General features: G+C 40.5%; 1 protein-coding gene across 1 annotated transcript; it reads right to left on the reverse strand.

Annotated features, from left to right (window-relative positions):
- Positions 1-41,354: 41,354 nt before the first annotated feature.
- Positions 41,355-56,505, reverse strand: LOC114321745 (membrane-associated protein VIPP1, chloroplastic). The gene is made up of 12 exons (XM_082915641.1): positions 56,332-56,505; positions 49,605-49,729; positions 49,369-49,479; positions 47,943-48,007; positions 47,782-47,863; positions 46,916-46,990; positions 46,510-46,580; positions 46,307-46,389; positions 45,184-45,248; positions 44,080-44,154; positions 42,796-42,857; positions 41,355-41,367 (listed from the first exon to the last, which is right to left on the reverse strand). Exons 1-12 carry the CDS (start codon positions 56,450-56,452, stop codon positions 41,355-41,357), a joined length of 948 nt encoding a protein of 315 aa, XP_082771767.1. The 5' UTR covers positions 56,453-56,505.
- Positions 56,506-72,089: the final 15,584 nt, after the last annotated feature.

Below are 72,089 nucleotides of genomic sequence, written 5' to 3' on the forward strand. Positions count from 1 at the left end.
TATGTTCTTGTATTCAGTGTTTATTTTATTCCCTGTGTTTCCCAAATAGTTGGAAAATATGGTTTTAAATATCTGCCATTAATCTTTTTAGGATGCACATAACCACTCAAATCTTTCAAATGGTATGCCCCAAAAGGCAAAACTCTATGAATTTGATATGGTCCTTCCCAGTTAGGTGACCATTTGCCAAATCTATGGCTTTTAATCCCTATTGGGAGTATTGTCTTCCACACCAAATCACCTTCATCGAAGCCAATGTGTTTGACTTTCTTGTTATAATTTTTGGCTGCCTTCTTCTTCTGAAAGAGAATGCTATTTAATGCCAAAATTCTAGCTTCATCTATGTCTTCTAATTCCAAGCACATACTTTGATAGTACTGCTCAGGATCCAACTGGTCTTGGCATCTTACCCTTAAAGATTTAACATTGATCTCCACTGGTAACACTGCATCATGCTCATAAACTAAGGCATAAGGAGTAACTCCTGTGCTTGATCTTGGGGAAGTTCTATAAGCCCACAATACATCTAGCAATAAGTTGTGCCAATCTCTCGGATTATCTTCTACAACGTTTTGTATTCCCTTTTTTAAGGACTTGTTAGATGACTCAGCTTGCCCATTGGCTTGTGCATAATATGGAGTGGAATTCACAAGGCTAATCCCGAACTCAGCCACAAAAGACTTTACCATTTTCCCATCAAAAACAGTCCCATTATCGACCGTTATCGTTTGTGGGATGCCAAATCTATGGATCAAATCTTTAATGAACCCAATAACCTCCGTCTGATCTACAGCTTTATATGGTTTGGCCTCGACCCATTTGGTGAAATAATCAGTAGCCACCAAAATAAAACAATGATGCTTCGAAGAGGGAGGGTGTATTTTTCCCATCATATCCATGGCCCATCCTCTAAATGGCCAAGGCTTTACTACTGCATGTAGACCAGTTATGGGCACATGCCTTATTGTACCGTGCTTTTGACATGTCTGGCAGCCCTTTGCATATAGTCGGCCAATAATAGGAATGTCTTCGAAGCAGCCATCTCATTTTTACACCAGGTTGATGTGCACCACAGATACCTTCGTGAACTTCAGCCATGGCTATTAATGCTTCTTTTGGCCCTAAACATTCTTACAATAGACCATCTCCCCCTCTTTTGTAGAGATCATTGTTATATATGATATATTGCACAGATTGCAATTTAACTATTCTGCTGACTTTCGAGGATGGGCCAGCCAAGTATTGTATTATTGGATGTCTCCAATCCTGTTCCTGCAGATCATTATAATTGATTTCTAGGATCATGTTCCTCTTACTTAGAGGTGGTATAGGTTTTTGGTATGTCGTTTGGCTTACATCCCAATGGGTACCATCTTTACTCTTGAAATTCGAAACTTTCTGCGCCACATCGTTAGCTCTATTATTCAAGAATCTCGAGACATAAGTTACATTTACTATTTCAAATTGAGAGAGCAAATGTAATGCAACGACATAATATGGCAGCATACTTATACTTTGACACTTGAAAATCCCTTTTACTTGGTTAACGACCAATTGGGAATCTCCAAATATGTCAACTGCATGTACTTGTAATCCAATAATAATTTCCAATCCTACTATCAAAGCTTCATATTCAGCTTGATTATTAGAACAAGCAGTTTCATCTATTCTGAAACCATTTGTGGTCTCTATTCCTTGTGGTGACTTGATTACTATACCAATTCCAATTAGGCCATTGGCTTTCGATCCATCGAACCACATTTGCCATGGCTCAACACTAGCCATACTGAGTTCCATTATTTCTTGACTCTCTGTTTGAGATGGATGGTCTGCCAAAAAATTGGCTAAAACTTGTCCTTTCACTGCTCTTTGGAGCACATATTCTAAGTGAAATTCTGACAGGGCTTATACCTATTTGCCAATTCTTCCCCTCAACATAGGTCTAGATAACATGTATTTAACCAAATCTGTGGTTGCAATTACCAAGACAATTGTAGGCAAAAGGTAATATCTTAATTTCATTACAACAAAATACAGTGCAAGGCAAAGCTTTTCTACAGCTGAATATTTACATTCGCAAGAATTTAAAAACCTACTAAGGTAATAAACAGCTTGCTCCTTGCCTTCCTCATTGTCTTGGGCCAAGAAAGCTCCCAATGAGTCTTCTGCTATGGCTATGTACAGCTTTAAAGGCTTAACGCCATTTGGTGGCATCAGTACTGGAGGATTGGCCAAGTAAGCTTTGATTCCATCGAAAGCACTTTGATGCTCCGTTGTCCAGACAAATTTCTCTTCATCTTTCAGCCTTAATAAAGAAGAAAAAAATTTAGTTTTCCCTGCAGTGTTAGAAATGAATCTTCGAAGAAAATTAACCTAACCAAGGAACTTTTGTAATTCTTTCTTACTTGATGGAGGTCTGGCTTCAATGATGGCTTTGGCTTTATTCTGGTCGATCTGTATTCCTTTCTTGTGTACTACATAGCCAAAGAAGTTTCCAGATGATACGCCAAAAGCACACTTAAGAGGATTAAGCTTCAATTTGAACCTTCTCATTCTTTCAAAGGCTGCCTCTAGGTGAAACAAATGTTCCTCCATAGATTGGGATTTAACCACAATGTCGTCAATATAACATTCTAAATACCCACCAATAAGGTCATGAAAGATAGTGTTCATAGCCCTCTGATATGTGGCCCCAGCATTCTTCAGGCCAAACGGCATTTTAACCCATTCGAAGGTCCCAATATTCCCAGGGCATCTAAATGCTGTCTTGTGAACATCTTCCTCCGCAATGCAGATCTAGTTATAGCCTGAGTGTCCATCCATCATTGATAAAATGTGATGTCCTGCTGAGCTATCCACCAACAAATCTACTATAGGCATAGGATATTCATCTTTTGGAATTTCCAGATTTAAGTTTCTAAAATCAATGCATACTCTCATTTTGCCATTTTTCTTGACTACAGGTACAATATTAGACAGCCACTCAACATACCTGGCTGTTCTGATAAAGCCTGCCTTAAGTAGTCTAAGAATTTCTTCCTTGACTTTCTAAATCACCTCTGAACCCATTCTTCTTGGTTTTTGTTTGTATGGCTTGAAGTTAGGCTTCATGGGAAGCCTATGTTCCACTAATGACCTATCCAATCCTGGTAGTTCATTGTATGACCATGCAAAACAATCTTTATATCTTCTCAGAATAACCAATAACTGGTTCTTATCAGGAGAATTCAACCAAGCACTTATATAAATGGGTTGTTGTACAGAATCTTCCCCTAAATTTATTTCTTCTAAGGGGTCTTGTATCTGAGTACTTACCTGAACTCCTTCTTTGATCTTCTCTGACTTCGCAGAAATCTCCTTGCTGTGTTCTGCTTCCAAGCTCTTTGATTCCTCCTCTTTATTCTCCTCCTCATAGACAAAATCTGTCCACAAGGTTTCTTCTTCCTGTATTTCTTGGACTTTTGTTTCTATGTCCAATGCACAGTATTTACCAAGGGTCAAAACTCTGGCTTGTTGCTGCTCCCGCTTGCAACCAACCGTCATGACTTCTTTCTCCTGCTCTCGAACTTTCTGGACTATTGACTTTATATCCAATATTGAAAACTTGATTAAAGCCAAAGACCTGGCTTCTGGTGCTTCATCTTGCTGCCTATAACCAGGCATCATTGTCATCTTTAACCACTAGCTCTTCACCAGCACTCTCCTGGACTAATTGCTTCAGGTGTGCTACCTCCTTATCAGCCGTTACTTCGGCTGAGCCATCGAATTCCATCAGTATATTGAGCGGTGCCACGCCATCAATATACAACTTGGCTTCTGCGAAATCTGCACAGGCTATGAAAGGTTGAGGATCTGCATTAATTTCCTCCGTCTTCCCATTGCCTAGAGCTATTATCATTTTCTGATGCAAAGAGGAAGGCACACATTTATTAGTGTGGATCCAATCTCTACCAAGTAAAGCATTGTACTTCGCATTGCTATCAATGACGAAAAACGCCGTCATGCAGTCCTTGGTTCCCACACTCAGGTTGATGGGTAGAATTCCCTGGGCCATCTGCTTGTCTCCAGCAAAACCAACGATGGTCGTACTGGTTGGAATCAACCTGGGATTCCTCTTTCCTAATTTCTTCAAGGAAGATTTCGGTAATAAGTTCACCGCCGCTCCATTATCCACCAAGACTCGGTTTAACTGAACCCCATCGAAGAAGGCCTTAATGTACAAAGGCTTAACATGATGCATCATGGAATTCGAGGGATATTTGAATGGATACGAGAGGTTAATGCTTACCACTTCCTCGCTCTCATATTCAGCTTCCATTGGGGTAACCATTTCGAAATTATCTTGCACCATACTTGCTTGTGAATCTTCACTAGAGATCGGAATTGGATCAGCTTCCTGCCCCTCTTGATTCTCATCTCCAGCTTGGAATTCCCGTGGTAGTATGTGTACCATGTTCACTAATACCGGGGGAAATGAGCCAAACTGGATGGCTGGCTGTACCTGTTTCCCCTCTTGGTCACTTTGGTCAATTTCCTCAGAAACATCCTGCATGATGCATTCTGGTATTTCATTGCTAACGGGTCCCTTCGAATGATTTTCCTCAGCTGGCTTTCCAACCAGAAATGTTTGCTCAGCCATGAAGGCTTCGAACATTTCTTCTTCCACCATTTCTTTCTTCTGGCTTACGCCAACATCTTCTTCCGTTTCGCTACCACTCTCCATCAAAGCTTTCTCCAACCCTGCTAGACTTTCCTTCTCTCTGGCCTTTAGTTCAGAATGAACCTTGGCCAACTGTTCTCTGCTGCGATCCACCTCGTTTTGTGTAACTGGCTTTGAATTATGGTCTGACTTTCGATTCTTCTTTTCTCCAGTCTGGATCATCGAAGAACTCTCTCCACTTTCTTTCAGGTCTCTCTGGTATTGGGTGTACCTACCCTGAATTTTTCTCCTTTGTGATCTGGAAATAACGGGGACCATATCTGGTTCCCTCGTTCTTGGGTGTTTCAGCAATACCCAGTTGTTGGGGGCCACCAAAGGAGGCTTAACCGTCCTACTTTGATTTCCAAAATTCCTTTAGGAAGGCATTTCCCTGGGTTTGTTTTGCATCACAAACCAATCTAGGACTCCAGGTACCCACGAACTTACTGACCCAGACGTTGAACCGCCTCTTTCTTCTTTCGAGGTCACCTTCGAGGCTGGCTGTGAAGACAATTGTTTGGCCCTGTCTCCAAGCTTTGAGCCTGATTCAAGTTCTCGATGATGATAATCATTTTCTGTCCATCGTGAAGCTGGCCCAAGGGGCCAATTCCTGGCTTTGATCCCAAAACCTGAACTCTTCTCCAGCCTTCTTTCAGAATGACTACTCTCCAACCTGTAATAGTTGGGTGATCTGGACTCATATAAGGGCCTCTTGCCTTTAGCATGCAGTCTATCAACTGCAGGTTCAACCACTAATGGCTGCTGCCTAACATTAGCCGGATACGGCCTTTTGTTATAAGCATTGGTTGCTTTGGGACGCCTCTGCACATCCCTGTAATACTGCTTCCCATCGACTGGAAGGCCTTTCAACCACTTATAACTCAGTCTGCACCTGGGACACATTCGTTGCATTACGGCTACCTCCAGGGAGTCATCATCCAATGCTTCTTCATCAGAGTCTTCCCTCTGATGTGGGAAATCTCGTCCCATAGCTGGTGGACTTTTAAGGTCTTTTTGGTTGCTGTCTGGTTGGCCACATGCATCTGTACATTGACTTCCTCCAATTCTTTCAGAGACAGGTTCTGAAAGTCTGTCATAATGACATTGGCTGCCACCTCTCCAATTTCTGGAAATGGATTGCTATCGATCCCCATGGCTTTTTCAACTTTAGCTGGGAACTTCAAACTCCCCTTCCGAATTTGTTCTTGGATCCTGTCTCAAAAAACAACACAGTTTTTAGTCGAGTGAGACCAAGAATTATGCCATTTGCAATATATTTTTCCTTTAAGTTCATCAAAAGATGGAATTTTAACACCTTTTGGTAACTTGAGGAAGTTGGCCGCAAGCAAATGATCAAAAATGTCATCTGCCTTAGTTAAATCAAAAGAATATTTCCTGTGGATATCTTTCTTTTTAAACTGTTGGTCAATTGTTGTATCTTTATGAATTAATGCTTCACAGATCATAGGCTCTTTTCCCACAATCTCTGCTGCATCAATCTCATAATTAGGATCTTTGTAGTATGTCCTATATGATGCATTATTTCGATCCTGTTCCTCTTCTAGTAATGCTTCATATCTAGATACTTTATAAGTCAGTTCCACTAAATCTCTAAACTCTGTTGAATCAAACTTCTTTCGAAGCCTGAACTCTAGGCCATTTTGGGCCAATCTTACAAATTCAGTTTCTGGCAAGATTACTCTACATCTATTTCGAGCCCTCTTAAATCTGGAAATAAACTGAGTAGCCTTCTCTTCAGGCCTTTGACTCAATCTGGCCAAGTCTGCCATGGAAACTTCTGGCTCTGATTGAAAGAACTGGGCATGAAATGCCTCTTCCATTTGCTGCCAAGTCTAGATGGAGCCAGGTGGAAGGTTAATATACCATACAAATGCTCCTCCGGTTAGAGAATTTGGGAATAGTCTCAACTTTATATAGTCATGATTGGTAAATTCTCCACATTGAGCGGCAAATCTAGCAATATGTTCTACTGTTGATTGGTTTCCATTCCCATGAAAGAGAACAAAATCTGGTATCCTAAAACCTCTTGGATATTCATGTACCCTATCGACCCATTCTGTGTTTGGTTTTCTATACACAGGGGTCTGGACCCCCCGAGCCATTGGTCCACACAACTCCCTAACTATCTCTGTGATCTGGTCCCTAGGGACCATATTTTGCGCCTGCTGAACCACCACTGGGGGAACAAACGCAGGATTTGGTGGACAAACTTGTGCTTGTGGTCCTCTTCGTCCATAAGGTGGTACATTTGGGACTGGCTGTCCCTGTGGTAGAGGGTGCTGTTGGGGTTGTAGGTAACCTCTTTGAGCCTGTCCTGCGAAAGGACCCATGAAAGGTGCTGGAACAAGTATTGTATCCCTTCCACTTGTAGGAAAACCTTCCAACCCCCCGGGTATAAATTCGAATATGGGATTATTGTACCCCCTGGTGCCAGGTATGGCTTCGAATGTGGGATTTGGACTCATTCTTATGCCATTTTCTTGTACAGGGCCAGATCCACCAATCTGCATGGCTTCACTGTTGAACATTGAGGCATTCTGGCCTGCTACAGGCCTCGAAATGGGTTCGTACCAAGACTGAGGTGGTAATCTTTCATGAATCTGATTACTGGTTTGACCATTAGAATGTCCATTAGCTTGCATAGGCTATTTGTCTCTAGCCAATCTTTGCTGAGGGACATTCACCTCCTCTATGTGTCTTACATTCGTTGGTTGGTGGTTATTCATTCGATCCAAAAAGGATACTGCCCACCTTTCCATTGTATTTATTAATTGCTGTCCCATGGCATCTATCAAGCCGCCCCACGGATTGACTGGCTGAGTAGATGGGACACTGGATAGTCCAATTCCTTGGTCTCGTCCACTATTACGAACAAATGGTATTTGTTCTGAAGTATTGGTCTGTTCGACCATGGGTTCCGATAGGGTAGGAGTCTCCATAGGATGTGTTATCACATTATCCTCTGGATTGGATGTCTCCACCTCTCCTTCCACGCCTTTTTCCAAACGTTCATTTTCTCCTTGTCTCCTACGTCTAGCCATTTTTATTTTTTAAAAGGTCCCACTGGGCGTGCCAAAAATATATGTTGGTTTTTTTGGCTTTCGAAGGTTACTTTCGTAATTATTAGCGTGCCAGCAAGGATCAATCAGTCCTTACAGAATTGTAATTGCCAAACAATTATTCAGACGATTGTGTTATGGTTCTTTCGACCTCAATAAAGAGGACTTTTACTGGTGGCTTACTGGTAATTTGACTTTAGAAAACTTGAACATAAGAACAATTAAATAAACTGAAGTATTTCATTAGTATGAAAAACTTACAATGATCTTAGTTCCGTAGAAAATTACAGCGGCAATATACTCGAAAACTACTCCTACAAATGAAGTGCGGCGCAGAAACTTAAAGTACAAAAATATAAAGGATAGGAAATAACACTGGAATATGTAAAGTAATTCTTTAGATCTTTTTTCCGTTCTTTTCTCTGAAGTCCTTCCTGCTATTTATACTCTCCGAAGATAACCATCGAATTGTACTTCAAACCGTCGAACTGCTCCTCCGTAGTCGCTGATCATGCTACCTTATAAGTAGTTCCACTACGCCTTCACTTGCAATTAGGCTTCCCCCTTATATTCGAATTTGAATGTGAGCAACCGTTGAAGCCACGTCACTGTACGCCTCTTTGTTGATCCGCTACTACTCAGATCTTATAGCAACCAATATTAATTGCCATGTGTATGATCAGGATCGAAGACCTACCTGGTCTCCCCATATTACCCTCACTTTGCCACGCGTCGGATTGTCACTGGCTTAGTACAAAATGTGTAGCCAACACCCACCAATTCCCAACTGGACAAGAACTGATTTGGATCTTGAAGGTGTGACTTGAACGACAACAGTGAAGTTCTGTCTTTTGGGTGAAGAAGAAGATCATCATATCTATTGTTGCTATTATATGTGGAATTAGCAACAGCAAATATAGAAGGTGGATTCAACAACAGAAATGGAATTATCAACAATAGTAGCAGTGGCACTTGATGAAAATTAGGACTTTTACAGATCCAGAAAGCTAGAACCACCCATCTTTCTTCCATGGTTGGAATGTAAAGATGGGTTTGAGCAAGAACTATCAAGTGCGTGAATCAGAAGCTAAAAACAACAGAAAAGAAAAGAAAAAGCTCAATGGTGAAGTGGGTTGGTGTCTTTTACAGCAAGGAAGAGAGAGAGAGAGAGAGAACAATGGAATTGGAAAGATCAATACCTCATAGCTGTAACTGTTGAGAGTGAGAGAGGAGAAGAATCTTGTTACAGTGGAACAAACATTCTTCTTCCACGAGAACAATTTGCTAAAGTAAGCTAAAAGCAACACTTTACTAGCTAAAGAAAAAATTAATAAAATAATAATGAAGGGTAAATAATAAAAATTAATTAAATAATAATAAAGGGTCAATTTTGAATAAGAGAAATGCTTTGCAACACCACCATTAGAGACCGCCAGTGACCCCAGTGAGGTGGCACCGCACGTGATTGTCACGTGACGTTAAGACCTAAACACATCTTTGGTCTTCATTTTGAAATCTCTCCCCCTCAAACACGTATGTCTTCGCTCCAACGGTAACCACTCCGACGCATGACCCCACTCCGACGCCGGCGACCACTCCGACCCTTCACTCCGACACAGCTCATTCCCGCTTCTCCCGAATCTCCGATTAAGAGGTAAATTTATCTGGGTATATATATCTGTATATATATCTATCTGTGAATCCTGTATATATATATCTCTGATTAAGAGGTAAATTTATCTGGGTATATATATATCTATCTGTGAAGCCTGTATATATATATCTGCGTATATATATATATATATCTATCTGTGTATATCTGCGTAAATCATTCTTTGGATTTGGATTGAATACTGAATACTTGAATTTGGATTGAATACTGAATACTTTGAATTTGGATTGAATACTGAAAAATTAAATTTGAATTTGGCCTTTGGATTTTCTCTGTCATGCTATCTGATCTTGGGGATTGAATTTGGCCTTGTCATTTGGGAATTGTGGCCTTTTCATTTGGAGTCTTACATTGCCATAAACCTGTTCGATGAAATTCCTCAACGAAATGTTAAACCTATGCATAAACCTGTGAATGTTAAAATTTGAAATGACACGGGATAAGAAGTAACAGAAAGCCATGATAACTTTATCACCAGAGTTCCATACATTCACTTGAATTGAGCAAATATATAACAAATATCAAATAGTTACAAAAAAGGCAATTTCATGTAGGACCCTTGTGCATTGGACCACCCTTCTGTAGTCTTGGAGCCTTTCAAAATTTAGTAAGCACTCCAGAACCATACTACTCCAGCATTTAAAAACTTCCTATAACATTCACTATGATTTAAATTCTGACCAACTACAAAAAAGAATAGCTAGCTTCTAACATCTTACAGTCCGAACTAGTAAATCTTTCATGTAAACCAACATCAATTGAAATTTAAAATTCTTCTTCCCTGTCAGTTATGTCAAGATAATCCTATTGCATTAACTCAATCATTTGCAAAATTTGTTATTCTCCCTGTACTTTTCTCACATTAATCAACTCCCAATTAGTACCCATTTATGGGTGTTTGGGAGAGGTTAGATTGGTGACATAGCCACTGAAAAAGTGAAAACAGATATTCAAATAAATTAGTTTTCATAAATTAGTTTTCATAAGTGAAAATAGACATAATTTCATAAACCTGTCTATCCCAATCTTGGAAACCTGTTCATCTCCTTATCCTTCAATAACATCCTCTAATTCTCACCTTTTATACATTTAACCTGATTAAAGTTCCTAGCTTTTCTTTCTCTCAATTTAGCAAGTTTGTAAAAAAAAAAACAATTCTCCATCTTTACCATCTAATTTAGCATAAACATTGCCGTATGCTTTTTAACTTAGCATCTTTAATTGTCCTTTTAACCTCCTTGTTAGTTCAATTATATCTATTGATTTTTCCTCATTTTTATTCTTTTTATCACTTTTTAAAAATTATTATTATTTTGTTTTAAATACAGTTTGTACCTTGTCACACCACCACCAAGTTTCTTTAGATATAGGACTTTTTTTTATCCTTGACCAGAATATGGCAAAGTGATATATAACACAAACTATAAAGATACTTAAAGCTAATAAAAATAACTAAAAGTACATAATGGGGCCGACATTTCTACTTGTTAATATTGCTTTCTCATTCTGTTTTAGCATCCACTAGGCAGCTGTTACTTGAGAAGCTAATTTTCTCACAAGGAATAAGCAAGAAGCAGATTCTGAAAGGAAACATGGAAAATAAAAAACAGGACTTATCGCTCAATAACTACAAGTCATTTCAAAACACAGGCAAAAACCCAAGTGGAGCAATAAAAGATTATAGGGGAAACCTTAAATGTCAAAAGAATTACCAACTAACATACAACAGAAAGTAAAGAAAAAGGATCCCACATTCAGCCTTTTTAAAAGTGGATTAATCTGTGATTTTAATTCCTAGAGCTTCACTTCAACACATTTATCCAAAATTATGAATAAGGTATCCCAGGAGTTCTCAACAAGTTTCACATTGGTTTAGCAACAAGCATTCTAGAAATAATTTCTTTTTGAGAAAGAGTTTAACAAAACAAAAAAATTTTAACAATTTAATTCAATCATTGCACAAGTTGGGAATGTGATCATACAATGTAAAGGATTGCACTGCATTAAAGACCATCAAATGCAGTCACAAAATTCTCAAATTGAAAATTTTCTCTGAAATCATTTATATATGAAGATGAATTCTTGCAGTCTTCATGTCTTTGTTATGTTCAAGAACTTTACTTTGATTCACTTGAATGGAAACCAATATTTTTTTTTTCTTCATGTCTTAAAATGAAACAGGTTTTCCCATTAAATGAAAAGGTAAACTATGAAAACCTATATCTATCTATCTATCTATCTTCTAAAATGAAACAGGTTTTACTTGATCATTTTGAAGACTAATGTGTCCAGATTTTTTATGAACACCTGTAGACACCTCATTTTTGACCGACCTTAAGACTCAGATGTCACCAATTGAGCGCTCGGTGATGTTGCATATTGTGCTCGTTCAGAGGTCGCGGAGTCTCGGCCGTGAGCCTTACCTCCGAACTTCCGGACTCTTTTGTGCTTTGCCTCGGTTTGCGAACCAGGTCCCGTTTTCTCTGTCTTCCCTTCCCGAAGGGAGGGAGAGGTCTCGTAGATCATCTCTCAGTATCCGTAGGCTACGTTTCGTGGTCGTAGGCCATTTTTTCCGTTTTGGAGCCCGGTTCCCGGTTTTCGGAACCGTCGACCGTGTGCCTCGGTTCGGGACCGCTTAACCACCTCCGTTTGCTCCGGTTTTTGGTATACACTCCACCACCATCCATTCCAACGAATTGGAACTGTTTTTCAGAGCTTAGGAGCACCATTTCTCAGACCAAGAGCTGCTGGTCCATTGGTCTTCAAGGGTAAGCTTCTTTTCCTCTTTTTTGTTCCTATCTTACTCTATATCTAAGCCTTGCTTGAAAGCATTTTTGGGCTCTAACCCAAACCGTAAATAGTCATATTTTGAGCTCCTTTTCATGTTTGATTAAGGATCTTTTGCTGTTTGAGGTCTCATACTATCACTTGCCTCTTTAACTCTCTTTTAGGCCTATTTTTGCATGGTATTTTAGGCTTATTTGTGAGCTGTTCCGTGGCTTGATGTAAACTGTAAAGTATCTTGTTTTGAGCCCCTCTTCAACTTTGTTGAAGGGCTCTCTTCGGTTTGAGGCCAGCAACTACCACTTGCCTCTTTATCTCTCTTTTAGTCCTATTTTTGGGGGGAAATTTGAATTGATTTCCCCCCCCCCCCATTTTTCCCCCCTTTTCTTCCATTCCTCCCTCTATAAAACCAGAAGCTCCAGCTGCATTTTGGGTTAGAAAAAATTTTGCTTAAGCCTCCTACATTTAATTTCTCTCTCTCTATATTCCAAGCATCAAAACCCTTTTGTTTTTTTTGGCCCCTTTCTACACCACCACATAGCACCACCTCCCCACCATCCTTTCCAACACTTGGAGCTGGTTTTCCAGAGGTAAGGAGCACATTTTCTCAAGCCAAGAGTTGTTGAAGCATTGGTCTTCAAGGGTAAGTCTTCTATCCCTCTCTTTGGCCCTATTTTTGCTCAATATATTAGCTCCTCTTGCTTGCATATTTGGGCTCCGATCCTAACTTAAAATAGTATTATTTTGAGCTCCTTTTCATGTTTGTTTAAGGGCCTCTCCCTGTTTGAGGCTTCCTTTTTACACTTGCTTCTTTACCTCTCTTGTATGCCTCTTTCTTGCATAGTATTTTAGGCTCATTTTTAAATTGTTTCGAGCTTAGTTATAAAATGAAAAGTGGCTTATTTTGAGCCCTTCTTCAACATTGTTGAAGGGCTCTTCACTGTTTGAAGCTTCCTTTTGTCACTTGCCTCTTTATCCCTCTTTTGGCCTTATTTTTGCATGTTTTGTTAGACCCTTGTGCTTGTATTTTTGGGCCCTGAACCGAACTGAAAATAGTCATATTTTGACCCCCTATTCATGTTTGATCAAGGGTATTTTTCCGTTTGAGGCTCCTTTTTTACACTTTGTGTTTAAACCTTCTTTTAGGCCTATTTCTTGCATAGTATTTTAAGCTTACTTGTGCACTGTTTTGGGCTCAGCCATAAACTGTAAAATACCTTGTTTTAAGACCTTCTTCAACTTTGTTGAAGGGCTCTTCATTTTTTGGGGCCAGAAGCTGCTACTTGCTTCTTTATCTCTCTTTTGGGGCCATTTTTGCATGTTAACTTAGCCCTATTTGTGTTCACTTTTTGGCCTTACTTAAAACTGGAAATATGCATGTTTTGGGACTTCCTTGATTCTGTCTTTATGCTTCATATTCAAATAATGCATGCTTTGTATAGCTATAAGTCATTCCATGCGCCTAGTTTCGAGTTTCGAGTCTCATTTCATGCATCGGGTGCCATGTTTCCATGTTTCGGGGCTGTTTTGCATCATATTTTGGTACTGAAATTTGCATGTTTGCATATCATGTTTCATACCTTGCCATGCTTTGTTAGAGTGGCATTGGTGCCTTAGGGTCGATCCTCGGTTCGCGTGCACGTGGGCACGCATTTCGAGTTGTCTCATTTTCATTGCATGGCTACTAATATGAGTGTGGCTAAGGTCCACTCATGTTGGTGTAAGTCCATTGTGCATTGAGTATGTCATTTCATTTTATAGCATTGCGTATGTTAGGTTGTATGTTAGAGCATCGTGTATGCCATGTTACATCGTGCATTGTGTATGCCATCTCATAGCATTGTGCATGCTAGGTTGTATATTAGTTGCATTCATGCATGTCATGCATATTGCATTGTGCTTGGGATAGGGGTTAGCCCAAGCACGAGAAACGAGGTACGTTCCGTACTCCGAGTGATGGAACGTGTCTCAATTCCTGGTCGCCGACACTCCGGATTATCCATGATGGAGCCTCGGTCTTGTTATGTTTATATGTGCATTCATTTCATATCAAGTCATGCAAATCGATTCCTCGGCCATCATGCATCGAGATGTGTGATTGGTGGCACAAGGATCGAGGGCTACACTCCCCGAAGGGTAGTCATGCATACATATGTGAAAATACTTTGCCATGTCCCTTTCTTGCTCTCTGTTACAGCAAATCAAGAGTCAGCAGCCTTCCGGAGCTTGGCACGCATCCCAAGAACAATTGCAAACAGAGGCTAATTGGGGCATCGTAATAGATTTCCGCGCAAGGCAACCCGAACATGCATCATTCATCATCCGGATCAGATTTGAGGCAGTCCCTGGCTTGCATGCCAATTTATTACTTTCCTAGTTAAATTTGTAAATTAATTAGGGTTTTGTACTTATTCAGACTGTATTATTCATTTGGGACTGTATATTATTTATTCGGACCCTCTGCGCGAGAGCAATGTTGTAATAAGTGTGCGTGTGTGTGATATATGTCTTCCAACCCCACGTCTTTCTCCATTTTATTTACCCGCTTATGATGGTTAGATTAGGGCATGTTTTGATTAGCATACAGTATGATAGCATGTTTGCATTCATTCATCTGTTTTGCACGCACCGGGTTCGACGCATTATACTAACTGCATTGTGTTTTCAATTCCAAGTTGAATACATATTAGCTGTAGCATTTCATATGCCATGTTTAGAATAGCCGAGCCTGCTATAGTTGCATTTTTGCATGTGTTGCATTAGGCATTTCTGTATAATTAGGATCATGCATGGATTTCTAATTAGCTTCTGTTTTGGCTTGGAGTACTCGGTAAGTTTTATGCTTTAGCATCCTTGCATGTGTATGAGTGACTGCCATGATAGCATGCTTACCATGAGGCTATATGCTTATGTGATATAACTGCCTGAATGCCTGTGAGTGAAGGTTGGGCTATATGCTTATGTGATCCAGTCTATACTTGTATGTTGTGCGCATCACATAGTAAATCTAGGCTAATAACTGAAATAAGAACACATAAAGTTTTCAAAACTAGATATCATGGTTAGTAGAGGCCGATCTTTGATCGGGCGAGCGGGGGTGCTCACGAAGTGACCTTCCCCAATCGTACCCAAGTTCCCGAGCTGAGGCAACTTTGGTGATGACGGACACGTGGCCTTAGGCAAACGAGTCAGGGTTTCCTAAATTTCTCCAAAATAAAATATTTAGGTGGCGACTCTGTATATGGCAAAGCAGTCCATGTTTGGCACTTCTTTCAAAAATCTGTTTTCTCAAAACGATTTGCCGGATTTGGACTCTTTGGTTCAGACTTAGAACCGTGACAATTTGAGAGTCTGAACTGTAGTGAGCCCAATATCGAACGAAACGGGGGACTCGTTCCTCTCGGGGGCGTTCGAGGATGTCTACAACACCATGTCCCTGTCCCTTGTCCAGATTTTTTATGAAACAGGTTTTAAAAGTCCAGATTTTACTTGAAACCTGTCCAGATTTTTTATGAAACAGGTTTTACAAGTCTAGATTTTACTTGAAACCTGTCCAGATTTTTTATGAAACAGGTTTTTCCAGCCAACCTTTAAGTTGGTTATTCCTGCCAACCTAGAGTAAAGTGTTTGGTTTTTCCAACCAAACGTCCTGCAGCCTGGATCCTTATCATGGGCTTAGGAAAGGTGTTGGTTTTTCCAGCCAACCTCTAAGTTGGTTATTCCTGCCAACCTAGAGTAAAGTGTTTGGTTTTTCCAGTCAAACGTCCTGTAGCCTGGATCCTTATCCTGGGCTTAGGAGAGGTGTTGGTTATTCCAGCCAACCTCTAAGTTGGTTATTCCTGCCAACCTAGAGTAAAGTGTTTGGTTTTTCCAGCCAAACGTCCTGTAGCCTAGATCTTTATCCTGGGCTTAGGAGAGGTGTTGGTTTTTTCAGCCAACCTCTAAGTTGGTTATTCCTGCCAACCTAAAGTAAAGTGTTTAGTTTTTCCAGCCAAACATCCTGCAGCCTGGATCCTTATCCTGGACTTAGGAGGAGTGTTGGTTATTCCAGCCAACCTCTAAGTTGGTTATTCCTGCCAACCTAGAGTAAAGTGTTTGGTTTTTCCTGCCAAACATCTTGCAGCCTGGATCCTTATCCTAGGCTTAGGAGAGGTGTTAGTTTTTCCGACCAACCTCTAAGTTGGTTATTCCTGCCAACCTAGAGTAAAGTGTTTGATTTTTCCAGTCAAACGTCCTGCAGCCTGGATCCTTATCCTAGGCTTAGGAGGGGTGTTGGTTATTCCAGCCAACCTCTAAGTTGGTTATTCCTACCAACCTAGAGTAAAGTGTTTGGTTTTTCCAGCCAAATGTCCTGCCGCCTGGATCCTTATCCTAGGCTTAGGAGAGGTGTTGGTTTTTCCAGCCAACCTCTTCAGTTCAGATCCTAATCTTGGCTGAAGAGAGCGCAAAGTTGGTTATTCGGGCCAACTCTGCTTACAATGCCCTTAACTCACTAAAACAATCTTTTACAGAAAGAAACAACTATACTGAAAAGAAACTACTTGTTTTATTGAGAAAGGAAAACTACAGCTGAGTTTAAAGAAAAGCTAAAAGTAAAATATTTTGAGATTGGCAGTGTTCCATAGCCTGGAAATGGCTTTGCTGTCTTCGTCTTCCAAGTGGTATGTCCCTTTTCTTGCTAATCCAGCCACTTTGTAAGATCCTTCCCAACATTCGCAGACAATTCATTGCTCTCAGGTTTTTCCATCATCTATACAAACCTCTTGGCAGCTCGGCTGCCATGTACTGTGACGAAGCATTGCTTGGACATATTTTGGTCTCCAAAGACCTCTTCAATTACTCCGGCTTCGTTGGAGATGTAATAACCCCGACCTCCGATTAATGCTAAACCATGATTAATTATGCCTAACCGTAATTAAGAAGGAATCTGGGATTAATTTGCATTTGCATTGCATTATCTTTGTGTTTTTATCTGTTTGCCATAAAACGATCTGTTCATGTTCTGACTTTGGATTGCAAATTGAAAGCCTCATCGGTGCCCGATTCCGAAATTGATTAGTGTTATGTACTAGTTAGAATTTATATGATTTTATGGTAGATTTAATTTAAATTTGGTTCGGTATGATTAAATTAGATTAATTAATGTTTAATTACATTAGTTTGGTTTTATTACCATAATGCCACTTGGTGCGCTTTGCTAGACTAACGGTTTAGTCTTGATTTACACTTAGAAGCATAACATCTCCTTAGCTATTTCTTGGAGTCAAAAACGTGAGCAAGAGAGCTAGAGTTAAGGGAAATTTTGGTTCCAACAAAATTCAACTTGGAAACTTAGAAGAAATCAAGGAGGATTGCATTTGTGAGCCCCTAGACTTGGAATTCAAGGTCTAAGGTAGGAGATTTTCCTTTCAATTGTGAATTTAAGATTAATTCATGCATGGTTCATGAGACATTAGTGATCTAAGTCATGAATTGGTTCAAACATGTTGAATTTAAGCTTAAATCATACATGCATGTGCAAATCATCGAGTTTTGAGGTTGTTTTCATGGAAATTCTTACATGCATGTTTACATTTTGGTTCTAGTCCATGAATTCATCTTGTTTTTGAAGGAATTGGCTCTTGGGAGCATGAATTGGAAGCTTGAAGTTGGTTAAATTCATGCATGTTGCATGTTCATCATGTTCTTGAATTTTGAGTTGAGTTTGTGCATAATTGGTTTACTCTTGGGCCATGATTTCTTAAATTAAAGCTTTAAACATGTTATTTTATGGGTTACCAAGTGTTTTTCAAAGTTTTGGCCCAGAAAAATAAGTTTTGGAGGGTTGAATGTCGAGTTTCATGCTTGAAGGTTCAATCTGGAAATTCCAGAATTTGGAGTCACACTCGAGCGGGGAAAGTGGCGCTCGAGCGTGGAATTCGACCATCCAGTACTTTGCACTGTTTTACAGTCCGCTCGAAGGGGGTAATGAACGCTCGAGCGGGGACCTGAGTCACACGCTCGAGCGTGGGTCAAGCGCTCGTCGAGCATGATTTTCACCTACCCAGTACTTTTGTCACATTTTGCAGACCGCTCGAGCGGGAAGGTTTACGCTCGAGCGGGGAAACCCACGCTCGAGCGAGACCCTTGTTTTCTGAAAACTCTGAAAAATATTTTTGAAGGCATTTTTACATCCTTATTCCATCCTAGGCATTCTTAGGCTATGTTTAAGACCCCATATTGAGAATAAGATATTAGAAACACACTAGGAGCCAACGAAATAAGTTTTGTACATTTAAACGTGTGTTTCAAGTGTGTGTCCGTTATGTGTCGTGTAGGTCACGTGCCATGTCCTGTCTAATCAATCTGCTTTGTCTATCTATCTCCGAGCCCACTGTGAGTAATAACTCTGTAAAGTTATGTTTAACTTTAAGTATTTTCCGATTGATATGATATGATCTGTTTTTCTAAAATGCTACTTTATGAGTTATGAATGAATGTCCAATTTTCTGAAATGTATTGTGGCACCCTTAGTTCACATGGCCCTCGCCCGGGGGTAACAATATCGCGGCCAATCTGTATTTGGCCCTCGCCCGGGGGTAATAATACCACAGCCAATCTGTATCTAGCCCTTGCCTGGGGGTAACAATACGATGGCGACTTGCGCACAAGATATAGACCTTTATGGTCGTTGGTACCAACTATGTATATGGTCTCTGGACCAATCTGATCTGATAGCTAATGGGTGTACCATGTATGATCTTATGCAAAATCTGGATATGAACATGATTGTGAATCTAAATCTATTTCTGTTCTGAAGTCTGTACATGTTCTTATTTAAATGCTGGATTCTAAATTATGCTGGACATCATTCGTAAAACTCCTTTACTCTGTTATTATTCACTGGGCTTTCACTCACAGTTTATATTATGTATGTAGGTGAGCCGGCGCATGACCAAGGCCAGAGTTGACGGCCTTCTGTTCCGTTTTGTCAGCCAACCGTAGTGCCTCCTGAGGAGGTTCCGATCGAAGTCTAATGCCATGGCTGTTTTTGTATTTTATGCTAGTCTATGTATATTGGGTTGTACACTTTGTAAATATTGTGTATCTAGACTGGCATGTTTATGTATATAGAAATAAGTTTAAAATTGTTCTGTCCCACGTACGTTATCACAGCTCATCGGACCTTGTCTATTTTGTATTATTGCTTCCTCAGCCCCTTATTATTTGCTAATCTGTACAGAGGCCTTTGGTAATCCACGGGTTACTGGCCGGTTACGATCCTAAACCTACATGGGCGGGTTTGGGTCGTGATAGGGGAACCGCAATACTTGATGGTAGGTTGATGTTACAGATCGCATGGCATACAGCCATGTCCTTCCCAAGATTATGTTGTAAGTGGAAGACACTTTTAATACCCAGAATTTCACTTGTTTAGTCATGCTTCTTGCTCTGACTGGGAGGATTATCTTGCCGACTGGCCACTCTGGCATTGAGTTGAATCCGATCAGGGGAGATATGGCAGGTGCCAAGTCTTTGTCCTCCAGCTTCAGTTATTTGAAGGTTTCATAATACGTTTTCTTACACGAGCTTCCTTGGTCGATCAAAATTCGTTTGACGTCGTAATCCTTGACACGGAGTGTGACGACCAATGCATCATTGTGAGGGCAATATATTCTTGCCAAGTCTCTGTTTGAAAAAGTTATGACGTTCGTGGCTTCTGTTCTCTCCTTTTTGATGGTAAGTTGCGCACTTAGTACCTCCCTTAAGTGCTCAGCCTTTTTGATCATGCCCCTGAGCTCACATATGCGTTCAGGTTCGACTACCCCATGTATTACGCTAATCACGCCTTGTGGTGGGGCGTCGATCCACATTCTGTTTGGGTTGTTGTCGTTCTGGGGGGCTGGTTGCGTCCCTCCTTCTATGTACCGGTCCAAATGCCTAGCTGCCACTAACTCTTCCAGATGCTGTCTCAAAGGCGTGCAATTTTCAGTGCGGTGTCCCTTTTCCTTATGGAAGGTGCATCGTGATCTTTCATCATAGTCCTTTTGTGCCTCTCCCAACTTAGCTGGCCATCTGACGAAAGGTTCATCACGTATCTCACTGAGAATTCGGTAGATTGGTTTCTTGAATACCGTGGTAATGGCAATGCGACTCAACCACCTTTTATCTTGGTCCTCTCCGTTGTCCCGCCTGCCTCGTCCGTTTCTGCTTGGACGTTCCACCACGTTGACTTTTGCCGAAGTTTTTTTCTCTGGTGTTGCGGTTGTGCCAAACTTTGTTTTAGCACGGACGCCATCCTCTTCCACCCGAATGTGCTGGTGCACTCCCTCCATTAAGGCCTCCATCGTGAGAGGTTGCGTCATAGTAATTGAGTCCCTTAGCCTGTTTCCGACTAGAAAGCCTCTTTTGTACTGCGCGATAGCGTGATTTGTGGGGCAGTCTCCTATCTGGTTGAAGGTCTCCCAATAACAACTGTTGTAGGATCTTAACGTCTCCTTGTTGCCCATATCAATGGAGAGTAGTTGATCGATCTCCACTAGCGTCTTGGTGTTCGTTCTGAACCTTGTTATGAACACCTCTGCCAATTGTGTCCAGGAGGCTATGCTGCCTTCTGGTAGCCTTTCGAACCAGGTCAAACTTAGGTCGCCAAGGCTGGATAGGAATAGTATGCACATCAAAGCTTCGTTTCGCCGGTATACCGCCATAACCTAGCAGAAGTGGCTCAAGTGCGAGTAGGGGTCCGTCTTCCCCTCGTACGTGGTGAACTTGGGCTACAGGAAGCCTGAAGGTAAGGGCGCGTTCTTAATTGCCGGAACGAACAGCGAGGTCTGCAGCCTCGCTAATGCTTTGTCCGTTGGTTCGTAAGCAGGGCGCGGTATTGACATTCCTACCTCGACGCTTCCATGCATCTGAGGAGCCAACCGCTGAAGGGCAAAGACTCTGTGCGGGTCGCGTGCCCTGACATCTTCCTTCCATCGTGCCTTTTCTTCAAGCACTGTTCGCAAGTCGGACGATCTAGGCAACTCCGTCTCCCTAGATGACGTCTAGTGCGTGCGTGAGGGCCAATAGGTGCTTCCCTCAGTATATGACCTCTCAGTTCTCGTTCTCTCAGACCTGGAGTAACGAGTCCTGGATGTCCTTGTTTGGGTGTCGCCTGATCTCAGGCTCCTACTCTCTCCTTGTGAATGTGTGGTACGCCTACCACGATCTTCCGAGTGGCGAGGGGGCATCTTACTTTTGCGCCCCTCTCCTGTCGCCACCCCTTTTCCTTTTATCTAGCGCTTCATTGACTCAATGTTCGCCGTCATCCTTCGTATCAACTCGTCTTGCTCTTTTACGCAGTCCTCTAGAACTTAAGGGTCGATCCTGCACCTCTGTCTCTCAGGACTTTGTGAGCAAGAGCGACGGGGGCTGCTAGTCCGCCTCCCCCTCGCATCCCTCCTAGGGTTCTGTCGCTGGGGCTCCAATTTCGCCATGGGAGGGATGGAAGGCAAACCTTCGCGCCTCCCACCCCCCTCTGGGGTTTGTCCGTCGATAGCGGACTGCGGCAAGTCTTCATTGTGCGTCATTGCTTCCAGTTAGTGAGGAAAACTTGATCAAGAGGTTTTGTTCTTGTCTGATACTTCCCACAGACGACACCAATTGTACGAGCACGAAATATTGTTCTCATATAATCTTGTTGATCAAGTCTGCGCTCCTCCGTACGTTGTCGCTTTACTCCCTGAAAACACAAATGTGAACTAGCCGGCGAGTGTGTGCCGGATACCTCTCTGATGCCAAAGTCAGCAAAATAGACAAATAGACAAAAAGCTCTGTGTATTCGGGAATCAAAGTTGTGTTACCTTTCCATAGGTGATGTTGTGAGCTTTTATAGGTTCCGCGTGACACAATCCTAGTAGGGCTCTTACCTCTCCATGTAGAGTCCTCCTAGGAGTCATATTCTTGAAAGATAATGCTTATCCTTCAACACCTCCCTCACTGCTTAAACCAAGTGAGATGGTTTTACCACGGTTGGATGTTAATACGACCGAGATAACATGGGCATGCTAAAGCCACAGACTAGACCGAGCTCCAACTAGCTCGATTCTTCCTTTCACTGCGTGTACCTCGGTTTGACATATTCCAACTGGGCTGTTGAGATTGTGCTAACCACACCGAGCTAGGACCGAACTAACCCATAGCATGGTTCTGAGGAAAGCCCAACATACTTCGGCTCAATATGGTATGACCGAGCTAATTGCTTCTACTCTGACCGTGGTGACCGAGCTAACTGCTCCTACTCTGACCGTGGTAACCGAGCTAACTACAAAGCTCTTCCTGGATCGGGCTAACTCCAAGGCCCTTTTACTCAGTCCTTCCTACTGTGGCCCACAAAATGGCCCATTGTCCAGCTCGGCCCAATTTTCATATAAATTACCCTCTCAGATAGGATAGATAGAAGTATAGATATAGATATGGATTTCATACATAACTATTGAAACTAACAATAGTAATTATATCCTTACAAGTTTTGAAATCACAAAATTTAAGGAAATAATACTAATATATTAATGACATTGATTAAGATGTTTTAAAAATTAAATAATATTTTTATATAATAATATAGATATAATTATAGATATAGATATTAATTTCATACCATAACCATTAAAACTAAAAATAGTAATCACATCATTGCATGTTTTGAAATTATAAAATGGAAAAATTACTCATAAATCTCATACTAGGAAATGTTGCTCTATCTAGTCCTGAGTCTTTTTTTGTAAACCATTTAGTCCTTTTTATATTTGGTATGGTATCTTTGTTTGTTATATTATATAAACATTAATACATTGTATCGCATATTGGTGTATGATGATGTTTGATGAGGTTGAAGATGTAGTTGATGTTTGATGATGTTCACAATATTGGTGATGTTGATGATGTTGTAGTTGATGTTTGATGATGTTGATGATGTTTTATGATGTTGGTGATATTGATAATATTTGATGAGGTTGAAGATGTAGTTGATGTTTGATGATGTTCACAATGTTGGTGATGTTGGTGATGTTGTAGTTGATGTTTGATGATGTTGATGATGTTGGTGTTGTTGATGATGTTTGATGATGTAGTTGATGTTTGATGATGTTTTATGATGTTGGTGATGTTGACGATGTTTGATGATGTAGTTGATGTTTGATCAATGTTGATGATGTTTTATGATGTTGGTGATATTGATGATGTTTGATGACTGTTGGCTACATATTTTGTAAAAGCCAGTTACAACTAGACACGTGGCAGAATAGGGGTAATATAGGAAGATTATTCAAGTCTTCGATTCTGATCGTACACGTGGCAGTTAATATTGGTTCTCACGTGATCTAAGTAGCATTGGATCAGTAAAGAGATGCAAGGTGATGTGGCTTCAACGGTTACTCACATTCAAATTCAAATATAGGAGGGAAGCCTAACTGCAAGTGATGGCGTAGTGGAACTACTTATGAGGCAACATGATCAACGATCATGGAGGAGCAGTTCGACGGTTTGAAGTGCAGTTCGAAGGTCACCCTTGACAAGTATAAATAGCAGGGAAGCCCCCAGAAAAAACCCCTAGACTCAGATCCAACAAACCAGTCATTTACTTCATATTTTTCTTTCCAGTTTTACATTTCCAGTCTTTACATTTCCTGCACTTTAAATACCTGTTCTTTACATTCCTACACTTTAAATTCATGCACTGCACATCGTTCATAGGAATAGTTTCAAGTAAATTGTTGCTATAAACCTCTACGAGGCTGAGTTTGGATCATTGTAAGTTTTCATTCTAATGAAATACTTCAATAGCTCTTCATTTAACTGTTATTTTGCTTAATTTCTCCTAAGTCAAGCCACCAGTAAAAGTCCTCGTCATTGAGGCTGAAAGAACTAAATACAATCGTCTGATAATTAGTTGACAATTAAAATTTCTGTAAGGACTGATTGATCCTTGCTGGCACGCTCGCATTTACAAATATAACCCTCGAAAAGCCAAAAAGCCAACATATATTTTTGGCATGCCCGGTGGGACTAATTGAAATGGCTAGACGGAGAAGACAGGGAGAAAATGAACGCTTGGAAGAAGGCGTAGAAGGAGAGGTAGAAATACCTAATTCAGAGGATAATGTGGTAACACATCCTGTGGAAACTCCCATGTTATCAGAACCTATGGTCGAACAGACCAGTACTTCAGGACATGAACCACATGTTCATAGTATTGGACGAAACCAAGGAATTGGACCATCCACTGTTCCATCTATTCAGCCAATAAATCCATGGGATGGCTTAGTAGATGCCATGGGACAGCAATTAATGAACACAATAGAAAGGTTGGGAACATCCTTGTTGGATCGAATGAATAACCACCAACCAACAAACACAAGACACACAGAGGAAGTTCCAAATGTCCCTCAGCAAAGATTGGCTAGATATAAACAGCCTATGCAAGTTAATGGACATTCTAATGGTCAAACTAGTAATCAGAATTATGTAAGACCATCACCTCAGTCTTGGTATGAACCCATTTCGAGGCCTATAGCAGGTCAAAATGCCTCAGTACTCAACAATGAAGCCATGCAAGTTGGTGGATCTGGCCCAGTATAAGAAACTGGCATAAGAATGGTCACAAATCCCATGTTCGAAGCCATACCTAGCACTAGGGGGTATAATAATCCCTTATTCGAATTTATACCCGGGGGGTTGGAATGTTTTCCCACAAATGGAAGGGACACAACACCTGTTCCAGCACCTTTCGCAGGTCCTTTCGCAAGACAGGCTCAAAGGGATTACCCACACCCCCAACAGCAACCTGCACCACAAGGACAACCAGTCCCAAATGTACCACCTTATGGGCCAAGAGGATAGCAGGCACAAGTTTGCCCACCAAACCTTGTGTTTGTTCCTCCAGTAATGGTTTAGCAGGCACAAAACATGGTCCCTAGGGACCAAATTGCTGATATTGTTAGGGAGATGTGTGGATCGATGGCTCGGGGGGTCCAGACTCCTGTGTACAAAAAATCATACCCAAAATGGGTAGATTAGGTACATGAATACCCAAGAGGGTTCAGGATACCAGATTTTACCCTTTTCTATGGAAGTGGAAACCAATCAACAGTAGAGCATATTGCTCGGTTTGCTGTTCAATGCGGTGAATTTACTAATCATGACTATATGAAATTGAGGTTATTCCCAAATTCTCTAACTGGGGGAGCATTTGTATGGTACATCAACCTTACACCTGACTCCATTCAAACTTGGCAACAAAAGGCATTTCATGCCCAATTCTTCCAATCGGAGCCAGAGGTTTCCATGGCAGACTTGGCAAGATTGAGTCAAAGGCCTGAAGAAAAGTCTACTCAGTTTATTACCAGATTTAAAAGGGCTCGAAATAAATGTAGAGTCATCCTGCCAGAGCCAGAATTCGTAAGATTGGCTCAAAATGGCTTAGAGTTCAGGCTTCGAAAGAAGTTTGACTCAACTGAATTCAGAGATTTGGTGGAACTAACCTATAAGGTGTCTCGATATGAAGCATTATTAGAGAAGGAACAAGATCAAAATAATGCATCGTATAAGACATATTATAGAGATCCTAATTATGAGATCGATGCAGCAGAGATTGTGGGCAAAGAACCTGTAATCTGTGAAGCATTAATTCATAAGGATACAACAATTGACCGGCAGTTTAAAAAGAAAGACCTTCACAGGAAGTATTCTTTCAATTTAACAAAGGCAGATGACATTTTTGATCATTTGCTTGCGGCCAATTTCCTTAAGCTACCAAAAGGAGTAAAATTGCCATCTCCAGATGCACTTAAAGGAAAAGTATATTGTAAATGGCATAACTCTTGGTCTCACTCGACTAAAAACTGCATTGTTTTTCGAGACAGGATCCAAGAACAAATTCGGAAAGGAAGTTTGAAATTCCCAGCCAACGCAGAAAAGGCCATGGGGATTGACAGTAACCCATTTTCAGAAGTTGGAGAGGTGGCAGCTAATGTCATTATGTCAGATTTCCAAAACTTGTCCTTGACAGAATTGGAAGAGGTCAATGTGCAGATGCACGTTGACAACCAGATAACCATCAAGAAGGACACTAGAGACCCACCAGCTATTGGACAAGGTTTTCCACGCCAGAGGAAACACTCTGATGAAGAATTACTGGATGATGATTCCTTAGAGGCAGCAGTAATGCAAAGGACGTGTCCCAGGTGCAGACTGAGTTATAAGTGGTTGAAAGGGCTTCCAATTGATGGGAAACAATATTACAGGGATGTGCAGAGACGCCTTAAACCAACCAATGCTTATAACAAAAGGCCGTATCTGACTAGTGTTAGGCAGCAGCCATTGGTAGTCGAACCAACAGTCGATAGAATGCATGCTAAAGGCAAGAGGCCCTTGTATGAGTCCAGGCCACCTAACTATTACAGAATGGAGAGCAGTGATTCTGAAAGAAGACTGGAGAGGAGTTCAGGTTGTGAGATCAAAGCTAGAGATTGGCCCCCTACACCAACCTCACACAGGACAGAAAGTGGCCACCTTCATCGAATGCCTGAATCAGGCTCGAAGCATAAGGTCAGAGCCAAGCACTTACCTTCACAGCCAGCTTCAAAAATGGCTTCGAAGGTAGAAAAAAACAATTCAACAACTGAATCAGTAAGTTCGTGGGTACCTGGAGTTCCAGACTAGTTTGTAATGCAAAACAAACCTAGGGAAGTGCCTGCCCAGAGAGATGTTAGAAACCAAGGAAAGATGGTTAAACCTCCTTTGGTGGCTCTGAACAATTGGGTATTGCTTAAACACCCAAAGACAAAGGAACCAGTTATGGTCCCAGTCATTTCGAGATCACAAAGAAGAAAGATTCAGCGTAGGTACACTCAGTACCAGAAAGATATGAAAGAAAATGGAGAGAGCTCTTCATTGGTCCAGACAGAAGGAAAGAAGACTCCAAAGTCAGACCATACTCCAAAGTCAACTCTACAAAGCAAAGTGGGTTGCAGCAGAGAACAGTTGGCCAAGGTTCATTCTGAACTAAAAGCCAGAGAGAAGTCTAGCTTAGCAGGATTGGAGAAAGCTCTGATGGAGAGTGATAGCAAGACAGAAGAAGAAATTGGCATAAGCCAAAAGAAAGAAATGGTGGAGGAAGAAATGTTCGAAGCCTTCATGGCTGAGCAAACATTTCTGGTTGAAAAAACAGTCGAGAAAAACCATTCGAAGGAGCCTGTTAGCAATGAAGTGCCAGAATGCAGCATGGAGGATGCTTCTGAGGTAACTGATCAAGGTAGCCAAGAGGGGAAACAGGCACAGCCAGCCATCTAGTTTGGCTCATTTCCTCCAGTATCAATCACTATGGTACATATACTACCTCATGAGTTCGAAGTTGGGGATGAGAACCAAGATGGTCAAGAAGTTGATCCAATTCCAGTCTCTAGTGAACATTCACAAGTGAGTATGGTACAGGATGATTCCGGAATGGCTACCCTAATGGAAACTGAATATGAGAGCGAAGAAGAGGTGAGCATTAACCTCTCATATCCTTTTGAATATCCCTCGAATTCTATGACACAACATGTCAAGCCTTTGTACATCAAGGCTTTCTTTGATGGGATACAATTGAACCAAGTCCTGATAGATAATGGGGCAGCAGTGAACTTACTACCGAAATCTTCTTTGAAGAAACTAGGGAAAAAGAATCCTAGGTTGATCCCAACTAGCACAACCATTGTTGGCTTTGCTGGAGACCAACACATGGCTCAGGGAATTCTACCCATCAACCTGAGTGTGAGAACCAGAGACTGCATGATAGCATTCTTCGTAATCGACAGTAATGCTAAATACAATGCTTTACTTGGGAGAGATTGGATCCACACTAACAAATGTGTGCCTTCCTCTTTGCATCAGAAAATTATGATGACCTTAGGCAATGGAGAAACAGAGGAAATTGATGCAGATCCTCAACCTTTCATAGCCTGTGCAAACTTCGCAGAGGCCAAACTGTTTATTGAAGGGGTGACACCACTCAGTATATTGAGGAAACCTGATGGCTTAGCCGAAGTGACGGCTGATGAGGAAGTGACACACCTGAAGCACTTAGTCCAGGAGAGTGCTGATGAAGAAGTTGTCGTTAAAGATGACAATGATGCCTGGTTGTAGGCGAAGAGATGAAGCACCAGAAGCCAAGTCCTTGGCTCTGATTAAATTCTCAACATTGGATATAAAAGCAATAGTCCAGAAAGTACAGGAGCAAGAGAGAGAAGCCATGATAATTGGCTGTAAACAGGAGCAGGAACAGGTCAGAGTTTTGACCCTTGATAAATACTATGCATTGGACATTGAAACAAAAGTCTAGGAGATACAGGAAGAGGAAGCCTTGTGGACAGATTTTGTCTATGAGGAAGAGGGCAGAGATGTTGAATTAAAGAACCAGGGAGCAGAACAAAGCAAGAAGGTTGCTTCGAAGGTAGAAGAAACCAAAGAAGAAGCTTCAATAAGTTCTCAGACACAAGACCCCTTAGAAGAGGTAAATTTAGGGGAATGTTCTATACAACAGCCTACCTATATAAGTGCTTGTTTGAATGTTCTAGACAGGGACCGGTTGTTGGTTGTTCTAAAGAAATACAAAGATTGCTTTGCATGGTCTTATAATGAACTACCAAGATTGGATAGGTCATTAGTGGAACATAGGCTCCCTATAAAGCCTAACTTCAAGCCGTACAAGCAGAAACCAAGAAGAATGAGTCCAGAAGTAATTCATAAAGTTAAGGAAGAGATTCTTAGACTACTTAAGGCAGGCTTTATTAGGACAGCCAGGTATGTTGAATGGTTATCTAATATTGTGCCTGTAGTTAAGAAGAATGGCAAAATAAAGGTATGCATTAATTTCAAAAACTTAAATCTAGCAACTCCAAAAGATCAGTACCCTATGCCTATAGTGGATCTGTTGGTAGACAGTTCAGCAGGGCATCAAGTTTTATCAATGATGGATGGACACTCAGGTTATAACCAAATCTACATTACAGAGGAGGATATCCACAAGACAGCATTCAGATGTCCTGGGAATATTGGCACCTTCGAATAGGTTAAAATGCCATTTGGCCTGAAGAATGCTAGGGCTACATATCAGAGGGCTATGAACACTATCTTTCATGACCTCATTGGAGGGTATTTAGAGTGTTATATTGATGACATTGTAGTGAAATCCCAGTCCATAAAGGAGCATATGTTTCATTTAGAAGCAGCTTTTGAAAGAATGAGGAAGTTCAAGTTGAAACTCAATCCTCTTAAGTGTGCTTTTGGTGTATCATTTGGAAACTTCTTGGGTTATGTAGTGCATAAGAAAGGAAAACAGATTTATCAGAATAAAGCCAAAGCCATCATTGAAGCCAGGCCTCCATCAAGTAAAAAAGAATTACAAAAGTTCTTTGGACAGATTAACTTTCTTCGAAGGTTCATTTCTAACACTGCAGGGAAAACTAAAGTATTTTCTTCCTTGTTAAGGCTGAAAGATTAAGAGGAATTTGTGTGGACAGCAAAGCATCAAATTGCTTTCGAAGGTATCAAAGCCTACTTGGCCAACCCTTCAGTGCTGATGCCACCAAAGGGTAATAAGCCATTGAAGTTGTACATAGCTGCAGCAGAAGATTCATTGGGAGCTTTTTTGGCCCAAGACAATGAGGAAGGCAAGGAACAAGCTGTTTATTACCTTAGTAGGTTTCTAAATTCTTGTGAATGTAAATATTCAGATGTTGAAAAGCTGTGTCTTGCTTTGTATTTTGCTGCAATGAAATTAAGATACTATCTTTTACCTACAACTGTCTTGGTAATTGCAACCACAGACTTGGTTAAGTACATGTTATCTAGACCTATGTTGAGGGGAAGAATTGACAAGTGGATACTAGCCTTATCAGAATTTCATCTAGAATATGTCCCTAAAAGGGCAGTAAAATGGCAAGTTTTAGCCAATTTTCTGGCAGACCATCCATCTCAAACAGAGAGCCAAGAGATAATGGAACTTGGTATGGCTAGTGTTGAGCCATGGCAGATGTGGTTTGATGGGTCGAAAGCCAATGGCTTAACTGGAATTGGTATTATGATTAGGTCTCTACAAGGGGTAGAGACCACACATGGTTTCCGAGTGGATGAAGCTACTTGTTCTAATAACCAAGCTGAATATGAAGCCTTAATAGTGAGACTAGAAATTCTTATTGGATTACAAGTTCATGCAGTTGACATATTTGGAGATTCTCAATTGGTGGTTAACCAAGTGAAAGGGATTTTCAAGTGTCAAAGCATAAGCATTTTACCATACTATGTTATTGCATTGCATCTGCTTTCTCAATTTCAAATAGCAAATGTGACTCATGTTCCAACATTCTTGAATAATAGAGCTAATGATGTGGCTCAGAATGTTTCGAACTTCAAGAGAAGGGATAATGCCCAAAGGAACATAAGCCAAACAACATATCAGAAATTAATACAACCTTTGAATAAAAGGGATGTGGTCTTGGAAGTCAATCATAATGACTTATAAGAACAAGATTGGAGGCATCCAATAATGCAGTACTTGGCTGGTCCATCTTCGAAGGCCAGTAGAAAAGTTAAATTGCAGTCTATGCAATATATGATATATGGTAATGCTCTCTACAAAAGGGGAGGAGATGGTTTGTTGCTGGAATGTTTCGGTCCAACAGAAGCATTAACAGCTATGGTTGAGGTTCATGAAGGCATCTGTGGTGCTCATCAGCCTGGTGTAAAGATGAGATGGTTGCTTCGAAGGCATTCCTACTATTGGCCAACTATCCTTAAAGACTGCATAGAATATGCAAAGGGTTGCCAGGCATGTCAAAAGCATGGCACAATAAGGCATGTGCCCATAATTGACTTACATGCAGTAGTGAAGCCTTGGCCATTCAGAGGATGGGCCATGGATATGATGGGAAAAATACACCCACCTTCTTCGAAGCATCATTGTTTCATTCTAGTGGCCACTAATTACTTTACTAAGTGGGTCAAAGCCAAGCCATACAAGGTTGTAGACCAGACATAAGTTATTGGGTTCATTAAAGATTTGATCCATAGATTTGATATCCCACAAACCATAACTGTGGATAATGAGACTGTGTTCGATGGGAAAATGGTGAAGTCTTTTATGGCAGAGTTTGGAATTAGCCTTGTTAATTCCACACCCTATTATGCACAAGCCAATGGTCAAGCTGAATCCAATAAGTCCTTGAAAAAGGGAATACAAAGGTTGTGGAAGATAATCCTAGGGATTGGCATAACCTGTTGTTGGATGTTTTGTGGGCTTACAGAACTTCCCCAAGGTCAAGCACAGGAGTCACTTCTTATGCCTTAGTATATGGGCATGATGCAGTGTTACCTGTGGAGATTAATGTTAAATCTTTGAGGGTAAGATGCCAAGATCAGTTAGATCCTGACCAGTACCATCAAAGTATGTGCTTGGAGTTATAAAGCATAGATGAAGCCAGAATTTTGGCATTAAATAGCATTCTTTTCCAAAAGAGGAAAGCAACAAAGAATTATAATAAGAAAGTCAAACACATTGGCTTTGATGAAGGTGATTTGGTATGGAAGACAATACTCCCAATAGGAATTAAAAGCCATAAGTTTGGCAAATGGTCACCTAACTGGGAAGGACCATATCAAATTCATAGAGTTCTACCTTTTGGAGCATACCATTTAAGAAATTTGAATGGTTACGTACATCCCAAAAAGATTAATGGCAGATATTTGAAGCCTTATTTTCCAACCATTTGGAAAACACAAGGAATAAAATAAACACTAAGCACAAGAACATAAGACTGCTCAAATGATAGACAAAAATTTGCTTTTTCATAAAGAATTAAGTACATTTTGCCACAAATTGACCCAAAATTATTACAGTGTCTTAGTTGTTCTTTTACAATAGATTTCCTATTGCTGAATGATGAAACTAGTTGAATAGCTACAACCATCTCTTCCTTTCGATCAGCCAGTCCTTAGTTGGTGATTTGCAATTTGGTGTCAGTTCGGACTAGGGCTTGATTCACTGCAGACAGCTCCTCTTCAAGCTGAGCCTTCCTTTCCAGCAGCTGGACTCGAAAGTGGGAGGTAGAGGAGTGTTGTTCTTTGAGATTTGACACTTCGGTATGCACTTGGGAAACAAAACTTTGATCTCTAGCCAGTATCTCATCCGCAGCCTTAGCAGCATGACAAATGCTGATGTAGAAGTCGATAGTAGATGCTGCCTGAGATAGATGACTTGAAACATTCATGCCAGACGGCTCAGCAATTTTGCAGCATTCAAGGAACCCATTTCTGATTATAGGCCTTTGTAGAGCCTCGAAGGGGATCCTCGAAAAAGAAATCAACAGTTCCAAGAATGTGTCCAGGTCTATCGAAGGTGCAGAAGGCTTGCTGCTGGAGGAAGAAGAGCTCTCAAAAATTTCCAGCAAGGAGTCAGCCAAAACTAATGGCTCAGCTTCAACATTCAATGTTGGAGAGGTAGAGGGTATGTCGAAGAGACTAGCTAGTCTTGCTTCGAAGATGTCAACCTCATCCATAGACATAAGGGGCGCAGAAAGAGTTATGGTGGAAGGCACAGAAGACTGCATAGGGATAGGAGAAATGGGTGAAGCATCTTTAGCAGTCTCCATGGTCTTAGCCACCAATGAATCAAGGGAAGAAGGGCTGGAGCTAGGTAAAGGTAGCAAACCATGGGTTGGAGAGCTGCCAGCACCCTCAATAGGAGAATCAACTGCCATCAGAGATAGAGTAGCAGTTGGAATTTCCTTGGAAGGAGAAGGAGGAGCAAGGCTCGAAAGAGAAGTAAGCTGAGGAAGGTCAAAGGTCAAAAAAGGGAGGTATGGCTCTAAGCCAAGAGAAAGAGATGCAGGGATGCTGGGGCTCAAAGAAGGTACATCAAATGTAGGCCTGGAGAGTGGGAGTATGATTTGGATGGTTTTCGCATGTTGCATCTGATCAACTTCAACTAAAATTGAATGAGTCCTCATCGGAAGTATAGCCTCAGTAGTTGTTGCTGCAAAAGGAAGAAACGTAATGTCAAGCTTCAATATCAAGATTCGACAAGAAAAGAATAGAAGCATGAAAGAAATTACTTGTTTTAGAAGTGTTGGCAATAATGGGAGAGCTGCGAAGGGAATAATGTTCGGCAGTCTGTTGCCTTCTTGCCGTTTCCCTTTGTAATACATCAGCAGTAACAACTTCATCTCTCATAAATTGTTGCTGCCGTCTCTTCTCAGCTCTCTCGAAGACAATCATGGCTTTGGAATGTTCCTGCTCTACTGTCTTGGCAGCTGCTTCATGAATAGGGTCTTCAACCAAGTCAGTAGCAAGAACAGTCATTTTCTTTCTCTTCCTTCTTGGCAGTGATACTACCGGCTCCTTTTCAACCCCCCTTTCTTCAACCTGGGGTTCAGATTCTTCAGAGGTAAGTTCTTTCTCCACTATTATGGTAGTTGCCTCGTGAACAGGATTTTCGATTGTATTGGATGAGGAGACAGCCACCTTTTGTCTCTTTGTTCTTTGCAAAGGTACTTCTTGCTCTTGCTCAACCTCTCTCTCTTCTGCCTGAGATTCAGATTCCTCAGGAGGGAGGATTAGCTTCCTTTTCTGTTTCTGTTGTTGTATCTCTTTGAGAGTAGCTAAAGTTTCAGCTCTCTTGGGGGAATTCTTCTTGTGAGGACCCTGCACCAAAGAACATGAGTGTAAAGGAAACAAACAAAAGATTCAAAAGAGAAAAAAAAGAACCTGAAAATACTTAACCTTCTTCGAAGTAGCTCTGGTAACTCTAGCTGGAAGGGGTGAGGCTGCAGGAGAAGTTGTGGTAGTTGTAGAAAGGGAGGGAATGTTCTCAACTGTTGTTGATTTAGTCTTCGAAGGCACCCTTAGCCCTATCAGTAAGTCATGAGGATGAGCAGATAGGCGCACTTCCATATTGGTTGTCCACCAGTTTTGGAATCTTTTCAAGACTAAGCCAAAGGGAAGAAATGGGACAAATTTGAATTCACTCAATTCCTTCAGCAGTTTTAATGTTGCCGCCTCTAGCTTGGATTTGGATATTCTCAGGTCTCTAGCCGTGAGGTGGACATTCGAGAGACTACAAAGTGGAACAGGTATCCCTTGAGTAAGCCCAAATTTTCTGGCGAACTGAGAAGGGTAGTACACCTCAGATATGCATTTATAAGCTCGAGGGTTTAAAGTGCCAATAAACAACTCCCTCGGTAGCAAAATTGAAGCCCACATATCTTCATGTGGTGAAGTGGAACACTCTTTATCAGCCAAAAAGGTTTGTAGCCAGGCAGGTCCTTTAGTGGCATCAAAAGGACAAAAGAAAGTGGCAGATGGAGAAATAGAGAGTTAGTGAAAGAAGGTAAGGTAATAAGTAAAGGAAGCAGGATAGAGAGCAATCCTAGCATACTTTTCCCCATAAGTACTAGGATCCTGAACAAGGAATTTTAGACATTTGGGATGTAGGTCAGTGAAATAGGTGAAGAGCCAGAGTTGGAGCACCCAGGGGGGACCTCCTTGGTTAACATCAAGGGGTTTTTCGCAAAATTGGGAGCAAACTCTGTAGACATGACCTAAAAGATAAGGGGCAAGAGCTATGCGTTTTTTCAAGACAAGTGCCTTCGTAAGTGGAGCGAACTCAAGCATAATCCTCTGAGATGAGGTGCAAAAGAGAAATTTGCACAACTAGTATAAAATGAAGGAAAATAGTTCTCTGTCTCTCACAGGGCCTTCCCTTTTATTTTCAGCCTTTACGAAGTCACTGTAAGAAGAGTTTAAGGCTGGAAGGGAAAATTTGACATGGAGGTCCGGGTAGTTGGGAGTAAAAGGAGAGCCAAGGGGTGAAAGCCCTAAAAGATGGCAAATATCAAGAACGGTGGGGGCCATCATGCCGCACCGAAATTGGAAGAAATTAAAAGCCATATTCCAAAAACATAAAGCAGAAGGAATTAAAAAGGGGTCCTCAGGAATGATGAACCTGGAAAGACGAAGGGCGTCGAGGATACAGAGCTCCTGTAGGTCATCTTCTCTCGCAGGCACAACCCTGTCATACCATTCCTCTCATTCGGTTCTCAATGTCGGCCAGCAGCGATGAGGCCGGGTCATTCTCCAATTGCTCCAGTCAAGCCCTCCTTCGTAGAGAAGAAAGTGGTCCTCCAAACGGGGGTATAAAGCTGGAAGTTGGTCAGGGGCCTCCCGAAAGATGGGACCTAGGACGTACTCTTGTTGGTTGCTGTGGCGAGGAACAAAAAGACGTCCATCTATGGTGCTTGACCCACCAGTTGTTAGCTTGGCGATTTCTTCATCAATACATTTCTTCAAAGCCATGGTAAGGCTGATACAGTTGCCAGCGAGCACTTTCAGCGAGGAAGGATCCATTGATAGCAAGTAGCAAAGAAGAGAGGGTTAACAAAAGATCGGTAGGGTTTGTGTGTTAAAAGAGCAAGTGATTTCAGAGCACGAAACAAAAGGGTTTTTAAAAGCTTTTGTGTCTAAAAAATATATTGCGTAAGTCATTAAGTACTAGAAGTACGAATACGAAGAGTTTCTTTCAATATTGATACTTTTGGAGGGAAAAACACAGCCAGATACTGAGGTTAGCTTCGAAGTAAAATATTTGGCTTCGAAGCCAAATTTTGGCGCCAAAAGCCCAAAACAACGGCTTCGAAGCAGAGAAGCTGGCTTCGAAGCACATTTCATACTTAAAAAATATAAGAATACTCAAGTGTTTGTTTTACTCCAAAAGGTTTAAAGACCTATTTTAGGTTTCTTAACGAAGATAATGTCCTTCGAGGCAAAACTTGAGACTCTTTAAGGATAAGATTTGGTGTTCGAAACATCAAAACCAATGGTTGGTTTATAGAAAAGTTGTATGTGGAACTAAAGCAACATGAACTGTTGTTCGAAGCAAAAGATGGTCAATTTAAAACTAAATTGATCATACTAACCATGGTCAGATGTTGATTATGGTTGAAATTGCTAGATTCGAAACACTAATTCTGATTGAAAATCAGCCAAAACTGTCAACTTTATTCCATAAATTGGAAAAGTTCATAATTTGTTCTTTGTAGTGTTTCATTCAAGGCAATTGAGTCCAGGTTCGAAGGATGAGATTGTTCAGTTCAAAGCCTTGAATTTGTTTTTAAAGGCAAACGGAGACAATGCCGAACAGAGGAAAAGTCTTAATTATATTTAAGCAAAAGTGATTACATCGAATAGCCCTATTTGGGTACAAACTCAAGCTTATAAAAATAGGGAATGGAATAAATAACAAGATCATGAAACTTAGTCCAACTATGATCAATGAATTTTTGTTCTTTCTTTATTCTATCCGCTATTTCTTCTAACATTGGCTGCATGAGTTGATGTGTTCCCACTTCGTAATAGAGCTCTTCAGCCTTTATTTCGAACGCTGTTTCCCTCAATTCTTGTTCCAATTCCTCTATATCCAAGTCATCCCAGTAAGTGGAATCTTTGTTTTTAAAATCATCGAATTCTTCAATAAAGTTCTCTGCTTCGTACTGGGCATGAACTCGAAGGGACGAGAGTTGGTCCAAAGATTGAGTGGCGGCCAAAGAAGTATGGTGCCAATGAAGAAGCGATGGAAGTTGGTCCAAGAACATGTGAAGTTCTGCTTGAGCGATGGAGTTGAGGACATGACTCCGAATCAGAATATCACAAGCCCATCGAAGGTTCTTGAGGGGAACATCGTCCTCAAGAACATTGAAGGATAGGTGAGAAAAGGCTGCAAGCAGGAGTTGGGCTTGTTTTCGGTAAGCTGGAATAGAAGAAGGTGGAGGTTCGTAAGGAGGGAAAACTTTCTCTGCAGAAAAGGTAAGCTTCAACTTCTCTATCCAGAAAAGTTTTCTCGGATGAGGAGGTATAAAAGCCCCCATTTCAAAGGAAGGAGGAAATCGAGGAACATTGATGCAATCAAGCCAGTCAGAAGGATGAGACTTCGCCTTCTTGGCTAAAAATGAGGGGTTATACCCCTGTGCCTCTTCCGGATGGGGAACAGATCGTACCATTTTTGTAGGCATGGATGATATGTACCATGCCACGAGTAGACTGTCCTCTAAACTGCGTCGACGGTCGATAGGCATGTAAGGATAAACCATCGAGCTTCGCACATAAGAAGGAAAGTCTAACGGGTCGGTGAATTCGACAAAGTGATGGTTAATTCGTTCCCTTAATTCCCAGGCCTCAGGTTCTGACCAGCTTGACCAGCCTAAAGCCCCAGAGGAATTTGAAGCCACAGCCTTATCCCATGCAGAGGATTGTGAAGAGGGGCCTCCTATGTCTATATTTGCAACCTTCTGAATCAAAGGACTAAAGGCAGTTTGTTCACAATCCAAGGGTGAATCAGAAGAAGAATTTCCCGTGTCCATGTTTGCAACTCTCTGAATCAAAGGATTAGGGGCAATGTGTTCGTAATCTAAAGGTTGGTAATTTGCAAAGGCATCCATGACCTGAATATAGAAAGGCAGGTAAAGGTGGCTAATGAATGCATGGAAGTTCTTTCGAGGGGAAGCAGCATTATTCAATGGCTCTTCATGTACCTGATCAATAGAGAAAAAAGTTGATTTGGCCATAGTCTGTTCGAATGCTAAGATGTTGGGATGTTCAAAAGATTGAAAGAGAGCTAATGCAAATGATCATCAATAAATGACGGTTGTGTTTCCAGAATATAGACTCTATGCACGTTCTAAAAGCGCGGGAAAAGGCTTTTGATCCACTAATATCACCAAGTATTGGGCATATTAGTGCGGGGGGTAATGTTGGCTACATATTTTGTAAAAACCAGTTACAACTCGACACGTGGCAGAATAGGGGTAATATAGGAAGATTATTCAAGTTTTCGATCCTGATCGTACACGCGACAGTTAATATTGGTTCTCACGTGATCTGAATAGCATTAGATCAGTAAAGAGATGCAAGGTGACGTGGCTTCAACGGTTACTCACATTCAAATTCAAATATAGGAGGGAAGCCTAACTGCAAGTGATGACGTAGTGGAACTACTTATGAGGCAACATGATCAACGATCATGGAGGAGCAGTTCGACGGTTTGAAGTGCAGTTCGAAGGTCACCCTTGACAAGTATAAATAGCAGGAAAGCCCCCAGAAAAAATCCCCAGACTCATATCCAACAAACCAGTCATTTACTTCATATTTTTCTTTTCAATTTTACATTTCCAGTCTTTACATTTCTTGCACTTTAAATACCTGTTCTTTACATTCCTGCACTTTAAATTCCTGCACTGCACTTAGTTTCAAGTAAATTGTTGCTGTAAACCTCTACGAGGTTGAGTTTGGATCATTGTAAGTTTTCATTCTAATGAAATACTTCAATTGCTCTTCATTTAACTGTTATTTTGCTTAATTTCTCCTAAGTCAAGCCACCAGTAAAAGTCCTCTTCATTGAGGCTGAAAAAACTAAATACAATCGTCTGATAATTGGTTGGCAATTAAAATTTCTGTAAGGACTGATTGATCCTTGCTGGCACGCTCGCATTTACAAATATAACCCCCGAAAAGCAAAAAAGCCAACAATGACGTAATTAATGTTTGATGATGTTGTTGGTGTAGTTAATGTTGTTGATGTTCAGAAATGAGGGAAATCTAAAAAAGGTCTATAGTGAGCTTTTAATATTTAAATAAGACTTATTAGTTTACAAAATAAAAGGCAGGACCAAATGATTTAACATATTAAAATTTAGAATTTATTGATGTTTTGCCCTTATAAAATTTAAGGAAATAATACTAATATATTATTGACAATGATTAAAAGGATTTAAAAATTAACTTAATTTATATAAATTAGATTTTAGACTAATCACAAAATGACATGTATATTTTAAGTGTTAAAAAATTGAAAAAATATGAGAAAATTATATTGAAATTTTCAATCTCAAAGAGGCCACAATGTTTTTGTTTATATTATATAATACAATTAAAAAAAAAAAAAAAAAAGAAAGAGAGGATTTCTAACAACATACATTGTAAGAGTTCTAATTTCTCAACATAATTTTTCAAGATTTTTGAATTATTGTAAAAGAAAAAAAGACATGTCTTAAAATGATTGGTTGATTAAATTTATTTTAATATTATTAATATCACCTAAATTTTTATGTTCCTAATTTAACTCCATGGAAATTTATACCATATCTAATCTTTAAAATTTATGTTCCTATATTAACTCATTTGATTAAATTTATTTTAATATTATTAATATCACCTAAATTTGCATGTTCCAAATTAACTCCATGAAAATTTATACTATATATATAGAAACTCTCTGATTTTTTAACTTATGTTCTTAAATTAACTTCTACATATTTTCGAAGCCTACATAATTGATATTACATAATCATATTAATATTTTCAATTTTTTTTAAAGATAAAAACTAAGAACCTTTCAAAATGTTTGGCATAATAGAATTTCATTTAATATTTAATATTTGAACTATAGAAATATGTATTAAAACTTGAAAAAACATGATATAAATTGATTATTTTTAACTATTCTTATTAATCAATTGATTAATTTTTTGATCAAATTCAAGATAGAGTTACAATAAGACAGACACTCATGTGAGTGTTTGATAAAAAATTTAATAATTTTATTAGAATGTCTAGGATTTTTCAAAAAATAAAAATAAAAATGAGGGCCATACCTACTCCCAAATTTAATAGCCATTCTGATTTATGACAAGTTTGTTTTACATAGTGTAAATTAGCTTAGCTTTGATGGCCTCATTTATTTATTTCACATTGAATTATTATTTTGTAATGTTAGTCAGACATGTACAACTGTAAGATATTACAACATGGCATTTCTGACTTGGACTCAGATGGCAAATTTGACTGAGATGAGACCATTTCCTCCAAGGAAAATTATTCACTTCATATGTCATAATATCACTAATTCTTTTTTTATTATGATAATATCACAAATAGGTTTCACACAAAATGGATAGCTTAGATTAATTCCCACACAACCTTCTGACAAGGGATGTGATCCACATGTCACAAGGTATAGGTCTTACACATGTGGACTCCACCCCTTGTGGGAGTTATGTATTTGATTTTTGTATACATAAACTTATACTAAAATTTAATATAGTAATCTTCTTCTGAATAATATTATCATGAATTATTAAAAAAAGTAATATTCTATAAATTAATAAATTTTACAAAAAAAGAAAACCATTTATTTATTGATGTTACCATATTATTGAAGTGGACCATATTTCATATTTTGAATTTTATTATTAATTTTATTTTAAAATTTGTTAATAAAAACTTCATTATTTGGATTTTGATAGGGTCATGACAAGGTATAGCTCCTCCCTCACAAAATTATGCATCATTGTGAATTAACAATCTTCAAATCTAAAATTATTTTATATATACAAAAATAAAAACAACTTAATTTATTATTAATATAAATTGAAGGGTAAATTACACTTACACTCCATGAGATTTGAGTTTAATACATATCATCCCTAACGTTTAAAAAATTACACTAACCTCCCTGTCATTGTAATTATTTAGACGGAATGAAGACATTAAACTCATGCACTATTTCTTTTATTGTTTTGCTTTACTTCTTCTTCTTTTTTTTCTTTTTTTTCCCTTTGTTTTACTTTTTTTTTTTTCAATGTAATTTTTTCTATTTTTCTATTAGGAGTTGTTGCCTTTTATATAAATATGAAGTTTGTGAAATGAAACTATTAAATACATTTTTCAAAACGTTAGGGTGAGATGTAATTAGATCAAAACTCAGGGGTGTTAGTGTAATTTACCCTAAATTGAATGGATGATTATGATTTGTTGGAGGAACAACACGTGTGTCACGTGTTTGCGATGTGGATAATAGAGAATCAAGTCCTCGTGTCCCTCGGGTCTGTTTTATGGAATTATTATTTTAATAAAAAGTGAAAAAAATAATAATATCAAAGAAAAATATTTGATAACTCGAATTTGTGTTGTTTGAATGATACGAATATATTAAAACAATGTCATTTTATACCAAAATGACATCGTTTTGAGACATTCGAGCCATTCAGACTATCAAGCATTGTTGAATATCAAATTATTGAAAATTTCTGAAACATTAAAAAAAAACTTATAAACTTTTGAAAAAATTAATGAAACATCTCTCTTCAAATTTGCATAGTAGAAGATGTTTAAAATGTTTTTTTTTTTAATTAGCTAAGGTCCCTTGACATTTTCACAGGGCCAAATTTTTCTGAATCGGATAAAATTTCTCTGAATCAAATTTCCTCTGTGAAAATGTTGAGGGACCTTTACTATTATGAAAATATTATTTGCTCGTTATCTTATAAAATCTTAATACTAAGGACCTTAATGTTGTGCTTGGTTGAGAAATTTGAGAAGAAATTTATAATATTTATGTGATAAATATTAATTATTATATATATAAATTCCCCAACCAAACACAGTATAAAAAATATTTTCCTAAACTTTACTACTAAATTTACATTAATTATTGTACTTTCCATTAATAATATTTTCTCAACATTTTATAAAAGAGAGAGTGTCATTTATTATCATTTATTATCATCTATATTTTTTTTACCATTTTACATCCCGCCATGTCAATATTTATGTGATAAATATTATGTATATATAAAACTCATTGAAATCCATCAGGCCACATAAAAAAACAAATGAAAATAATAAATTTGATAAAATATTTTAGTAAGCTCTATTGAAATAGCCTTGTTAAAATGGACAATTTTTTGGTGCACTGTTTCTTTTAAAATGTGGACACTACCCTAATTTAAAAAATAAAAAATAAAAACCCAGTTACTCCTTCGTTAATCTATTGATACAAAAGATTCAACGGGAGGAAATGAAAGTGCCATATGTTCTACATGCCTAGATTGTATTTAATGCATTGTATTTAATGTCACATGATACTATGTTTCGTTATTTGTTAGTAAGGAAAATGTTTGATAATTCAAATTTTTGTGACTCAAATGGTTTAAATCTATCGTTTTATGTCGTTTTACACTCAAAACGACGTCGTTTTAAGTAATTTGAGTTACAAAATTTTGAGTTACCTGGGTGCGTTTGGTAACGTTTACGTTTTCAGTTTATATTTACAAAAATTTTATAAACCGGCTTTTGTTTATTTTTTGTTTATTTTTAGAAAAACATAAACTACAAACGCGTTTGGTAATTGACAAAATGTTTAAAAATATAAAAAAGAGTGAGAAATGACAAGTGGTGGCAACTGGCAGTGGAAGACAGTGGTGGAAAGTGGTGACGATGGGTGGTGGGTAGCTGGTGGTGGTGGGTGGGTGGGTGACGGTGGAGGGTGGTGGGTGGTAGCAAGTGGGTGGTGGGTGGGTGATGGTGGCGGGTGGTAGCGAGTGGGTGGTGGTGGTGGCGGCGGCGGGTGGTGGTGACAGGTGGATGGTGGGTGATGGGGTGATAGTGGTGGTGGTGGTGATGGTGGTGGTGGGTGGTGTTGGGTGGTTTAAAAAAAAAAAAAAAAAATTGAAAACTCAAAAGGAAATGCTGAGTTTGTACTTGCAACAGCCGATCTCCCAGGTGGAAGCTCTCCTTTCTGTTAGCCAAAAGAAAAAAGAAACATGATTGATCCAAAGTAAAAATGTTCAAGCAATCACTATGCAAATCACAATTCATTTGGTTGCCATGAAAGTAGACAAACTAGATAGGAAGTCAAGATTTCGGAACTACTGCATTATCTACATGTTCTATCGATTCTATTATATAAAGCACACAACTCAAAACATGTTTTGAGGTCATGTTACACATTTTTTCATACCCAAATTACTCCTATGCAATTGTCTAAGTTTTTATTTCTTCAGTTTTTTTTTTCTAGACAACAGTTACAACCGTCATTTCTGCACATGCATCATGGGTGTGCATAGCGTTCTAGTCCCACATAATTGTGAGATATCAAATTAAAATTCTCATATTCTCTCACGTACACAATTATGCACACACAAAAGGAACTATAACAGAATTGGCAGTCCTATTGCTGCAAGATTGAAGGTTCTAATAACAAGAAAAAATGATGTCAGCCAAAGAATTTGTAACTGCTTATGGATATGATGCCAAGATTCTTTCCTAGTGATTATTTCTGTCAGTAGATATCTTCAATAGTACAAAGGTTATAAAAAAAAACATTATAGTAGCTAGTAATATCAAACTGTTAGATTTACAAAAGAAAGAAGAAATGAGCAAGAAGAATGAGAGAAGAAAATACAGCTAATGAGAGAGAACCTAGAAAATTAGGGTTCTCCTCTTAGACACATATTTTCATATTATACATATCGCTTAACAAAAAGAATATTAATTTTTTAAGGAAAACTGTCAATAAACAACTAAAGTCAAGTTTGGGACAGCTTAAAGAAGTGCTTCACAAAGACACAGCCTGTTAGAAATTAAAAACTAGGCCTGCTCTTCATGCTTGATGAGCCTTTGGTTGGTATTAAAGTAATCACATGTGAAACTTAAAATGTCTTTAAAAGAGAAACTTTTCTGACCCAAAAAAAAAAAAAAACAATCCCAGCTTTCCTTCCTTGTAAGCTGCATCATGAAGGAGTACTCTAAGGAAGCAGATCCATTGCTCATGAAAGCCCTTTTGGCATCCCAATGGACCTTTTTGAACCCCAAGTGAAAGCATTATACACTCACCAAGATCAATTAAATATGATGGAACAGAAAGACAAAACAAATAATCCTAAATTCCTAGCACAAATTAGCCATATGTTAGCAATAAGGACATAGCACTTACAGACAAATGATAGAAGTAGAAATACCTTTGTGCTGCCAGACAGTTCTTTCTTCAGATTTGCAAGATCATCATCAACTGAAGAGCTCTCTAGCAAAGCAAACTGTAAAAGAAAGAAGTGTTTGGAATTGTAGAATTACATAAAACCAAGTAAAGCGCTTCTCGTTTGGAAACTGTCTCAACAGGTCCAATCAATTTATGTTCAAGACCAACAACTGAGGATGGCACTAATATTATAAATGTTCGCATCGTAAGTCATACACCTCTTGTAATATCTCGATTTTTATACAACTTTTTATTTATGAACATTTTCTGCATGAAATGTAAATTGGTTTAATTTATAAATTTGAAAAAGTTGGAGAAATTTCATAATTTTAAAACACAGATGGAATTTTCCTAATAGTATGACTTAAATTCTAACAAATTAACACTTAAAATATAAATTTGGGACTAACTGGACTAGTCCCAATTGGTTAACTTGGCACTTGATAAGTTGATATGATTATGATTATAGAGATGGAATGCTGATTATGTTGGTATTGTCTATGTTATTTGACAGTAAATGGGTTGTTAGGTTTTCGTGTTCCATAGGCCAAGGCAATGTTGTTCATAGCAGGTCATCTGTCAGCTATCGTGTTCCATTAAAACAATATTTTTTTTGTGTCTCTGGTCAGATAACAGTGACAAGGATAACCATGGTCGTTGACATGCTTATTTTCACGTCATCCATATGAATTTGAAACTTCTATCCAGTCAACAAGAAAAATATTGCACTAGAATGAGCAGAAGAATTTCTTTTTAATTCTTTATCTACATATGTTCGATGATGATAATAACCACAACAAGAACACCACCACAAACTTGCACATATGATGGGGCATCATACAAACAGTGTAGTAACTATGGTGTAAGCTAGATACTCCGCAGGCAATATAGGGAAACAATTCCATGGCCATATATTTGCAGAAGGCTGGTTCGAATAACACAGTTCCAAATGTTCATCTATTTGCATATGGCACCTCATCCTTCCTTTTTTTTCAAATCAATTCAAATGCTAATCCTAAAATATAAGTATAGCAAGAGAGTTAAAACCTCTGAACAGGAGACACTGATGTAAAAAAGAAAACTCTACCTTTCCTTCAAGATCATCAGTTGTTAGCTGATTAAGTGCCTCTGCTTGAGATTCCATGGCCATAACTATTAGGAAACACAACGAAAAACTTTATCAACCATACTATTATAGTTTAGATTTGCCCCAATATAACTTGAATGGATTACTTGCTTTCATTCAAAGACCAAATCAGAGTAATTGGACCTCACAAATATGCCCATAGCCCAAAAATCTTAGAAGTGGAAAACCTTAGAACATCTAACAATCAAGAGTAAGTACCTCCTAGATCACCCAACAAATGAAAAGATGCAAGAAAAGGAAACACTTGAACGGATTACTTGCTTTCATTCAAAGGCCGAATTAGAGTAACTGGGCCAGTTGATAATTATATAAAAACTAATTTAACTACAAAAATTCAATGAAATCACTTCAAGAACAACATTTTAAACAACAGGAAACTAAAAAATCTCCGTGGCATGTATTAATGTCCCTAGGATCTCAGACATTCACAAGAACCAATACCCTCAGTTTATATGGGGAATAATTGGAGTTGGTAATAAAGGCTATAGGGTTTCTCTGCAATATGGCCTTTTTAATACACTTTCATTGAAGATAATACGGAAACCGATTACAATGTAAGCCATTTGGAGAGGGTCTGCATCTTCTCATCCAACGATCTTCTAGCAGATTGCTGCTTTGAAATAGATCTTCTATAGTAGATCATCTTGATCTCAACTGTCAACCTCATAAAAAGTGCAGTGTGGACAAGATAGGCTGAGAATCAGACCATCTGTAACTTACCTATTCTATTCTAGTGGCTGCACAAATACACGTATAGTTACTAAATAAAGAAAGGTTTATTAAACACAAGATTTGCATTTGAAGACCTTAATAATAATATGGGACCTACCAGTGTTTGCAAATAAATAAAAAAAAAAAAAGTGCCAACAATTAGGATGATATGGCCAGCAGTGGTTTGTCTTGTATTCCATATCTTTTGCCTATTCTAGGGCTACAGTCATTTTATCTTTTACTTGCTCATAAAAGACTTACAGAAATTCCCCTTCTACAAGTACCAAAAGGTACATGACAGAAACCAAAAAAACAAAAAACAAAAAAATGGAGAGAAAAAAAATGGGCTAACCTTTTTCCTCCATCTTTTCAAAAGCTGAAAGAGCACTGCTTGTGTTCACATTCCCCAACATTTCGCTCACTTTGGCTGCAGTCCTAAAAGAGGAAATATTTTACAAAAATAAAAAGTAGCCACTTTGTATTTAAACATGTGAAGTAAAGATATTTTGCAATCTGAAGAGTGAAAATAAATAATTGATAGAAGTAAGAACAAACTTTGCAGATTGAGCACGTGCTTTTAGGGCATCTTTCTTTGACTTTGCTTCCTGTATCTTGCTTTCCAATAGCTTTCAATGAAAAAAATCAGAAATATAGTCAAACCAAACTGTACTAGTTTCAATGCTTGTGCCATTGATGTGACTAAGCCTTCAAATGATAAAACAGCCATCATGGCTTACAGTAATTTAAACTTTTCTCCGAAGAGCATTTTAAAACCTTTGCAACAAGAAGACCAAATCCCAGTTAACCAAAGAAACAAATACAATTTCATTGAATGTGTACAAATGGAGACTCCAACAAGCCATAATCTATAAAAATAAACAATAAAAAAATTACAAAGAAGCAGATATGGAAAAACTATCATTCATAGGTGTCCACATAGCAAAAAGAAAATGAGACCCACCCGTGTATTGGAGACAAGATTATCAACAACATTCTTCTGCTGATCAAGTTGAGCCTTCAAAGTATTCACATTATCCTGAATGGTACAAGTGAAGTAGAATTAGTGGGGAGAAAATACAGACTGATGGCATTGTCACGATAATCTTTCATTTACTTTCTTATCCCGTCTTGAAAAAATTACAAAAAATTAACATAACCCTCCAAGTTGATAACCACTTGCCAGAAAAAATAAAAATAAAAACATGCATGCACAAGCACGCGAGCGCGCACACACACAAAAAGAAAAGAAAAAAGAGAGTTTTTAGGTAGTCATTGCATTTATTGAAATCTGATACTCGAAAATAAATAGTAATAAATACTTAAAACAAAAGAAAGTTTACAACAAATCACAATATGCTGCAAGAAGTAAACTCCAAACAAGTATTAGAGATCAAAAAGTCAGGGACTAGATGATGGCACTCTTAGTAATAGTATTCTAGTAAAATGCATCAGTTACAGTCATGTTCTCAAGAAGCTTCACAGTTATCATTAACCCATGTACTTGCACTTGAATGTCAATGCCCAAAGTTACCCAAATGAAAAAATAGAATGATCTTTTAGGTTGTGTTTTGATCTTTCCAAGACCTGCTTTTGCAGTACACTGTCATCTCATAAACTTAGTCATCTGGACAAATACAAGAAAAGTAAAGCAATCAATAAGAAACATATGTAGCATGTGAGCTTGTCAATATTAGATCAGACATTCTATCCAGAACTTTTAAATTCTCAAGCAAATTTCAAACCTCGTAATGCAATTCATCGAGCAGTTTTTATTAATAAGGTATATTACATATTAATCACAACCACTTAACCAGAACAAAGACTTACAGCATAAGATTTACGCCGTTTAAGAGCTTCACGAGCAAGATCCTCATCTCCCTTCCCAAGAGCAAGTTGTGCTCTTTTGTACCTATGGTAAAATGGAAGGATAAAACCAACAAGGCTGGAACGATTGATTTAAAGCTTTTAATAGCTATTTTGCAAATTACCATTCTTCAGAGGCTTCTTGTGCATCTTTGTATTTATTTTCCAACCGCTTCTGTGATGCCAAAACCTTCAGAAAAAAAGGAAAAGACATAGGCTTTGTTTGGTAAGACTTTCCAAAATTAATTCTACGTTTACATTCTAATCCTATGTTGGGTTAGAGTTTTCAAATTATGACTCCAAAACAATTTTAAAACACATTTAGAAAACATGTTTGGTAAACCAAAATTTTTTTGAATTTTTGGTCTACCCGGTCGTCCACCCGGACATCTTGATGTCCGGCCAATTGATCGGAATAGTATTTTCTTTTTCTTCTTGTTTTTTTTTTTGCAATTGCCAATAGCCACCTATTATTTGGAAGAAAAAAAAAATTATATTTATTTTTTATATTTTTTAAATATAGAAATTATTTTTTTAGACCAAAATGATAATTTTTTTTTTGAATTGAATTTTAAAAAGAGTTTGGTTATAAGTTTTGAATAAAACTTTCAATAGAGTTTGAGTTATGTATTTAGTTATGAGTTATTCCAAATCAATTTCAAAACACATTTAGAAAACATATTTGGTAAACCAGACATTTTTTGAATTATTGGTTTACCCGATCGTCCGCCCAAACATCCTTCCGGATGTTCGGTCGGTTGACCAGAATAGTACTTTTTTTTTTTTTTTTTTTGCAATTGCCAATTGCCGCATGTTATTTTAAAATATATATATATATATATTATATTTGTTTTTGATATTTTTTAAATATAGAAATTATTTTTTTATACCAAAATGATAAATTATTTTTTTGAATTGAATTTTAAAAAGAGTTTGGTTATGAGTTATGAATAAAACTTTCAATAGAGTTTTGAGTTGTATGTTTGGTTTTTTTTTTTTTTTGATCGGCAATAGAAAGCTTTATTGATGGAAAACATAAGCTTTTTTTTTTTTCAATAGAGTTTTGAGTTGTATGTTTGGTTATGAGTCATAAGTTTTTCAATTAAGTTTTGAAAACTCTTTTCAAAACTCATAATCAAACAACTTTTCTCATTTCATATGGCACATCAAAAATTCAAAATTCAATTCAAAACTTTTTTTAAAACTTATAACCAAACAAATTTTTTTTTCAAATCATAATTCCAAAACTCACAAACTCAAAATACAACTCTATTCTCAAAACATAATTCTAAGACTCTACCAAACACTACCATAAATTTTTTCACCACCTTTCCTCCATCTCCTTTCATTTGTTTGTTGGTTTTTTGGTAAGTCTTCCTCCATCTCTATCACTTTAAGCAGTGAAATAGATATAGATTTATTACATTGTCCTTTAATTCACAGAAAATTGATATGAAAAAAAGGGAAGAAAACGAATTAGAGAGATCTATCAACGAGTGAGAATAAATATTTTTTTTTTAAAGTACGAAAGCAACTGAAAATGAGGCATACTTGTGCTGTAGCTTGACGCATCTTTGTTAGATCATCATTCATTTCAAGCACAGTTTGTTCTAAAATCTTCTCTGAATCTTCAAAGGAGCTAACAATTGAATTTGCATATGACTACACTTGTGACAAAATTAAGCAACAAAAGAAAGGAAAAAAAAAAAACATTCGAGTGTAAGTCAGAGAAAATCAAAGCCGTGATTTCCAAACAAAGAATCACAAAGTAAGAACCCTCTAATATCCTTGATCACTCTAGCAAATCGGTCAAAAAGGTTCATTCGAGCACCGAGAGCGCCTCCACCATGACCATTACATCTGGATCTGATGGAATGAGACAGTCGTATCCCTGTAAATTTTATAGCTCCCACTACAAGAAAAATGAATGAATTCTAAGAAAAACTGAACCAAAAAGATTAAGAGAATAGAATCTTTCTGCTTTGGATAGAAGATATCAATCCTACAACAACATTAATAGGTAACTCTGGCAACAAGAAAGAGCAAGAAAAATTCCATGGTGTTACTTATGATATTCTAGTTTTTAAAAGGGTACATTCTCATCACAAAGATCTAGAATCATGGGATTACCTACAAAAAAAATTTCCTTCATCTTTGGAACATAAAATCTCATTGTTACATTTCTGTAATTTAATTATTAAGTTTCAATATGATCCATAAGATATCTACTAAGAACATTGATTATTTAACTCCATTCTTAATTGAATCTCATCTTAGCAAACTTTGGTCAGCAAGTATGAGAAAAATATTTTAGAATTACTTTTCTCATTTATTTATATGATAATACAGCAGCAGAGGTTAGCAGTTATCACTCTGCAGCAAAGCCACACCCTTCGAAAGCTCCAAAGAAATCAAAGGCCAAGGCAAATGGAGGTGCAAGATTTAACAAGGGCGTGCTTCTCAGAGCTGCCACTAAGGCACTGTCAGACTCCATCTCTTTGAGTAGTTGCTCGAGCAAAGGTAGATTCCTTCTAAATGAGGCACAAGCCACCTTACAAATTGGCAATCTTCTTGGCATTAATTGTGAAGGAAAAGAGGCCGAAGTTATTGAGAAGATCATGGAGCTTGAAACCCAAGATCTGGAAAGGAGGAAGCAGCTTGATGCTGCTAAAAAATCCTGATCCTGCAAGCCTAGGTGGTTTGGGAGCCTTAGTTTGTTTATCAATGAAGTTACTCTCTTGGAACATTAGAGGGTTGGGAAATCCGGAGAAAAGAAGGAAATTAAAGGAGCTTCTTAGAGCAAGAAAAGTAGATATTGTTTTAATTCAGGAGACCAAGAAGGCAGAGATTTCAGAATCATTTGTTAGATCCTTATGGCCTGGGGACCAAATGGAGTTCATGGCTGTTGACGCAGTAGGGAATGCAGGTGGGCTGTTGTGTATTTGGAAACCTGAGGTTTTCTCTTTGTCAGATTGTTGTTGCAACAAGAATTTCATTTTGCTCTCAGGTATCACTTCTCTAAACTTTAGCTGTATTATTGTCAATGTTTACGCTTCTAATGATTTGCTGAAAAGGAGGAGACTGTGGGAACTATTATGCACTCTTAGAACCACTTTCACTCATCCTTGGTGTATTGGGGGTGATTTCAATGAAGTCAAAAGTATAGGGGAAAGGAAGGGTTGTGTTAGAAGGGATGTGGGGATGAAGGACTTCGGCAATTTTATTGACAAAATTGGAGGGGTAGACTTACCAATGCTGGGCAGAGGATACACCTGGGGTAGTTCTCAGGATGGTGATAGGTGGAGCAGAATTGATAGGTTCATTTTAAATCCTGAGTGGCTTGAATCTTTTAGGTTCAAACTTTGGGGTTTGCCTAGATCTTTGTCTGATCACTGCCCTCTATTGCTAATGGAGGACGAGAGGGTTTGGGGTCCTAAACCCTTTAGATTTATAAACTCTTGGGCGATACACACCAGCTTTTATCATACAGTGAAGCAAAACTGGGAGCACTTAAATTTGGAGGGCTGGGCAGGTTACATCCTCAAGAAGAAGCTCCAAGCTCTTAAATTGTGTCTGACAAAATGGAATAAGGAGGTATTTGGTAACATCAAGGAAAATCTCCAGGAGAAGGAAGCTGAACTTCACTCATGGGACTTGCTAGCTGAGGTTAGATCTCTCCAAGTTGATGAATCTGCTAGAAGGATGGAATTACTAGGGGAAGTTTGGAAATTGAGAAAGATGGATGAGAGACTATGGTTACAGAAATCTAGGCTTAACTGGTCATTGAAAGGTGATAAGAACACCAGGTTCTTCCACATTACTGCCACAAACAGACATAACAGAAATTCTCTTGATTCAATCGAAGTCAATGGGATCTCAGTGGTGCAACCTGTTGAAATCAAAACTGCTGTGATGAACCATTTCAAATTACTCTACTCAGAGCAATGGAAGTGTAGGCCTAAACTGGGAGGCCATTTTAATTCCATTAACTTGCCCAATAATGCATCAACCCTGCTCGAAAGTGTCTTCTCTGAAGAGGAAGTTTGGGCTGCTATTAAGGACTGTGATGGCAACAAAGCCCCAGGGCCGGATGGCTTTAACCTGTCCTGCTTCCAAAAATGCTGGAATTTTATGAAACATGACATTTTAAACTTTATGAAAGAATTTCATGAGAATAGTACTTTGGCCAGGGGTCTTAATTGCTCTTTTGTGAGTCTTATCCCCAAGAAGGATAATCCTGTATCTCTGTCTGACTTCAGGCCCATCAGCTTGATTAATTCCATATACAAAATCCTTTCCAAGGTTCTAACCAAGAGACTGAAGCTTGTTTTGCCTATCATTGTGAATGAAGCACAATCTGCATTCATTGGAGGTAGAAATATAATGGATGGGGTGCTAATTGCTAATGAGATTGTCGATTGGTGGAAAAAATCAAATAAGCAAGGGGTGATCATTAAGCTTGACTTTGAAAAAGCATTTGACACGGTGAATTGGGAGTTCTTATTTGATTTGCTTGCAAAGTTTGGTTTTGGTTCAAAATGGCTGGGCTGGATGAAAACTTGCTTAACAACTACAAGTATTTCCATCCTTGTCAATGGCTCTCCTACTGATGAAATCCAACCGGAAAGAGGTCTCAGACAGGGCGATCCACTCTCACCCTTCCTGTTCAATATTGTAGCAGAGGGGTTGAATATCTTACTTTCAAGAGCCAAGGTTATGGGCTTAATTAAAGGTGCCAATGTTGGAACTAATGGGCTAGAATTCACTCACTTGCAATTTGCTGATGACACCATTCTCTTTTGCGAGGCGGATTCTATGGAAATCACAACTTTAAAGAGGATACTTAGATGTTTCGAGATTATGTCAGGCCTGAAAATTAACTTCCACAAAAGTGTTGTTTGCGGTATTGGAATCTCGGAGACTTTAGTCAATGACTTCTCATCAAAACTGAACTGTCTCACTCAGAAGCTACCTTTGAAGTATCTTGGTCTTCCACTTGGTGCCAGTCCTAGAAGGAAAGCTACCTGGAAACCTGTTCTGGATAAATTTAAAAGTAAGCTTTCTGGTTGGAAAAAACGACTTTTATCGTTTGCTGGTAGACTCACCCTTATTAAGTCAGTTTTATCAAACCTCCCAATCTTCTACCTTTCCCTATTTAGAATGCCAAAGGGTGTAATCAAAGAGGTGGATAAAATTCAAGCTTCCTTTCTGTGGGGCGACACCGAGGTCAAAAGAAAGGTCCACTTGGTCAATTGGAAGGCTGTCTCAATGTCAAAAAATCAAGGAGGATTAGGTGTTCGAAGTTTGGGTCAAGTTAATGAGTGTTTACTTGCTAAATGGTGGTGGAGGTTTTGTAATGAAAAACAAGCCCTATGGAGAAGATTGATCTGCTGCAAGTACAGCAGCAGATCCGGTAGTTGGTTTCACTCTCAAGGTACTATTACTAATTGCTCTTGGATCTGGAAGGACATTATGGGTTTAGCTGCTGATAACCCTACCTTACTCAACTTTTTCTTGGCTAACTCAGAATTGGTTGTTGGTAATGGGGCCAATATCTCATTCTGGAAGGATGGTTGGCTACGTGGTGACTGTCTTCAATCCCTCTTTCCTAGACTATTTTGTCTTTCTTCTGATAAGGATGGTTCTCTTAAAGACTTCATGGATAGAAAAAGTAGCTACCCCAACTGGAACTTAACCTTTAGGAGACCTCTGTTGGCTTGGGAAGAGGAGGAAGTCCAAAATTTGCAAGCCCTACTGGGCAATGGGCCATTATTAAGGCATGAGGTGGAGGATGGTATGAGATGGAAAGCTTCGAATCAGGGTGCCTTTAGATCACGTGACTTATTCTGTTGGTTGCAGTCTAATAGAGGTCCAGTTGTGCCCATGCCTAAACTTATCTGGAATAACATCGCACCACCAAAAGTGCAATTTTTTTCTTGGCTGGCTTGGAAAGGCAGAATCAAAACATCTGTGTTCCTTCATAGCATTGGCGTTCTTAGAGGCGAGGCCGTTACTCATTGTCACTTTTGCAGAGAAGAACCTGAGTCCCTTAACCATGTTTTACTCCTTTGCCCCTTTACCTGGAAAATTTGGTCTGACATTATAGATTGGTGGGGTTTTCTCTGGGTATGCCCAGGCTCTGTGGTGGCCTTACTTGATTGGTGGAGTGGCACCAAAATCAGAAAGAAGGAACTCCAAATATGGAGAGCCTTACCACTCGCTGTTTTATGGTCAATTTGGAAGCTCAGGAACGACTGTGTGTTTAATAGTGCCCAACCTAACTCCCTGCAGCTTTGTGAGCTTACCAAGATTCGAGTTGCCATTTGGTTGAAGAGTCACTCTATTGGGAACTCTTGCTCTTATTCCATCCATGATTTTATATTTAACTTCAACCAGACCAGGAGGTGCCTCTGATGATTTTTGATTCTGTCAACTGCTCTGTGTGTGTGTTCTGCTTCTGTGTTCTGCCTCTGGGGCACTTGACTTCTGTGTTCTGCTCTGTGTTCTGTTTTGCTTCTGTGTTCTGCTCTGTTTGGCTGGTCTAGTCTGCAGTTGCTTGCTGGTCTGCGTGCTCTAGTCTGCAGTTGCTTGCTGTGTGCTCTAGTCTGCAGTTGTGTGCTCTAGTGTGCTCCCTTGGAATTTCATTGTTGGTCTGCTTTTTTGGAAGGCTGATGCTGGTCTGATCTGTCTGATGGATGCTTGGTCTGATCTGTCTATCAGTTTGAAGAATTTTGCTCAATGTTCAGTTTGAAGGATTTTATTGTTTGCTGTTGCAGATGCACATAGGTGTTTGGCTGGTCTGATCTGCAGCTGTGTGCTCTAGTGTGCCCCCTTGGTTTGGTCTGATCTGTCTTTCAGTTTGAAGAATTCTGCTCAATGCTTGGTCCTGGTGCATCATTCTTCTGGCTTGGGTTGTATCAGTTTGAAGATTTTTGCTCATTGTTGTTTCATGTTTAGTACCTGGTTGGGTCTCTGCCTGGTTGTGTCTACATAGCATTGGTTTGGTTTTTGAGCAGTCCATCATCCAACTCCATGCTCTTCTTGGCAACAGTTGCAGATGCTGTGATGTTGCACAGATTTTGCAGATTATAGAGAGATTTGGATGGTAAGCTGGTCCATGCAGATTGATAGTGATGCTGGTCTGATATGCTCTGCAGGAGGAATGGTCTGATTTATCATTTTGCTGTAGCTCCTGGTGTGTGGATTGTATCATGTTGCTTTAGGTGGATTGTATCAAGCTTGGTTTTCTTTTTTCTTTTCCCTTTCTTTTGCTTTCCTTTGATTGGTTTCTCGCCAATCTTAGGTCAAGTGCTAGCAGATGATTTTGCTTCCTTTGCGGTGCCAACCTAGTTGGGATGGTTAAGGCTAGCGGTGATGCTTTTGCACTTCCCTCTTTATTGATGTATGTTTTATGCTTGTTCTGCTTTCTTCATCAATAAATTTCTCTTTGCTTATCAAAAAACTAAAACAAAATATTACTTCAAATTTTAAGAGTATTCAGCTGACAGATTGATTATGTTTGTTACAAGTTTAATTTGGTCCATCCAGAAATCTAACCTGAAAACTGTTATACTATATGAATACAAGTTGTCCAAAAGAAAATGCCCAATGCTGCAGCAGGATATATTTGGATTGAAAGATACGTAGTAATGATCTTGAAAATTTGTCTCCTCAATTTTTTTAAAATTATGACGAGAAAGTGGAAAAGGGAAACAAGATAAAGAAATGACAAAAGAAAACAAAGATAAATGAGACTAAGTTAACGGGAGAAGATGAAAAGACAAAATACAAAAGAACACGAAGAAAAAATAATGTAGAAGATGAGTAGCTAGATTCAAATTGTTAAAACAACGACGATGCAAAATTTGGTCATCCAATATGAACACCCCAGTATGCCTGACTAAAAATCTAGATCATCCAATTGAAACATCTAGAACATTCAAGGGGTGGGATCCATTTTGGGTGAGTCAAATAATAATTCACGTAACAAGCCGCTTCTTCCATTTTCTTCTTCTCTACAAATTTCTATAATTTTACTTTAAGCCTCTAAAATCCTGAAACCAGATTTGAACTACTGTCCCTTTACCCATAACCTCAAGAGGTTTTACGATGATTAATGTTTGCTTTGTTGGACTAATTGCATATATTTTTTCTGTTGTGAGGTGCCTTGTTAGTCCTTTTCCTCTTGTTCAAATAATATACAAAACCAATCATACATAAGAAATTACACACACTATAGCAGTGCAAGTCAATAAATTGATTAAATAGACTACAACACAAGACCCAAGTTCTTAGTTCACACTAGTTTTTTTTCTTTCCAATAATTCATATGTACATCCAACATAAAATGAATAAATATTTTATTGTGTGTTTAACTGAATTTGCAATTGATCAAAGAAACATAAATGCCAAGTGCCAACACAAAATAATTAAAACTGTTAGCAACAAATTACCAAATCTGGAAATTAACAGATACCCAAAACGAAATATGGTGGGTATTACTGAGTTGAGTACCTCTATCGCCGAAAAAAGATGTTCTGAGAGGTGGTGCCATGAGCCTACTAGAGGAGGGGGAAAGAGAAGCAGATGGTGTTGAGGCCATGCTTATTCCCGTAATGGGTGCTTTGATAGACATCTCTACTTACGATTGTGAACAAACCCAACTCTCTCTCTCTCTCAACAACGATTTGGAACTGAGAGGGTAATTTATAAACAAATTGAGCCGAGCTAGGAAGAGTCTTCTTTGGGAGTTGGGCCGCGTAATGGGCCGAGATAAGGGCTGGTGTAGCTCGGTCTTAGGCCAAGAAGACATCTCATATTTTGGGATTGGGCCGAACTATGGACCGAGGTATCGATAGAAAGAGGACCGAGCTAAACGATAGCTCTGCAGGGCGTCATCTCAAAGTCAAGATTGGTGGTAGTGCTTAAAGTATCACAGAGCCGAAGTAACTTGGCTGACCGCAATGTTAGCCGAGGTAAAGATGTCAACCGAAATAAGTGGGCCTGGTGGTTAGCTGAGGTATTGATGAAAAAGGATGTCGGGCTTGGTATAGCTCGGCCAGTCTTGGTATAACTCAGCCGGGCGCTGTAGACACCCCATTTTTGACCGACCTTAAAACTCAGACGTCACCGATTGAGTGCTCGGTGATGTTGTGTTTTGTGCTCGTTCAGAAGTCTCAGAGTCGCGGCCATGAGCCCTGCCTCCGGATTTCCGAACCCTCTTCTGTGCCTTGTCTCGGTTTGCGAACCAGATTCGGTTTTCTCTGTTTCTTTTCCTGAGGGGAGGGAGAGGTCCTGTAGACCATCTCTCAGTGGTCATGGGCTACATTTTGTGGCTGTAGGCCATTTTTCCCATTTCGGAGCCCGGTTCCCGGTTTTTCGGAGCCGTCAGGCCGTGTGGCTCGGTTCGGGACAGCCTAACTATCTCCGATTGCTCCGATTTTTGGCATGCATCTTATTTACTCCCTTTTGAGGGACACTGAGGTCTGAGAGACCCACTTCGTGGTCGAATGCCACTTTCGGGGCTTAACATGCAGTTTCCGGGGCCCCGAACTGTGCGTTCTGACCCCCGAACATTCGTTTTGCATCGGTTTTCGTTCATTTTTGGCAGATACCTTTGTTTCATCACCAGGAAGGCCGTAGAAGGGTGGGAGCCCAGCAATTGTTTCAGCAACCAGTTATATTCCTCCGGCGCCCTCCGACGCCCGTTTTTCTCACTTCCAAGCCAATGTTGAACACCCTTGGGCCATTTTCTTGAACTTTTAACCACATATTTGTGATGTACACACATGGGAGGACACCAAAAGTTGGTGGCCGGTCAGTAATTCCACCTGACCCTTTTGAACCCTTCCTAAAAATGGCCTATTCTCTCTCCTGTTTTACAGTTGACAATTTTGAACCACAGGGTTGTGTTGAGGACACCCGGGAGAACACCAATTTGTGGTGGCCGGCCAGAAAATATTTTTGACCCTTTTGACCCTTGACCGGCCGGCCACCTGCAACTCTGAAAGTTGGCCGGCCATGATCCTTGCAATGTGTATATTCCAGCTGTATATCTGTTTTCCCCCCAAAAAACCTGTATCCGGGGGACAACTTTTGGGGGGAAACTTGATCCATTTTCCCCCCACTTTTTCCCTCCATTTCTCCCCTATTTTTGCCTATATATCAGAGCCTCCAGCTCTGATATGAGGGTTACAAAAAATCCCCTCAAGCCCTTTGCATTATATCCCTCTCCTTCCCTATTTCCAAGCTCAAACCTTCCAAGTCCTATACCCCTTTCCACACCACCACCAAGCTCCACCCTTCCATCCTTCATTCCAGCAGCTGGAGGCTCTTCTTCAAGGCCTAGGAGTGTTACATCTCAAGCCAAAAGGGTGCCAAAGTCAAGTCTTCAAGGGTAAGCTCCATTTCCCCTCTTTTGGTCCATATTTTATTCAATACATAAGTCATACATGCTTGCTATTTTGAGCTCCGGCCCTAACTGAAAGTGGCATTTTTTTGAGCTCCTTTTCACTTTTGTTTAAGGGCCCCTCACTGTTTGAGGCCCCCTTAATGAACTTGCTTCATTGTCCTTCTTATATGCCATTATCTTGTGTAATATTTTTGACCTGTGTAAAAACTGTTTTGAGCTCTATCATGAACTAAAAAGTTGCTTATTTTGAGCCCTTCTTCAACATTGTTGAAGGGCTCATTGCTATTTTAGGCCTCCATTCATCACTTGCCTTTATATCTCTATTTTGGCTCCATTTTTGCATGATTTATTAGCCTCTCGAGCTTCTGTTTTTGAGCTCTTTTCAGAACTGAAAACAGTCTTATTTTGACTCATTCTTCATGTTTCATTAAGGGTATTTCATGGTTTGAGGCATCTTTTATATACTTTGTGTTATATCTCTCTTTTTGGCCTCATTTTGCATAGCATTTTGGACATATTTGCATACTGTTTTGGGTCCAGAAATCAACTGTAAAATGCATTATTTTTGGCCCCTCTTCAACATTGTTGAAGTGCCCCTTTGTGTTTAAGGCCAGCAACCACTACTTGCTTCTTTGGCCATCTTTTGGCCCATTTCTTGCATGAGAGTTTAGCCATACCTGTGCTGGTTTTTGTGGTTTTTCATAAACTGTAAAACATCATATTTTGGGCCCCTATTCAACATTGTTGAAGGTCCCTAATCTGTTTGGGGCCAGCAGCTGTGAGTTGCTTCATTATCTCACATTTAGGGCCATTTTTGCATGCTAGTTTTGCCCTATTTGTGTTTGCTGTTTGGCCTCTCTTAGAACTGAAAACATGCTTTTTTTAGGGCTTCCTTGAATCTTTATTTACATTCCATATCCAAATGATGCATTTTTTGTATAGCTGTAGGCCAATGCATAGGCCTAGTTTTGCATTTCGGTTTCATTTCATGCATCGGGAGCCATGCTTTTATGATTCGGGACTGTTTCGGGGCATATTTTAGTACTAAAATTTGCATGCTTGTATGCCATATTCCATGCCTTGCCATGCCTTGTTAGAGTGGCATTTTGTGCCTTAGGTTCGGTCCTCGGTTTGCGTGCATGTGTGCACGCATTCCGAGTTGTCTCATTTTCATCTACTGGCCTCTTATGTGAGTGTGGCTGAGGTCCACTTGTGTTAGTGTAAGTCCATTTGTGCATTGTGTATGCCATTTCATTTCATAGCATTGTGTATGCTAGGTTGTATGTTAGCGCATTGTGTATGCCATGTTACCTCGTGCATCGTGTATGCCATTTCATAGCATTGCGTATGCTAGGTTGTATCTTAGTTGCATTTCATGCATATCATGCATATTGCATTGTGCTTGGGATAGGAGTTAACCCGAGCACGGGAAACGAGGTACGTTTCGTACTCCGAGTGACGGAACGTGTCTCAATTCCAAGTCACCGACACTCCGGATTATCTATGATGGAGTTAGGTTTTGTTGTGTTTATACGTGCATTCATTCTATATTGAGTTGCACAATTCGATCCCTCGGCCATCATGCATCGAGATGCGTGATTGGTGGCACGAGGATCTAGGCATGCATACATTTGTGAAAATACATTGCTATGCCCCTTTTCTACTCTCTGTTGCAGCAAGTTAAGAAACAACAACCTTCCGGAGCTTGGCGCGCTTTCCAAGGATAATCGCAAAACAGAGGCTGATTGGGGTATCCCAGTGGATTTCCGCGCAAGGCAGCCCAGACATGCATCATTCATCAGAGTCAAGGCAGTCCCTGTCTTGCATGCTAGTTTATAGCTTTTCTTAGTTAATTTGTAAATTAATTAGGAATTTGTATATTATTTGGACTGTATTATTTGGGACTGTATTATTTGGACTGTACTATTCATTCGGACCCTCTGTGCGAGGGCATAATTGTAATAAGTGTGGGTGAGTGTGATGTATGTCTTCCAACCCCACGTCTTTCTTCCCTTTTATTTACCTGCTTATGATGGTTAGATTAAGGCATGTTTCAATTAGCATACAGTATGACAGCATGTTTGCATCATTCATCTGTTTTGCATGCACCGGGCTCGGCGCATCATACTAACTGCATTGTATTTTCAATTCCAAGTTGAGTACTTGTTAGCTGTTGCATCTCATATGCCATGTTTAGAATAGCCGAGCCTGCTATAGTTGCATTTTGCATGTGTTGCATTAGGCATTTCTGTATATTTAGGATCATGCATGATTTCTAATTAGCTTTTGTTTTGGCTTGGAGTACTCGGTAAGTTTTATGCTTTAGCATCCTTGCATGCGTGTGAGTGACTGCCATGAATAGCATGCTTACCATGAGGCTATATGCTTATGTGATATAACTGCCTGAATGCCTGTGGGTGAAGGTTGGGTTATCTGGATTGGAACAAATCATTGACTGTGAGTTTTAAGCCCACTAGATAGTGGCAAAACCATCTTTTCTTAAAGCCCACCTGAGGGTGGCAAAATCTGCATTTTAAGCCTACTTGCGAGTAGCAAATCATCTTTCAAAAACAAACATGAAATGTTTTGTTCCAATTCAGGCGATTTAGTCTATACTTGTATGCTGTGCGCATCACATAGTAAATCTAGGCTAATAACCAGAATAAGAACACACAATGTTTTCAAAACTTGATATCATGGTTAGTAGAGGCCGATCTTTGATCGGGCGAGCGGGGGTGCTCACGAAGTGACCTTCCCCAATCGTATCCAAGTTCCCGAGCCGAGGCAACTTTGGTGATGACGGACACGTGGCCTTAGGCAAACGAGTCAGGGTTTCCTAAATTTCCCAAAATAAAATATTTAGGTGGCGACTCTGTATCTGGCAAAGCAGTCCATGTTTGGCACTTCTTTTCTAAAAATCTGTTTTTCTCAAAACGATTTGCCGGATTTGGACTCTTTGGTTCAGACTTAGAACCGTGACAATTTGAGAGTCCTGAGCTGTAGTGACCCTAAATGAACAGAACGGGATTTCCCTCCCGGGGCGTTCGGGGACGTCTACAGTTTCTGGCGACTCTGCTGGGGATTTTAGAGAACTTGACTCCAACTCATGATATCTTGTTTTGACTACACTTATGTGTTTCTTTGCATTGCATTTGCATTGGTGCGCCTAGGACACCGTGTTTGCCATCTGCTATTCCTGAACGGTTTGCCGGAGGCTTGTCTTGTCAAGGCATGACCATAAGGCTGACCGGTTGTGGGCTCTGCCAGTATGGGAACACAAACCCCGGTTTTACCGGGGCACCCTCTTTGACCATTCGACCTAGTGCATATTCGGATCCATAGTAACCATTCCAAACTAGGACAGGTTGCTTACCCGTTTATAGGTTGTTTGAAACTGCTACGTGCGTAGTGAAACCCTAGCTCCTGAAAAAATAGGACAGGGAAACCCTACCCCGACATAGGGGTGTTTTGGCTCTCACTTGCTTGTTATGTGCTTTAGAGTGCGTCTCTATACGAATGCATGTCTCAGTTTACAAGTTTGGGCATCAGGCCTGCGGGCACCAGTTCAGCATCTTGGGATTCGGTTTACCAAAGGGTATCAGATTTGAGGCAGAATTTTGGAGGCGGAATTTAGTAGAGGGCACAGTCATCCTGCTACACTTGTATCTGTTTTGGTGAAGTTGAGCTGAGATGCTGCATGTTTTCTCTTTTGCTAGGTAGTCTGGGAACCATAGCTTCAGAAGGCTCCGATATCCCCCGAGGTTCGTCGAACTTGTGCTGATAGACTTTGTTAGGTCAGAGATTCAGTTCAAGGGCAATTAGTGTTCCTCCGCCAGAGGCAAGGTAAAAAGGGCCAGTCAGGCACAAATCACCAGTTCAGCAGTTACCAGATCAGTGGCCCTTATCCACCCCACCAGTGAACAGTCAGGTTGAGATCTCAATTTCTACTGCAGGGATAGATACCAGTCAGTTAGATGGATCAGCAGAACACATCAGGGATGGAGGCAATGATGCGTCAACTTCAAGAAAGTATGAAACTCATGCAGCAAGACGCTGCCCGTCAAGCGGAATTTGCCAAACAGTAGGCTGCGATCATGGCCCAGCAAGCTGAGCTAATCACCAGATTGCAACAGCAAAACGGAGCATCTGCTTCGCATCAAGCTCCCTTCCCATCAGTAGATCCAATACCCAGGGAGATGCCAAATGTCCAAGAAGGTACGGACATTCCGACAGGGCCGGCTCCGCCCCCAATCTTACCCCAGCTGTCTAAAGCACCGATCAACCTGCCGGATTCCCCCTTTGAGTTCGAGGTAGACCATACAGCGTTGAAGTTGAGCAAGCTTGAAAAGTTGTTCAAAAAATCCCAGGGGGTAAAGTCCATCCCGGACATTGAGGACGGGTACACCGACGCAGTTGTGACACTGCCGGACAGGTTCAAGATGCCTCACATCGACCGTTTTGACGGGTCAGGAGATCCCATGGTCCACCTGAGTTTGTTTTCAGATGTTCTGCGCCCGATGGGCTTGACAAGATTACAGAAGCTTTCCTTTTTTGGCAGGACCCTGTCGGGTATTGCGGCCATCTGGTACGCCAAATTGGAGGATTCGGTGAAACGAAACTGGGATGAAATGGCCGAGGCCTTTGTTGCGCAGTACTCCTATAATACGCAAATCGAGGTCACAATCTGTGATCTTGAGACAACAAGGCAAGAGCCTAAGGAGAGTTTTTCTTATTTCGTAGCCCGCTGGAGGGCCAAGGCTTCAATGATGACCCTGAGATCTACTGACAAGGACCAGATCAAGATGATTGTGCGCAATCTCCAGCCAAAACTAATACAAAAGATGATTGTACTCCCCTTCCCTACCTTTTCTGATCTGCATGAGATGGGGGTACAGATTGAGGACGCTATAAAGCAGGGCCTTCTTGACCAGGAGAAAGAGCAGCCCAGGAGGGCATTTTCTCGCAGTTCAAATGCGACCACCAGTGGTGATGCAGCTGCAAGATCTTCGGATGTGGGCATGGTTACCACCACCGTATCAAAAACAGCTACCCCATTCACCGGTGCGTCCGGAAGTAGCTCACAAGGAACCAAATACCCACCTCGAGTCAAGAGGGTTTTTACCCCACTTCATATGCCTTTGTCAAAGGCTCTAGAGGTCTTAATCCGGAAAAGGCATCTGAAACCGTTGGAACAACGCCCCCTACCCGATCCTATCCCTGCAAAACATGATCAGACTAAGTACTGCGCCTACCATCAACAAACTGGTCATGACACCGACAGTTGCTTTCGTCTGCGCCATGATGTACAAGATCTGTTTGACAACGGGGTCATTGCCACACCAGGTCCTACAAAGCCTATCGGCACTTAATCAGTTAAACTTGTGGGGGATAATGTGATTATGTGATCAAGGGATGAACCACCTGCGGGCGGCGCTCAGTTTACTCCTGATGTGGCGTATGGCACGCACTGTTTCGAGCATTTGTGAATGCTAGTTTTTGTACTTTCTGACTTGGGTATTGGGTCAGTCTGTTGTTTTGTATATAGTCAGTCTTTTGTACTGAGTCAGTTAGGTCTGTCTTGTTGTATCGAGTCAGTCCTGTTAGAGTCGGGTGATTTCGAGGGTGTTACCTCGGGCATCACTTGCTTGTTTTCTATTTGTCTTTTTGTTTTCTTTTGAGCCTGTTTCTACCAGGGAGCCAGTAACACCAAAAGATTTGAATGAAACAGCAGTAATTTTTACACTCCTATGTTCGCTTCTGCCGTGTGCCAGTTGTGCCGGAATTTGAATGAAATGGCAGTGCATTCCACCTGCTCTCTTGTGCCTTGAAATTATTGCATTGACCTAAGTTTTCAAAACTTTTTTTTGAACATTGCGATGAAAACAAAGAGGGAGGAATTCCTCGGAATTTGCAAAAATTTGATCAAACTAAGAGAAAGAGAGGCGTGCTAAGCCCTTAATGAATGAAATCATGCTTGTTAGTGTGAGTACTGAGAAAGACCCTATCTTTGATCTAGATTGGTTCTACACTATCTTTGGTGCGATCGATTTGTCGCTTTCTTAAAAACTTTCAAAAACAAAATGTTTTGCGCAGTCTTGTGAAGACTTGTGTGGAATCGCTCTTGAGATTGTGCAGCCTAGGGTCGCTCTCAGCCTCAAGATTCAATCCATTTGTTTTCGAACCTTGGACCCATTCAGAACGTTCAACGGTCAACCGCCATGTGAGGCCTGTGTGGCCAGATTTGAAATAGCCCTCGAACAAGAGACACCAAAGTCAGTTCAAGAAGATCAAACCTCATCAGAAGAAGCTTGCAAAGCTAGAACAGAAGTACCCCTCGAACTAGGGGCAAAGATATCAGACATGCTCGAAGAGCTGAAGATGAGTCCTCTTGCAAATCAACAGCCACTCTCCTAGATACGGATGGCTTCGAAACCCTATAACCATTTGGCATGGACCAAGCTACACTTTTACCCTTGAGAGGCTCGCTGGGCCGAAAACCTGGAAGGGCGACCCAGGCAAAAGTTAGAGCAAGAAAAAGAACAAAAAAAAAAGAAAAAGAAAAATGCAAAGAACAAAAGAAAGAAATGAAGAAAAAGAAATGAAAAATTCTAAAAAAAGAAAATCAAAAAAGAAAAGAAATGAAAAGAATTGAAAAGAAAATAAAAATAGAAGCTCGCAAGGTCGAAAACCTGCAACAGGCGCCTTGGCAAAAGTTAGAGCATAAAAATGAGAGGTTAATACCCGAGTGTACCTTAACCCTGAACTACGTAAGGCTTGATTCCCATCTTTGGGATACGTAGGCAACTTCACCTTGAAGTTCAGCCATAAACTTTCCCCGATTAACTTTGTCCATTTTGACCATCTCGGTCATCTTTATCCATCAACATTTATCGCGATCTCCGGAACAGTGCTATTCAGACTAGGGGCAACTTTCCGTTGCCGCGACGGTGCAGAGCAATCCAGACTAGGGGCAACTTTCCGTTGCCATGCGGTGCCGCGGTACTCTTCAAACTAGGGGCAACTTTCCAATTGCAGGGATCTGGGGCTGTGAATCTCAGTGACAGATCTTAGGCGTGTCCAGTTCTGATCCATATCGAAAATGGTTTTGAAAAGTTTTAATAAAAGTTGACTTTGTTCAAGTTAATCTCTTTACAACTAAGACCATTTTTGGACCCAAGCGGAAAATTTTCAGTACCACAACCTTCAATCTCATTGATTTCAAAACAAGAGTTCTCCTACTCTTGCATACAATCGAAGTTGCTTTTTATTACATTCATAAAAAAAACTTGAAAGTACTAATAAAGCAATAAATTCGGGGCATAGTCAAGTCCAGTATCCCTGCGCCCCCTCCCAAAGCTAGTCGAAGCCTCTGACGCCAAGCTAGGGCCAACCTGCGCCTCCTCGTTGAGCCAATCCAAGCACTCGTCAGACAAAATGCAACTGAAAGTGGGAGCAGGAGCCAGGAGCTCTCTAGTCCTCCATGTTGTGGCATATCAGGCAAGCTGTGCACCTCGGACTGGGAAAGCAGCCGGGTACTCAATCCCCTCCGGTGGGCAAATCTGATCATGACTGAACTGGCGCAGGAACCGGAACGGAAAGTAGAATACACAGTGGGTTAGACCAATCAACTGGATCCCGATCAGCCGGGACATGCTACAGCTCATTGCTGGGAGATTGAGCCAAGGACAACGCCAAGCAATGCGATCTGCGGACAAATTGCACATCCAGTCAAACCACCACCTTTCGTCAGGGACATCGACTAGGCGCTGTCGAAAGAAATAGCCTCGGGCTGAGTAGGCAGGGCAAGAGTCCACAACCTGCAATTTGTCCATTAATCATACCTGGGGGAGGGATGAAAAATGAGAGAATAAAGAATAGAGAGGTGTACGATGAGAGAAAAGTGAGAAAAGGGTTTTATGAGAAAAAACCGAGCCTGAGGGCTGAGTGATGTGAGCAAATACATATGTAAGATTGGGTGGGAAAACATTACCTGCAGCAGCAGTGGACTCCCAGCAAATCTAGTCGTCTCCTGGCGATAGACAGAATCCAAGCCCATCAGTATCTCGGCCAAGGTCATGGCAATGCAGCTCTTTCCTTCTCTCAAGCCTTGAGCAACTTCAATCAGACGAATGCTAGCTCCGCCGAAGCCCGGGGAAAGCAGAAAGTGAGACAACAGGCATAAGCAAAGGGCGTGTTGCTGGAAACCTTGCCAATAATGGTTGCTGCGGTCACCGGCGTCAGAAAAGCGATAGATCAAACCGAGGACATCCAGTTCCCCATTACAGATCAGAGACCGAGCATCATGCGCGGTGAGTCCACACATCCGCCCTAAAGCCTAGGCGTGGCCAAAGCGGAATTGGGGCAAGATCTCTTCATGACATTCAGACTCCATCAAAACCTGAAAATCTTCAAAAGTTGGACATACCTCTTGACCGCCGAAGCTAAAGACGTGCGTCACCGGGTTCCAAAACCTCGCCGCGGCATGAAGGAAAGGGAGATGTAGCAGAGTGCGGCTCAGCGTGAATAGTGCATTCAAGCCGAAACCCTGGAAGTTCAACTTTTCCGAGCCATCCAGAGAAGCAATCCAAGCTGTGAGATTTTCAACGAGAAACGCCTCCATTTTTGTGCAAAACTAAGATGAATTGAATCAAAACACGGAGCTAAGGCTTTTAAAGAGGGAAAAACACTATTCAGGGGGACAAGTGTCAAAAATTGGGCGGCTGCAGGGTTAAGTGGTCGGCCGGCCGCTTTTTCTGGCAAGCCGGCCACTTCTTGTTACAAAAATGGCCGGTGGCCCCCTCTCTGCAAAAAAACTGGCCGACCGGCTCCCAAAAGTGGCCAGCCATGCTCCAATGTATGCCTTTGGCCCTGTTTTACCCTCCGAAGAAAAGTTTCAAGCATTTCCATGCAACGGATGTGCCGAAGGCCTCTATTTCCCTCTGTTTTGGATGCGTTCCGTTGCCCAGATCGTCCGAAGTACACTTCGTTTTGATAAGTCTTGTTTATCAAGTTGTTGTTTTGCCTATCGAGTTGTTGTTTTGTTTATCGAGTTGTCGTTTTGCTTATCGAGTTGTTTGTCGAGCTGTCGTATTTAGTGTTTTTGAGGTGTTACTCTTTGTTTAAGCTTTTTTGTTTAAGTCTTGTTTATCGAACTGTCAACATTATTGCATTTTGTTTATCGAGTTGTAAACTTGCTAAGGTTTTGTTATATCTTAGAAAGTTAAGTTGTTGCGTCGGTTCACTACCTGACTGGGCAAAATGCACAACACACATTTCCATTCAATCTCATGCAGAATGATGCGATATGATGCTAAGTGTTTTAAATACAATACTTTTTTCAAAAGCTGTTTTATCCCATCATGTCTCGCTTGTTACAACATTTTACAAACTGAGGCACAAGTTTTACAGAAAATAAAACTGCCTGATAATGTACAATGTGCTACAACTACTAGCAAAAAGATAAATAAAACAGGAAACAGCCGCATCCGTGCTCTCAAGAGCAGTGATAAGAGGCCCTCTTCGTCCGCTTCTACGGAACAGACTCTCCGCCACCATCGCCATCGCCATCATCTGAATCGGAGCCGTCATCCTCGGGATCCCCCTCGACCTCGCCTCCACTCCCGGAACCAAGGCCGGAGCCGTCATCTCCATCAGCAGATGTCTCCGACTGACGGTCTGCAACCTCCTCCTCCTCATCCTCGTCGGGCTCCTCCTCCACGACATGTGCTCTACGCCTGCGAGATGACCCCTCCCCTCGAGAAGGCCTGGATGGCCCAGCTCCTCGGGAAGGCCTGGATGGCCCAGCTCCGTGAAAAGGCCCAGATGGCCCAGCTCCCCGAGAAGGCCCAGGTGGCTCGGCCTGCGGCTGAGCATATACCGGAGGCATCTGAGAACAAAGAGTTCAAATTAAATACATCAGTCCAAACAAGTACATCAGATGCAGATGCAAGTAAAAACTACATGAAGTGGGTGCATGAAAACACAGTGTACAAGCGGGGTGTATGTCAGATATGCTCTACACAAATAGCCTATCAATGCAGTAGAAATTAGCATGTCATCGGAAGTATGATAAATGCCAGAAAACTAAAGGGTACCTGGAAGCCCATGATAGACAACTATGCCTCCCTTCGCAAGACCATGCCCTCGAGTAAGGCCACCAATCCGATCACCTCCTCCATGTACTCTCTGGGTGGCTGCAAATACAAGCTCAAATCATCAGCAAATAAAGGAGTGTCTAAGTGTTTGAATGATAGATGAAAAGCAGTAGAACATACCGGCGGTGAGTCGGGATCAATGACATATCGATGACCGGGCATCGGAGGCTCTATCGGGATCGGAATCGGAGAGGTAGTCCCAAACTGCCACCCCATCAGCTCAGTCGACATATCCGGCCACCCAGGATGAGGAAGAGTCGGAGGAATCGGGGGAACTGATCTACCCCCACCTCTAGATGTACCAGCCCTACTGGTAGAAGGGGCGTCTGCAGCCCGAGCCTGGGCCTGGCTCGAGGATGGCATACCAGCAGACCTCCTCATCGGAGTGCGAACTCCCGTCAATGGAGGCATCAGGCATGTATGACGGTAAGTGGCGTAGTCCCCCTCCTCAATATATAGCAAAGCATCAGTGCCTAGCATAGCATTGACGACATCCTGGGAAATGAGTATATTAGCAATCCGCATGTCGGCTGAAGGTGCTGAGGGAGGATCCTGAGAAGTGTACCCCCAGACCTGACGCAAGAACCGCTCCCCTAGAAAAAAGGCCCTACCAACCGGCCCCTCGAATAGGAGCCTGTACCGGGAGGCACCCCACCCTCCGGCAAACTGGAAACGGAGACCCTCACCTAAGGGCGCCCAGGGCTGCCATGTAATCTGCAGATAACAGGTGCATAAACCAAGCAGGAATTGGAGATGTACAGGACAAATCAAAGATGAAAACAGAAAGAACTGAGAGTTCTGAAGTACCTCCGATGGGCGCACTATGTCGAAATACTGTCGCAGGTAAAGGAGAGACTCCCGAGGTCTTGGCTGGTGCCGGCCCTCAAACACAAGTGAGTACGGGGTCATGAGAGGTCCCGCTACCATCATCTCCGGGGCCAATGTCGGGAAATATGCATAGACCCACAACTGTAGAAAGCAAAGTAGAATGTGAAATGCTGAGGGCAAAATGCATGATACAGAGTATAAAGTGCGCCGTGTGTGCAATGTGCAAGTAATGAGGAATAAAAATGTAAATCAAGAGGGCAGAAAGTACCTCCCAGGCTCTCCAGTAGCCGCCAAGTAAGTCCCGCCGTCCGCGGGAAGTCGCGCTCATGTAGCAGTAAAGGGTGGCCAAGCCGACACCACCCCAGTCGTATCGCCTGACCTGTGATAGGTCCACCAAGGCACTCAGCAGATAGAGCCCAACGGTGTTCCCTCTATTGGCAAACAAGGTGGTCCCAAACAGGAACATCAAGAAGCCGCGAGCATACTGTGGCGCCTCATCAGGAGTCGCGGGCTCCATCTCCACCCGCCGAAAATGGGAAGAAAACCAGGTATATCGGACTCTCCCCGAAGCTCTGTCAACAGGCGGGCGAGTCCCTAGCAGATATATCCAAGCGGCCTCCCACTCGCCCATGTCCTCATCATATGGGATCGCCCAGCCTCCCACATCAAGGCCAGTCAACACAGCAAAGTCAAAGGGGGTCATAGTCATATCCCCAGTGGCAGAGAAATGGAAAGAGTTGGTGGTGTCCCACCATCTCTCCACCAGGACAACGGGACAGTCCAGCATAGAAGGGCCCAAACCCTGTCAAGTCGACCAAATCCCGAACAGCCTCTGGGAGCGCGGCATACCAGTCTCTAGCCGCGGTGGAGCCATACCCTCGCACGTTGCGAGAAGTCACTTGCATTCAGAATGAACACATGTTTCAGCATGAAATGAATAAAGTTGCGTGCGAATAAAATGAATAGGCTGCGTGCAAAGTAAAGTAAGCGAGCTGTGTGTTCACCATCAGTTGGGCTGTGAGCTCATAATATCAGTGTTTTGGGCTGTGTGTTCAAATCTCAATCAATCTGGGCTGTGTGTTCAGAAAATCAATTTGGGCTGCGTGTTCACCTTCAATTTGGGCTGTGCATCCTAAAAAATCAGTGTGTGCTGCGTGTTCACCTTCAATTTGGGCTGTGCGTCCTAAAAAATCAGTGTTTGGGCTGCGTGTTCAATCAATCTGGGCTGTGTGTTCAGAAAATCAATTTGGGCTGTGTGTCCTAAGAAATCAGTGTTTGGGCTGGGTGTTCAACTCTCAATCAGTGTGTGCTACGTGTTCACCTTCAATTTGGGCTGTGCGTCCTAAACAATCAGTGTGTGCTGCGTGTTCACCTTTAATTTGGGCTGTGCGTCCTAAAAAATCAGTGTTTGGGCTGCGTGTTCAATCAATCTGGGCTGTGTGTTCAGAAAATCAATTTGGGCTGTGTGTCCTAAGAAATCAGTGTTTGGGCTGCATGTTCAACTCTCAATCAGTGTGTGCTACGTGTTCACCTTCAATTTGGGTTGTGCGTCCTAAAAAATCAGTGTTTGGGCTGCGTGTTCAATCAATCTGGGCTGTGTGTTCAGAAAATCAATTTGGGCTGTGTGTCCTAAGAAATTAGTGTTTGGGTTGCGTGTTCAACTCTCAATCAGTGTGTGCTGCGTGTTCACCGTCAATTTGGGCTGTGTGTCCTAAGAAATCAGTGTTTGGGCTGCGTGTTCAACTCTCAATCAGTGCGTGCTGCATATTCACCTTCAATTTGGGCTGTGTGTCCTAAAAAATCAATGTTTGGGCTGCGTGTTTAATCAACCTGTCTTCGAAAAAGACGAAGACAGAGATGATTCGAAGCAGAGAAAGTCGAAGAAGATGAAGACAGAGAAGGAAGATTCAAAGAAAAAGAAGAGCAGTGAAGAAGAAAGACGAGTTAAAAGATGGACTTCTCAGGATGATGATGATGGTTCTGAGTCAGAAGAAGAACAATTGCATGACCAAAGAGAGGGATGCAGTAGCAACGAGGAAGCTAGCTGAGCCAAAATTAACACAGAGGGAGGAAGAAGAAGTGGTTCAGAGGTCTAATGCTTTGGAGGAAGATGGCATTGGAGCTATAAAGAAAGTTTCAAGGCAAGAGTATTTGAAGAAATTGAAGGAGCTCAGAGATTGTATAGAAGACGAGCAGTATCTATTTGATGGTGTAAAATTGACTAAAGCAGAATATCGTGAACTGAGTTGAGGGATTCAATGACAACGATGTTGCCCCTTACTATGGAAGCCCTGATGGAGAGAGTGCACCAACACATCAGGGTAGAGGAAGATGGGGCACGCACTGTAGACGTCCCCGAACGCCCTGGGAGGAATGAGTCCTGTTCCATTCATTTGGGGTTCACTACAGTTCGGACTCTCAAATTGTCACGGTTCTAAGTCTGAACCAAAGAGTCCAAATCCGGCAAATCGTTTTGAGAAAACAGATTTTTGAAAGAAGTGCCAAACATGGACTGCTTTGCCAGATACAGAGTCGCCATCTAAATATTTTATTTTGGAGAAATTTAGGAAACCTTGACTCGTTTGCCTAAGGCCACGTGTCCGTCATTACCAAAGTTGCCTCGGCTCAGGAACTTGGGTATGATTGGGGAAGGTCACTTTGTGAGCACCCCCGCTCGCCCGATCAAAGATCGGCCTCTACTACCATGATATCTAGTTTTGAAAACTTTATGCGTTCTTATTCCGATTATTAGCCTAGATTTACTATGTGATGCGCACAGCATACAAGTATAGACTGGATCGTCTGAATTTGAACAAAACATTTCATGTTTGTTTATTTTGAAAATGGTTTGATGGTGCTACCTGCAAGTAGACTAAGAC

Source organism: Camellia sinensis, chromosome 1, assembly GCF_055761805.1.
Source record: "Camellia sinensis isolate YWXY chromosome 1, ASM5576180v1, whole genome shotgun sequence".
Classification (NCBI taxonomy): Eukaryota; Viridiplantae; Streptophyta; class Magnoliopsida; order Ericales; family Theaceae; genus Camellia; species Camellia sinensis.

Coding starts and splice junctions, on each gene's coding strand:
- LOC114321745 (XM_082915641.1), bottom strand. CDS start 56,452: ATGTCTATCAAAGCACCCATTACGGGAATAAGCATGGCCTCAACACCA. Junction 49,480..49,604: donor GATTTGCTAGAGTGATCAAG/GATATTAGAGGG, acceptor TCACAAGTGTAG/TCATATGCAAATTCAATTGT. Junction 48,008..49,368: donor TGCGTCAAGCTACAGCACAA/GTATGCCTCATT, acceptor TTTTTTCTGAAG/GTTTTGGCATCACAGAAGCG.